General features: G+C 37.0%; 7 protein-coding genes and 3 non-coding genes across 10 annotated transcripts; 3 read left to right on the plus strand and 7 right to left on the minus strand.

Annotated features, from left to right (window-relative positions):
* Window positions 1-3,148: 3,148 nt before the first annotated feature.
* On the minus strand, window positions 3,149-4,496 carry LOC112570300. The gene has a single exon (XM_025248684.1). It carries the CDS (start codon window positions 4,103-4,105, stop codon window positions 3,149-3,151), a length of 957 nt encoding a protein of 318 aa, XP_025104469.1. The 5' UTR covers window positions 4,106-4,496.
* Window positions 4,497-7,679: 3,183 nt separating this feature from the next.
* On the minus strand, window positions 7,680-9,239 carry LOC112570302. Its single transcript, XM_025248685.1, has 2 exons — window positions 8,623-9,239; window positions 7,680-7,968 (listed from the first exon to the last, which is right to left on the minus strand). Exons 1-2 carry the CDS (start codon window positions 9,237-9,239, stop codon window positions 7,680-7,682), a joined length of 906 nt encoding a protein of 301 aa, XP_025104470.1.
* A 6,920-nt stretch (window positions 9,240-16,159) lies between these two features.
* Window positions 16,160-16,232, plus strand: Trnak-cuu. Its single transcript has one exon. It is a non-coding gene; the product is annotated as a tRNA-Lys (tRNA).
* Window positions 16,233-16,534: 302 nt separating this feature from the next.
* Trnam-cau lies at window positions 16,535-16,624 on the minus strand. Its single transcript is given in 2 exon segments — window positions 16,535-16,570; window positions 16,588-16,624. It is a non-coding gene; the product is annotated as a tRNA-Met (tRNA).
* Window positions 16,625-17,380: 756 nt separating this feature from the next.
* LOC112569862 (regulator of microtubule dynamics protein 1-like) lies at window positions 17,381-25,017 on the minus strand. The gene is made up of 9 exons (XM_025247895.1): window positions 24,586-25,017; window positions 23,810-23,987; window positions 22,348-22,520; window positions 21,827-21,902; window positions 21,234-21,311; window positions 20,807-20,905; window positions 20,300-20,353; window positions 19,920-19,997; window positions 17,381-19,318 (listed from the first exon to the last, which is right to left on the minus strand). Exons 1-9 carry the CDS (start codon window positions 24,846-24,848, stop codon window positions 19,265-19,267), a joined length of 1,053 nt encoding a protein of 350 aa, XP_025103680.1. The 5' UTR covers window positions 24,849-25,017; the 3' UTR covers window positions 17,381-19,264.
* Window positions 25,018-25,400: 383 nt separating this feature from the next.
* Window positions 25,401-40,457, plus strand: LOC112569861. Its single transcript, XM_025247894.1, has 6 exons — window positions 25,401-25,588; window positions 26,396-26,659; window positions 27,687-27,859; window positions 29,709-29,880; window positions 30,491-31,198; window positions 31,696-40,457. The coding sequence occupies exons 1-6, from the start codon at window positions 25,411-25,413 to the stop codon at window positions 32,583-32,585; spliced, it is 2,385 nt and encodes a 794-aa protein (XP_025103679.1). The 5' UTR covers window positions 25,401-25,410; the 3' UTR covers window positions 32,586-40,457.
* LOC112570303 (ecdysteroid-regulated 16 kDa protein-like) lies at window positions 39,969-46,072 on the plus strand. The gene is made up of 6 exons (XM_025248686.1): window positions 39,969-40,059; window positions 40,488-40,527; window positions 41,924-41,955; window positions 42,797-42,916; window positions 43,800-43,975; window positions 44,435-46,072. The coding sequence occupies exons 1-6, from the start codon at window positions 39,969-39,971 to the stop codon at window positions 44,516-44,518; spliced, it is 543 nt and encodes a 180-aa protein (XP_025104471.1). The 3' UTR covers window positions 44,519-46,072.
* On the minus strand, window positions 41,060-41,132 carry Trnak-cuu. The gene has a single exon. It is a non-coding gene; the product is annotated as a tRNA-Lys (tRNA).
* Window positions 46,073-48,679: 2,607 nt separating the features above from the next.
* Window positions 48,680-52,528, minus strand: LOC112571144 (ecdysteroid-regulated 16 kDa protein-like). Its single transcript, XM_025249961.1, has 4 exons — window positions 52,380-52,528; window positions 50,598-50,717; window positions 49,833-50,008; window positions 48,680-49,349 (listed from the first exon to the last, which is right to left on the minus strand). Exons 1-4 carry the CDS (start codon window positions 52,471-52,473, stop codon window positions 49,266-49,268), a joined length of 474 nt encoding a protein of 157 aa, XP_025105746.1. The 5' UTR covers window positions 52,474-52,528; the 3' UTR covers window positions 48,680-49,265.
* A 5,017-nt stretch (window positions 52,529-57,545) lies between these two features.
* On the minus strand, window positions 57,546-60,742 carry LOC112570304 (ecdysteroid-regulated 16 kDa protein-like). Its single transcript, XM_025248687.1, has 4 exons — window positions 60,475-60,742; window positions 58,880-58,999; window positions 58,115-58,290; window positions 57,546-57,629 (listed from the first exon to the last, which is right to left on the minus strand). Exons 1-4 carry the CDS (start codon window positions 60,572-60,574, stop codon window positions 57,546-57,548), a joined length of 480 nt encoding a protein of 159 aa, XP_025104472.1. The 5' UTR covers window positions 60,575-60,742.
* Between the last annotated feature and the right edge of the window lie 206 nt (window positions 60,743-60,948).

The following is a 60,948-nucleotide window of genomic DNA, read 5'->3' on the forward strand; positions in this document are numbered from 1 at the left end:
TTGATGATGGATGATGATGATGGATGGATAATGATGATCATGGATGATACATGGGTGATGGATGGATTATGGATGGATGGTGGATGATGATGGTGAGGAGGAGTAGGAAGAGGAGGAGGAGTGCGTACAACACCTCAGAAACATTCATCTTTAATAATTTTAAACAATGATTATTGTGGGACTCGGCTTTCCTCAGTCCGGTAGCGGGGTGAGCGACCCCAGTTTGTGTGCAGGTGGCGGATAGAATGGCCCCCAGATATGGAGGTTAGCTGAGAGATAAGCTTAGTTCCATCTGGACGAATAAACAGTCGCGGACCAACGGGTGTTCCTACCAGGACGGAGTGAAGGAGCCGGTGGCAGTGCCACCCACAGTAGGAAATACTCCGTGTGTAGGACAAGTCCACCACCCAATAAATACCCGCGTTATAAGCTTTGGCTCTGGGGTGGGATTCCAGCAAATCTCCTAATGTCATTCATATCTATTTTCGACAACAACAAACAACAAATTCTCCTCCTTTTATTCAACAAAGAAATCTTTATTGATTGCATTTTTTCGTAATGTATCCTTTATTCAAACCGCCGTTTCCTTCACCAGCTTCCACGCGATCACTCTTTAGTTCGTGCCAAGTACATATACATATCATATCATCACGTAATAAAAATATTATATAAATAAGTATTTTAACAGAATCTACAAAAATAACTCCCTGTGTGGTTGTTGATGAACACACGAGTGAACTCAGATGCTGAGCAGTTCTTCTATTTTCACGAGTCTCCAACAGGGGCGGACTGGAGCACCAGGGGGGAGAGGTGATGCTAACAAAACAATAACCCCGTCGAACCTTTCTTATCTCTAAAACTCACGAGTTTGTCTCTAGACCGCTCAAACTACTCATTGGTTGGTTGGCTGTTTTGGCGGAATAGTGCTTCCATCTAGAGACGATTTCGCATTTTTGAAAGGGGAGAGAGAGAGTGGGGGTAGGGGACCAAAGTACCCGGAGAAAACCTCCGTCGGCCTGCCTGACAAACAGGTGTCACCTACAGAGAGTGTCCTGACACGAGATCTGAACCAAGACCTCCATTTTGTGGGACATGGTGTAAGAGTGAGTCTTAGAACTTAGAACTATTTGGTGTTGATGCATGGTGTTTATGTTGCTAAAGATTTAATACTTTTTACGTTAAAAAAATCATAATTTGTTTATATAATACTATATAATTATTGCTTTGAAAACAAATATAGTGAATATTGTAGTGTATTTAGTTGCTAGAAACTGTCTTGTTATAGTACAGCTCGGTTTGACATCAAAAATGTCAACGGATGTGTTTAATTAACATATGGTCTCAGTTCTGCCATTGGTTGTACCCTTGACAATATAAAGGTGTCCATTTATTTTTCTGATATCAGTCTTTTACTCCAATCTGTGCACGGTAATGTTTGTAGGTATGTATATCGAGAACGGGTAGTTTTTATTTACTAATATTAGTTTTTATCTGAGAAAATTAAAGTGTACACCTTCAAATCGTTCCTATCAGGATCTGGTACTGATGAAACGGGCAAAATTGTGACCTCTCTGTGGACGTCCACTTCTCATGAATCATTTTAAAAGTGAGTTTAAGAATAAAAGTAACCTGAGAAAAGTGCTATTTTAATAAAGACTTGATTATAAAATGCTAGTAATTTTATTCGTGATTGTTTAATTATATATAGTTTCGTACTGATATTTTAACTTTAACAGAACGATGTAGCTTGACTTAGCAAGAATGGTTATAGGTACATTTTGTACTTCATTTGAAAGCACGGGTGTGTGATCCTGAGAAGAAAAATACTGTTAACGATAGTAAGTACACTATAGTATGTAACAGATGTAACCTCAACCTTTGTATACCCGAGACTTCACGAGACCCCATTTCGATAGCTGCTTACGACTTGAATAACAAATATTCCCTTAAAAGACTTGCTCGGCTTATAACTTACTTTAAAAAAACATAAACAGGTGTTGATCAACATGTTCATCACATAAGTGGAATATTTTGAAGGTGCCTGATCATATCACGACTCTTTCAAACTTCATCACGGTGAAACCATGCTGTTTGTGAAAACCGAAATTAAAAGATCGGTTGAGTTCATCTGTTCATCTGGTTGTAGAGAAGGGCCCTGGAGAGAAGTAGCAGAACTCCGACTGCTGCCTCTTTTATTACAGTTTCTTATCAATCAGCAGAAAAAACACACAATCAGGACCAAAAGTTCTACATTGTTCACCCTTTCCAACAAAGCTAACCGAAATCGTCACGCACGTGCATCGAGGGACGGATGAAGTCAGTGAAGTGTGAAAATACCCTGTCATAAGAATTTAGTGAGTCTATAAATAGAAACATTTCATATGTCCCAGATAATGCTGGAAGAGGTGTTTAAACAATTTGTTTATCATGACGAGAATACAATGAAGCTGACGATAAGGACGATGGAGTAGGTGGCAATGGCAGTGCAGCTGCTGAAAAGGATGTAGGTGGTAGAATCTCTAATAAAAGTATCTGAAAACCTTTCTTGATTTGCAAGAATGTTCTCTTAAAAGCGAAATATTTAAACAAAGTAAAAAAAATTTATATTAGAAGAGACTGTAAATGTATTTTCATGGAAATTAAATCGACAATAAAAATAAGCAAGCGCCAGCGATTCCTGAGTATTATGATTTTTAGTAATAGTCTTTACAGTTGTGTTTTCTGACATATGTCTTAACCCTTGACCTTTATGTGGTACTTTGACCTGACTCTTTGTTTTCTAGTTCTACGATTTCATCAAGACTTCTGAAACACTTTGTTTTCTACCTGTGCGGTTTATTGTTTTTGTAAAAGATTTGCAATGTTTTATGAGGTGGGGATGAGGCATGAGGCGAAAAGCCTAATCGGCGGACAAGATTTTCTTTCAAGTTGCTTTACTTTTATATTCGTACCTCCATTGTAATTTTGTCTTTCGCGTTAACCATCATGTAACGACTTTACATTGTTTATATTATCTAATCCCTTCATTAATGTGTTGTTGGTTGCTACGATATGAAAGTTTCTCTGTCGTGAGTTTGTAAGTGTGTGACTGTAATGTATGCAGATTTCAGCTAATGTCAGAATAGAGCTTTTTACCATGCAACACCACCTATCTCTGGCAGAACATTCTGGCAAACTCTGCCCGGTACTTGCTGCCTGTCAGGCAGTAGACATAGAAATTCACGGCTTTGTTACAGAAAAGCATCACAAAGCTGAGAGACAGCATCAGTTCGTTAGCCGCAGCTATGTCCTCATCACTGTCCTGTCCGTGAGAAAACTGCTTGGCATAGTTTACATATACTGCAGACGGAAGAGTGAAGACAACGAAAGCGATAGAAACGGCGATGAGGGTGACCGTCATCGACGACGATTTCTTCTGACGACTGCGAAGATGAAGCGAGTGCTCGGAAATTAACCGCCGCTTTGCTTGAATCAAGGATTGGCTCACCTTCCAGACTAGCACGCAGTTGGCCGCGGCCAGAAGACAGAAGGGTAGTAAGGATGAGAAGAGTGTGTCCACCCAGCCGTAGTCATCGTCGAAGAACATCTCGTAGTCGTTGCTGACGTAGCTGAAGAAGCACTCAGCCGTGCCGTTGCCAGGGCTCGGGTGGACGGTATGGCCGTACAGAATGTGAGAGTTCAAAACAACAAATAAAACAAAGAGTGTCGACATCGCTGACCTGGCAAACTTTTCGTTGCAGTGGACGTTGGCCTTGAGAGGCCACAGAATGGACGCTGCCCGTTGAAAGGTCATGGTCACTAAAATGGCTGCCGAGAAGTGAGCATTGAAGTAAGCCAAGAATACCCGCGCTTTGCACAGCCAATTAGAATACAGAAAAATATCGAAGCTGTTGAGAAACCAGAATATGGGATCACACCACAAAGCTACCAGATCGGATAAAGCCAGAGCCAGGAAGTAGACGGACAGTCCAGACCCTGACCCATCAGTCAGTCTGCGCTGGATTAGTACAATCATGATATTTCCGAATGTTCCCGAAACCATGGTCACAGGAACTCCGATCCTCCAGATTAACAATGAAGCTAAGTGAAGCTTCGGTGAACTCATGTTGTAATTAGTGACACAGCATGAGAATTTAAACTAAATCCTGCTTTGAGGAAAAAATATTTCTTTGTTCATTTTATGACTGTGAGCTGGATTTCCATAGACGACATTGTAACACGAATATACTTTGTTGGTCGGCTGCCTTTCACCGCTCTCTCTCTCTCTCAACAGTTTTATTCTGGAAACAGTTCAAACAAATACTTATTTGCTTGATAGATATAAGCAAACAAGTGTTATCGGCCCTAAATATCAATTGTGCTGCTTGTTAAGTAAGTAAACATCGTTCTTCCAGTTAAATTATGTCTTCCGCATTAAACTTATTTAGTTTTTATATTAAAATAATCATTATCATTTTAACCACACACTCGAAGCAGATATTTTAATTTAAAACCTATTTTATACAAATCTTTTAGTACTTTTAGGTAATATTTTTTAACATTCTCTCCATCTCTACCCACCTCCAACTTCCCTCTACAAGAATTGCTTCAGCAAATAAAGATTTTGATAAGAGGCGAACGCAAGCACTTATGTCTAACAGACATCCCGTGATTTCCTTCCTGCTGGCTGACGGTAAACATCCAGATACTGACTTTAAAATTAGCAGGTATTTTAATTGGACACGAGCAGGTATAGTACTGATTACAAACGGTCCTTGTCAATATATCAAATTTGTCAAAGTATTTGGGGACGAACTCGTAATTAAGAAGAATTCCAATGCGTTCCTTGTTTGTTTTTTGTTTATTTATTTATTTTTTTAGCCTCGTAAATTACTTTGGGGACCTTTGAAGATGGCGTTCGGTCTTTTCTGTGATTTAAATATTGACGGAGTCTTGCAATCAAATATGAAATCAGAATGAAATTTAGGAGAGATTGGTGAACCTCGACTTTTCGCTAGTGCACACAGCAAGTTTATTTTCACGAATATACAACTATCATGCTTTTAGTCTCAATATTTAGTACTTTATACATTATGCTCTAAGCTAGGAAGACAAGCCATTGGATGGCCGTGCGTCCAAGTTACAGTCTGCGGACGACAAAGGGCATTGCCTTTTTATACTGTCCTGGTTTGTCTAGGGTAAGTAAAGTAGACAGTGTTAGGAATGATAAAACTAGCTAGTGATAGTCTTAGGTAATATTAGTATAGAACCTCCAGACGACTTCTTTAGAACAAATGTTTTTACTTTGTAGTAGCTGACGTGGAGTTAATATTCAGCGAGTGGTGCTGGACGTAGCGCAAGAGCGAGGAGAAAGCAAAAGGTCAGCAAGGTGAGTGACCTATACCCTGAAAGACAAAAAAGAAGAAACTGTAACCACTCAACCTGGTGTATAAGTGGTATGCTGAATATGTATATGTTATTTACATGTGAAAAACTGTTAATATATGTGTGCTCTCTGATACTCTCAACTGATTGTCTCGATCGAGAAAACAAGAAAAGTAGAAACGCCACCCTAACACTTGTCAGTATGTATTCTAGAATTCGAGAAATCAAGAAAATGATTTTATTTACAAGAAAGTATGTGTATATATATATGCTGATGGAGACCTTTCTTCGTGACACATAGATTCATCTTCATTGTAGAGCGCGCAAGAACATCGTCAACTGAGGCTAAGAGCACCTCTTTGATGTGGCCCGCGAGGGTTTTCACCTCACAATCCACAAGATTCAAGGCGGCGAATTTTCTCCCGACTTGTACCGGAAGCGGAATTCTTTTTCCCACCTGAAATAGGGAAGGGGCGGAAACAGCCACCCCCCTATTTCAGGTGGGAAAAAGAATTCCGCGCCCCGGAAGCGCGGGACTTTCCAACAACAGGTCGGTAAACTTTTCCCCACGACGATGGGTGTACTCAGGGTTGTTGGGACAACTGTTGAGTCACGTAGAAATAAATGCAACGAAAGGGAACGAGCTTCATTAATGCAATTATACTTTAAGCATTTTTTTATTTACATATTTCAGAAAGCATTTTATTGGCTCTATATACCATAATCAACGAAAAACATGCCTTGAAGGACAAAAGCTAATTTACAATAGTCTCTTTATTTCAAAATACAATTAGTGTCAGTAATTAAGCACTGAGAGAGGCAGTCAAATTGTTTATTCTGATATCACTTGCTGCGATCATTTACACTGACAGCGGAGCACTGAACGAGTCACTAATTTACATACTTTACATATGCAATAATCTGAGTGTACTGATTAAGTATCATAAATTTATGTTGATAAAGCTGTAATATCTCATAATTAGTTATCAAAGTTGCTCTCCGCTGGTTGTTAGTGTTCTATGAATGTCATTGTCAAACGATGAGTCCTAAATCCTGTAAGAATTCAGTCAAACATTTAAATGCCCTGAATAATATTTACAAGATATATACTTGGGTTGTAATAGTTATGCTATGTGGGACTAGCTCACGCCACCTAGTACACTAAATCCTCAGACACACAGTGAGCAATACACACAGTGTGACGAAGGGCAGAGTTGGAAACATATGTTAATTAGACCTTACTCATAAACAAACGGGGTCACGAAGTTGACCTTTGCGCGTGGCAATCTTGAGAAAGGAAGATACTTGGTCATAATATATCACTCTGACCTTTACCCAATCAGTAGAAAAAAATTAATCCTCTCTAGAAGAGGTAGAATAGTTCTAAAACACATTATCCTATAGTAACCTTTACACCTGAAAGAAGATGTTTGATAAACTTTTTTCTGTTTCTCGCGCTTTCTCATATTAGTCTCACGTGTTTCTCTTTCATGCGTTTCATGTAGTGACCACGATATTACTTTAGTAAGTGATACTTCAGCGGAACAATCAGTAGACAACATCTTTAACTTATTTTTTAATTTCAGTCATAATACACTTATAAATATGACCTCTTGCTGACCTTTTAGTGCTTGGGATGCACTGAGGTCCTAATTATATTTGCGATCCTGAGTCTCCGTCAAACTGTTGATTGCATTTGTTCAGCCGTGTAAGGATGTTGCGACTACATCAGGTTTTTGATGAAGGTTTGTTACTTAGGTTTTTACTTAGGTTCTCAAATATTAGACCTTATTATAAATTGTTTGACATTTCCCTAATTGTGTATAAAACAAGGAGATTGAGAAGCAGCTGCTGTACGTGTGCATATTCCGTTTATTTTTAATTTTAAATGAAGTTTAAGAAGAAATCAAAGTGTGGAGGAGAGTATGAGGTCAGCTGAGGGTTTTAAAGCTGAAGGCTGCTTTTTGTAAAAATAATTGTTGCACATCTTACTGTCATTTACATGTTTCACTTCTATGGTGGAGAGGCTGCTTTTCGTTTGAATACGCTATCCTTACAGGTTAGATATTTCCTGTTTTGAAAGTTATTTATGTTTTGTATAAATTTATTTATATTTAATTTATGTATGATGTTTTTTTATTTTGGAAAATTAAGTGACAGATTTTTGATGCAACTCCACTATATTAAGATTCATACAAATTGGATGCAGTAATCCAAACAATTATTTCCCTTGGCACATGCCATTAACAAACACTGTTTTTTTCTGCAGGTTAGACAGTAGAAATAAAAGTTAACAGTTTTGTTACAAAAATACATCACGAAAGCTTTGGCCAACCGTCACCGTCGTGGAAGACATCTTCTTTTGGCGAGCGTTGAATCCGAGGCGCGTAACCAAATGTCTGTTCCATCTGCTTCAAAGAGCCCTCACTCTTCAGACGGTTGCCAACAGCAACGAGAAAGGTACTATGGATGCTAAGAAGGCGTCCACCCATGTGAATGGTCGATTCGAAGAATGTTGCATAGTCGTGGTTGTAGGTGTGACGGTGGTCACGTTTGTGTTCTGGATGATAGTGTGTCCATACAAAATGTGAGCGTTCACGGGGACTAAAAGGTACAGATGTTGATTATTAGTAAATGAGCTAACGTTTTATTACAGCGTACAATGAAAGATCATGGTTTATATGTGAAGTTTAAGAGAAAATCAAAGTTTGCAAATGCAAGAGATCAAATAATACGTTAAAGCAAGAAAAGTCACTGAATAAAATAGTTTCATGATTAAGACATCCGATCTAACCATATCGATAGTTTTTGATAACTCAATCAGTGGACGAAATTGCTAACAGCTACAACAAACATACTGACCTCTAACCTTGACTTCAGGCATATGTCTGCTCGTTCGCAAAAATCATGAGACCACTGATATTCCCTCCCACGCGTTATTATGCTTATCAAGCTTCTTTTGCAGTTTCGTTTTCCTTATAAAAGACACCACTCTTATTTAAATGTACCTGATGCGTGGTTATGTAAAAAATATAATATTGCCTGACATTACCCTGCTTCTTTAATTGGAGGGAAGGCAACCCATTTTAGTGGGGCCAATTTTCATGAAGAAGCCAGCTTTGTTTGTCTTTGCTATCATTTTCAGGTTAGATATGTCCTGTTTGAAATAATGCTTTGTAGTAATTTATGAGTATGTAAATTGAATGCAGTAATGTAAACAATTATTTCCGCTGGCAGATGACGTTGACAAACACTGACCTGTACTTCTGACCAGTCAAACAGTACAAGTAAAAATTAACAGTTTTGCTGCAAAAGTACATCATGAAAGCTATGGCTAAGGTCAGCTCGTTGGCAGCAGCAATGTCCACGCTCTCGTCTGACCCTCGAGAGAACGTCTTGAAGTACGTCACATACACCGACAGGGGGAGCGTCAGGACGATGAACGTCACTGACACGGCGACAAGCGTCACCGTCACGGACGACGTCTTCTTCTGGCGAACGTGACTCTGTGATGCAGAACCGAATGTCAGCTTCTGTTCGGTGTTCTTCAAAGAGGATCTTAGTCTTCGGACCAACACGATGTTGGCCGCCAACAGCAACGAGAAAGGTAGGAGCGAGGCGAAGCAGGTGTCCACCCAGGCAAAGGTGGACTCGAAGAACGTTGCGTAGTCGTCGGTGACGTAGATGTAGAAGTTGGTAGAGGTGGCGTTGGTGACGTTGACGATCTGGTCGATGGTGTGTCCATACAAAATGTGAGCGTTCACGAGGACAAAAAAGATACAGATGCTGGTTACTAGTACACGCGCCAAAGTTTTGTTACAGTAGACACCAACTCGAAGAGGCCACAAAATGGAGACAGCACGTTGAAAGGTCATGGTCACCAAGATAGCCGGCGAAATATGTCCCGTTATATAAGCTAGGAAAGTTCTAATTTTAAGTATGCTTTTAATATTAAGAAAAATATTACACGAGTAAAGAAACCAAAATACGGGATCACACCATAAGCCCGCGAGGTCGGAAATGGCCAGACAGGTGAAGTAGATGGCGAGACTAGAGCCCGATGTATTAGCTATTCGTTGTTGGGTCAGAAGGATCATGATGTTTCCGAAAGTTCCAGAAGTCAGAATGATAGGTAAACCAATTTTCCACACTAAGAGGGAGGCTTGGTACACCACGCTCGCTTCCATATCGACACAGACAAAGCTTTAGGATGCGCGATCATCCCGATGAGAGGAAGGTGAAAGGTCAGAGCTCAGGAGTCTGAATACAGAGATGCACTGGTGTGTGGGTGGCCCAGCAAACTTCCCTCTACTCTACCCGCTGTCGACAGAGGGTAGCGGACTGGGTGGAGGGTTAATGATGGTAAGCAAGGAAGAGAAGACGAGATGAGCGCTGCCCTCACTGACAGGTGACCCCGAGAAAAGTCTAACACTTCTCTACCCACGTACCTAAAGGTTACGGGGCTACGGTTACTATCCCACTAACAGACTTCACGACTGCCTGGAATTCTCTGGAATTTGCAGTCAATATAAGCGAATACTTTATATAAAAATTGTTTGAAATTTAGTACTTTGGTTTTTTTTTTTTAAATTCATTAATTATGTGAACAACAGGTTAATGGAGAAGAAATAAATGCTTACATGCTTGGTCTACTTCTAAATGACATATCACGTTTTAGAAAATGATTTCAAACAATATTTTAAGGCAGGAAGTTACTCAAATATTCGCCAACAAAATTAGCTTTATTATTATTAGTAAGGCGTTTAACTCCAAGTGTGTTTTTCTTTTTGGCGATCATAATTCTGGTTTTAATAAAACGAAAACAGTTATGTAAACCACGCTGACTTCGAACCTTATGACATATCTTCATTAATTCTGAAATGTCAGCTGATCAGTTGCAGTCTACTTTTTTTGTAATCTGCTTCTGGTTTATTTAAATATATAATATTTACAGGGGAATTTGGGGGTGCGTGTGGGCGCGCCACTAATTCTTGAAACTTAAAATCGTTTGTTCCATTTTTACATTCTGAATCAGACTTCAAACCATAAAATCGAATTGCATGACAACTGTATTTTACAAGGTACAATGAAATACAATCATGTATATAGAGCTTCTAATCAGACGAAGTGAACAATGTTTTGTCTTGAGGGCCACAACTACTTTTCAAGAGTAGTCTCCGTTTTCTCTCCTTCTGTCGATTTTTCCATTTCTGTGTCTCAGACTAAATGAGGTGGAGAGGGCGAACAGTAACTGCTGCCTTCATACCTGTTCATAATTTTACGGAATATTTCGTGATATGAATTTTTGTCCTTTAAACAATCGACAGCAAGAACTAAAGTTCAACGACACGGCTGACAAAGTGCATCCCACACCACAATACTGTTACATCGTCAAATTTACATTTTTCTGCTGTATATTCGAAACATAATTTACATTTATACATAAATAAAGCTGTTGGTGTCATCACATTTATTTTGCTGAAAAAACTATCAGTGGCAAGACTACTGTGCTCTCTGTGACCTACTATTATAGTTTTTATGAAATAAATAATAGAAAAATAAACTACATAATTTTAATGCACTTTTCTGTTTTTAACAGGGGCTACCAACTAAAAGGGGTAAATTGCTATTTTAAAAGTTAATATTTTTCTCCTAACATTTTAAAGTTATTTACTTGTATGCATCCAGGTTGTATTTAGAATGTCACAAAGCATGAACAGTGTGTTAACACACAGCAAATGATACCTAACAGAAGCTAAATGGTTAGTGATTATGTGTCATTAGCTGTTAACTGACATTAAGCATGCATTTTGGAGAATCTAATTTACAATTACTTTCTTATCATATAAGATTTGCTAAAACAAATGTCTCAGCCATAAAAGGGTCAAAGGTTTGACAAGAATTTTTAGTAAAGAATAGTGCTGAAAATGTACTGAAAGATTTGTCTTTCTATCAAGTATTTTGGTTAATTGCATCATTAACATTGAGAATTAAAATACCACACAATTGTGAAAAAGTGTAGTTTAGGCATTAATTTAATATTAAAAATTTTTTAAATTTGAGGTAGTGCACAAATGAGGGTTAGGTTTGTCTCCTATCAATGGGGTGACAACCTGACCTAAAATAGTAATATATATATGCCTATACAATGTACAGATTTCATTTTTGCAAGTAACAATCTTCGCCTGCATAAACTGCATTATTATTTAATTTTGTAATTTTCTGTATTTAAAGATAATTTTTGTGCATAAAATTTGTGACAGAAAAACAAAGTCTAAATAACAAAATAACTGGCAATGTTCGACATGAAGTTAGAGCAGCAGTGCATTGTGGGATTATCTTTCTGTTGTCTGCGGCTTTATTGTCTGCTTCACTGTAACTATTCATCACCATCAAGCTGAATATTTCCTCCATAAACTGAAACACAACGGCAGACTTTTTAATGGTGCGATGTACCTTCTTGTCTTCTGAAGTACCCTGTTGTTTTCTGATGTACCCTGTTGTTTTCTGATGTACCCTGTTGTTTTCTGATGTACCCTGTTGTTTTCTGATGTACCCTGTTGTTTTCTGATGTACCCTGTTGTTCTCTGATGTACCCTGTTGTTTTCTAAGGTTTCACACAAAGAATTTAACATTTTAAATGAAAGTAATTGCGAAGGCTGCAAGGAAATAAAACGTGTGGTGGTCGTGAATCTTTCTCATCTACCATCAATACAAACATACTCTTGATGCTGATGTCTCGCGAAGTTTATCTGATAAGAAGGTCGCGAATGATTATCATTTTAACCCTCACCTCTACATATGGTTCATATTGGTTTTGGCGCATAAAACATACTTCTGGTGGCGATTATGTAATAATTCTGCTTTGAAAGACAAGGATGAGACTTTACATTAAAAGCTATTGCATGCCCTTAAGTTCAAATTAACCAGTTCATCATACTGAAGTGATTCAAATGAAAATTAATGCAGCTGAGGTTCTAAATTATTTGTACACATAATTTCGGAATGATAAAGAATGGTTTACCAAAAAATCTGAACCAGTTCATGTTTCCGTACTTTTTGGCGGAGGAAAACAAACTGACCATAATTTGCGATTTAGAATTGTATAATGAATATAAGGTTCGTTTACCCTCCGTCGTGCCAATATTGTTCAATTCACTGAAATCTTTCTATATGATGATACAACCATGATGTCATAATCAGATCCGTGCTTTTATTGAGTCTTTTAGCTTCTTTCTGTGGTCAACAAATAGAAAAGCTTCCCGCATTTTATCGATACCTCAAAATCAGCTAAAGGAAGACTTTATGTTATTAAGTTAATGTAAACATTATGCTACTCCTTTATGAAGAAACAATAGTCACCTTAAATCGTCCATGCCACCAGCAGTGCGAGAAGCTATTTATTATAAAAGTTGTTTTTCATTTTCAACATTCTTTCTGTTGGTACATCGGAGTTAAAGGGGAATTTTTTATTTTATTACTTTTAGTGAAATTGAAAGCGAGATAACAGTCAATACATCATTTGCAAACGTTTATGAATTTCTGACAAAAAAGCATTAACTTTAGGCTTAAACAGCATGTTACAAATGTGTCCACCATCATAACCAGCTGCATATTGCAATTCTCCTTCATTCAGCTCAAAAATACCGCAAGGTATTTTATTTTAATGAAGATTTATTTTCCAGTAAAAGGTAACTTACCTGCAGCACAACAATGAGACAATATAAAGTCATATGTCTTAAATCGAAAATAATGAGACTACACTTCTTAATAATTTACATCATTACTTCTTTTTTAATATATCTCGAAAATTTTGTTAACTCCTTAAATTCAGTAATAAGCTAATTAACGTCTTTAACCCTGTAAAATATCCGAGCAAACTCTAACCTGTACTTGCTTCCAGTCAGACAATACAAGTAAAAGTTGATAGAATTGTTCAGGAAGTACAGAAAGCAAGTAACCGCAAGTGCTAGCTCATTAGCTGCGGCAATGTACTCATCGTCCTCTGCTCCTTCTGAAAACCTTTTCACGTAAGTAAAATACACTGATAATGGAAGTCTCAGTAGGAAGAACGAGAATGACACGCTGATGAGTGTGACTGTCATGGAAGAGTTACTTTCGCGAGTTTGAAACCTCGATGAGAGTTGTCCAATGGCTAACTTTTGTCTCCTCTCGGTAAGAGAGGTCTTCACCTTCCAGATGAGCACGCAGTTGGCTGCCAACAGAAGACCAAACGGAGCTAAAGCCGCGAAGGATGTGTCGACCCACCCGTACACGTTGTCGAAGAACTCTTCGTAGTCTTTGCTGACGAAACTGAAAAAGCATTCAGTCGTCTGGTTACCGTCGTGCGAGCTCGCTGTGTGTCCGTACAAGATATGAGCGTTCAGAAGAGCAAAAAATACAAAGATGGCGGCCATGACCGAGCGAGTGAACGTTGTATTGCAGTGAACGTTAACTTTGAGAGGCCACAGAATGGACGCAGCCCGGTGAAAGGTCATGGTCACCAAAATGGCCGGTGCGCTGTATGCAGAAAAGTAAGCTAAGAATACACGAGTTTTACATATCCAGTCGGTAAAAACCAAAATTCCGAACTTCTCAAGAAACCAAAATGGTGGATCACACCATATTGCGGTCAGATCAGCGATGGCCAAGCATGTGAAGTAAACAGACAAATTCGAGCCTGAAGAGTCATGTAGTCGTCGCTGAACCAACAAGACCATGATGTTTCCGAAAGTTCCAGAAGCTAGAATAAATGGAACACCAATCTTCCACACTAACATGGAAGCTTCATGAAGCACTGTTGGATCCATTCACCTCTACAGGTTACACTTAAGTTCTGACTACTGTGAGCATTCTAAGGGCCTGTGTACATTTAACGAAGTAAGCAGGGCGAATAAACAAGAAAATAATCTTGCTGCTGAAACGTCCGCCATTCTAAACTAATTTTCAAGGACTGAATAGCATATTTATTGCAAAGAAAACTGATGCTTTTATCTAATATCAGCTATGATGTTTTTGAAAGAGGCTAAGAGGTGCTCGTATATACTTATTTTCTTTCGACCACACCTAGACGACAAAAATACATGACAAATAAATTTATCTCGTTTTTTATAACATATTCGATTCTTGATTTCCTTAATATTTTTACTATTTATCTTTCTATGCTTTGCCTAATTTTTATTTGCTTTCCTTAGCAACAGTTCGTTTGTATGATAGATTTTTTTCAGCGGAAACGTGTAAGACATTCTTAATGAAAATACTTTTTAGAAAAAACGCTCTAATAGTCAACAATAATTATAGCAGTCATGAAAGCGCTACAAAAACATGCAATTACATCTTCAACCTTAAATAAGCTTAAATATCCACAATGAATTCAATAATTACGATTCTGTAGAAAAGCAAAAAAGAATTGCAAACTATAAGGCTGTTTTGGAAAGAAAGTATTTTTATCAGTAATCTCCGACCACCCACCCTCCACCCGTTGTAACTGTGCACATACCCTTGTAGCCTTCATTCAATGAGAGAGGCGTGCTATCAACGTACCATCTTGTCGGCATATCTCAAGTCCTGCTGCCAGTTGGACGGAGCTCATCCTCTATAGAAAGTGAGACAGAGAAAGAAGACAGCCTTGTTTTTAATAGATATTTACATATTCGACACTTATACCTTGATGGTTTTCAGCCTCTCGAGGTCGGTAATGCCGATGCCCCTGCAAGACTTCTACGCGAAGTCAATACTGTACAGTACTTAGAAAAAAAAACTCTTTTAATCTTGAATGTTGTTATTCTCTGCTCTCTGACTGTCCTGAGGAATCCGATAGCCTAACAGTCAGAGCTCATGAGTCTGAACCCGAAGATGTGTGTGGAAGTTAAAGCACTTGTTCCATTCTTACATACTGACTCAGAATTCAGACTATAAAATGGAATTGAAGGACAACTGTATTTGACATGGCATAAGGGAATGCAATAATGTTATCAAAGTTCTCGGAGTTAAACTAATGGAAGGAAGCAAATTTTTGTCCTGATTGCCATAAATATTTTTCCGAAAATAGTCTCCACATTTTCATCAATGTCGCTATTTATTTCCGTCACAGTGTCAGTGTTTGAGGTGGAGATGGCAAACAGTAACAGTTACTTTCTTATGTATTATTAACTTTTAGGAATGTTTGGTGAACAGATTTTTTTTTCGCTAAAAGTGACAGAAAAGAGATATTGTCAGATCGTCAAAAGTGTGATTTTCTGTTGTAATTATTTTTTAAATCTTCCATGCTATCAAGAAAATAAATTCGGTTCATCCTAAAAGATTCCTTGCGTGAAAAATTTCGTCTGTTGTTAGTCATCTCGGAGAATCTCGCACGCATGCGCAGAGGTTGATGACCACAGCATCGGGTTCACGAGTCAAACCAAGCTCACGGTTGAGTGTGTTCCCTGTTAGTGTAAACAACAGAGATGACTTAAAAATAGGTCGATTCACCTAAAAATGTTCAGTACCACATAGTCCAAACTTTTGTTTAATTGTGGGCTTCTGTGCTCACTGATTAGATGAAAGTAAGAGGTTAAAAAGGTGAGAATCGTCAGAAAAACATTGTTATGGACGGTTCGCTGTTATAATGATTTTACTCACGATATTTCACATTATTATTTTTGCATTCCCTAAGAAAAATAAATGCAAAACTCTATAGTTACTACTGTGTAAGTGCCTGTTTCTCACGCGCTTTTGCGTAAATAAAAAAATATCAATTGCTATAATAATCCAGCTATCTTCATTTACATACATTTTCTCCATTGTGGTAGATGCCCGGTTAGCTCAGTCGGTAGAGCATGGGACTCTTAATCCCAGGGTCGTGGGTTCGAGCCCCACATTGGGCGATATTTTGTTTTGAGTCATTATGTTTTGGTTCTCATTATGAAACTTTACTTCTGTTTGACAATGTTAGACCTTGTGCGACTGTCCGAAGCTTTCCATCTTGATACCGATCATAAATAGCTACCTAAAATGTTATGGTCACAAAGAGAAAAATAGTTTATAAATAGTTAAATAGTTAATACATGTAAACTGTCCTCATCAAAGTTGGTTAGCTTATACTTTTAAGTTACATTGCGTTTCTTAAACTTTGCGATCACTAAAATAAGGCATCTCTTATTTATATTTAAGGAGAAAAAAAAAATTATGCCCCGGGTGAGGATCGAACTCACGACCTTCAGATCGCTCGCTTTGTGTGACTATGAGACTGACGCGCTACCTACTGCGCTACCGAGGCCTGCGGTGACACGTGTATATTCTAAGGTAATAACACACTGCATACCTTCAAGGTTTTGTTTGGACGCTGATCATTTATGTTTTGTGTTTCACAGATAAGCAGTTAGAGGTAATGTGCGCTGCACTGTCTTTATCGCATTTCACAAAAACGAATTGCACAGTTTGCGATCTATGCAGTGTGTGTGTGTATCGCTCGTACATCTCGTGCTGTGGAACTTTGGGTGTTTGAGATATGCGACCTATTCATTAATTACAGAATTTACAGAAAAGATTTTACTGCTTAAATTATTAAGCTTTAACTTCTCTCTGAGTAACGATGGCAATAAAATAATCATATTAAGGGGGCCGATCGATTTCCCAATGTGACCATCAGTCGATTCGACCACCACCACAGCCAACAGTCGACTCGACCATATCTTTGAGCTAGTCAAATTTAATTAAATCTTCTTTATTGTCCTCGGTAGGTCTGCACGATTCGATTTTGCCCTTTCGTCGCATTGGGTGTGCTGCTTTGTAATATAGCTTTCATTTGCAGCTAATAATAAGATTAACATATAATGATATATATATGCTGCGTAGTTTTATAAACCACTCGAGATCGAGTTGCACTAACACACACATCATGCCTCCTTGTGTTCTATTCTGTGTTCTAAAATCAGCGTTGTCTTTGTATGTTTACCAGAAGTGTTTCTACAAATAGCATAAGAATAATCAGCTAATTGCTTTATGTATTGACAAGTAAAGACAAAGTCTAGGGTTCTGATTATGGAATGTTTATTTTCATCAGAATATGCAAGTCATAAAATAGACATGTGTCCTGCATGAGACTTTTATAAAGTTATCAATTTATTTGACAAAGTAATTGAAAAAACCTTACAAATTTATGGCTCACTTCCCTTACAAGAAACAGCTAGCTCACATACTGGTATACACGTCCGTCGCTAGCTTCAAAGGTTTTTGCAAGTTTACCGACTGCATAATCCAGTTGGCATTGAAAGCATCACTTAACACTTTTTTAACCAGCCCTGCGCTTTTATTTTGGAAAGTCTTTGTAGCCTTGTGGTTAGTGCTCATTCATTCATCCCATCACCGGTGTCAATGACCAGCTGACAAATCCTGCCACTCTTGCCTGTCTTGAGAAATGGTTGGCTAGTCCTATAACCAGTCTACTCTAGTTTGTAAGCCAGTTTTTCTTTTGGCCACCTCAGTATCAATATCTTTCTAAAGTACCTTGAAGCTTACACGTACCGCTTGACTACTGGGAGTAGGGATTACTGTTGTCTTACAAGTGTGGTGACCGTGATTCGTACAAAATCAATGGTTTTATGTTCTCTGTATGAGATTTGGAACAGCTCATTCAGGCACTTGCTCTAGGATGCCTGTATTTTCTACTCTGTATCAATGAGCATGAGTCCACATTTCAGATCCATATATCAGGACTTTACATTGTTGTCAACCTGATATTGCTATCTGTCATAATGTGGACATCTATCATGGAGCTGCCATCATTACAGAGGGTGGCTCTCAAGTACTCTAAGCTGTTTACCTATTAGAACTGTATTCTGTTCATGCAGATATCTGCTTTGCCATTGCCAATGATCATGACTTTCCTTTAGTTTGTGGTGGTCTCCATTCTATGTTTGTGGGTTTTCTTTTTTGTGTGTGTTGGGGGGAGGGGGAAGACAGTGAAATGTTGGCTGGGGTGAGGGGAAGGGAGCTTGTCTTTCACTATTTCAATGATTTTACTTCTATCCTCATTTATGAAAACTATTGATCTTGGTAAAATTCTACTGATCACAGAGGTTCCAAAGTACTCTCATTATATCCGATATGAAAACTTAAATTTGACAATGCATCAAACTATTCTAACAGAAATTATTTACTTTATATATCTTTAGAAATAGTCACACACACATATATCTATACTCAGTAGTAAAAAGATAATTTCATACTGTCTCTTTCGATCTCATATATTTTTCTTTTTAATATTTTTTATGTAACATGAAAGCAAAAATAAATCATTAAAAACATATTGCTAGAAAATGTACTAAAAAATTTGCAAGAAGTATATCCTGTCTAATTCACTTTAAATTCTAAGTATAATCTTGCCATGCTTCCGTCATCAGAAAATTGTGAAATATTTTTTAAAGCTGTAAAACTAATTGATACATAGGTACTATTAGTAAGTAATGTTTTTCAGTAATGTTTCAATTTATCCAAATGATTTCAATGTAACTCAGATATGACAATCAGCCATAATTATTAAAACCTAAAAATGGCAACAATTAAGTAAAATATAGTGTCCTCGAGAAGCACCGTAATAATATTATTAAAGAAAAAAAACAGCACAGTAACTTAAAAACAATTTTTACCACTTTCAGCTGTATATTCTATATCTTATACATAAGTAATATCATGATTCATCACAAGGTCTGCATGGTGAGTTTAGGTCAGGCTCATCAGAATACAGCCACACTGTATTATGATTTGAGCAACTCACAACCAAAACAATTAATCCATAACATTATTAATAAGGACATAACAAAAAACACATTAAAACACATGTACATCATGACTGGATGCTTGGATTGAATACTTTAAATGATGGCTATATATTCTTATACAATGTTACAGATGATTGCTATACCCCATACTTGGAGAGTAAAGTTTTTATTTCTTCCTCTATTTCTTCCCCCTGCAACAGAGAAAAATGAATGCCATTTCAAATTTGCAGAAGTCTATTGAGATTTCGTAATGCTAATTCCTATAGAACAAACATTACGCTTGCACATATCAGTTTTGCTGAACTTTGCAAATCCTTCTTTGGGGACATTTGTTTTAGACATTATAAATATACTCCTTCTACTACTGCTCCTCTTCCTCATTATTATCATCATCATCAATCCTCATCACTAAACATATTTCCCTGCTTGTCAGTGAACTCAATGTACTTCAATATAAGGGCAGCATGAGAAACAAATACATGTACAGAAGCAGTGCACAGTTTGCAAACTTCAAGAACAAGAGGGAGAGAAAAGGAAGAAAATAGCAAGAGGAGGAGACCACCAGCTGGATGCATTCAAGAAACCAATGGGTATTAAGGCCATTCTTGAAATCATCAGGCACACAACTTTTTGTTCTATTCTGACATGAAGTTTTAATTTTGAAAAAAAATAGCTTAGGGAAAATTCAAGTGTGATTATTATTCTAAAGCCAAAATTAGGTGAGCTAAAACCAAACATTTTGCTAAATATAAAAATAAATATTTGGTAAGATATGATAATATTGAAACATACACTCAAAGCATCAGGAGTTTCTGAGGCCTTCTGTAGCCACTGTGTTGCCATAGTGTATTCTTTCTTCTCAATCAAACACTGAAACATGTCAGTTGGAATAATTAAAAGTATAAAGGCATAATATAACTATTGCACATATCATCCCACCATTAAAGTATGGTAAGGCACAATACATGCATTTCTCTGTGAAAAATTAACACCTCAGCAGACCTTGAAACAGAATTAATAAAAAGACACATGAAAATTTGAACTTTTGTTGTCACAGGGTGGAATCCAGCAAAAATGATGAAAAAACATTAAACTCAAAATGTCCAAATTGTAGAATGATGGAGGATTTGTTATTATTTACAAATCCACATGCTTACAATGACTGAACTAACCTTAGCTATGTATAACATATTCTCTTTCCATTTTCCAGGTCGCTGTTTTTCTGCCTGCACAAGAAAAAAAAACCTATTCAGATTAACATTAACACACAAAACATAAGGCTTCTGAAGAAGGATTATTTGCTGAGTTTCTGTTTGTGATAGTCAAATCCTCAGAAATATATATCTGATTCTTGATGACTCAAGAAGAAATGAGAGCACATATCAACAATAAAGATAACTTGAGCTAAGTGAAATATTCTGATTAACATGGTTCTGCACCTGAAAACACAATATTGATGGCCCATATCATAAAAGAGGGTAAATCTGTTTTTAAGATTTATATAGAATTCATTCAAAAACAAATTAACATACACCAACCCACACAAATCTTTGTGTATGTGAGGGTATGTGCATGTATGTGCAAACATACAACTTCTTAGTCTTTTTCTTCATGAAGCTGTACCAGCAGGAGACCAGCTCTGTAAGCAGTAAGCATATCTAAATTTTAAGCATGTTGACCTCCATAAAGTGATCCAAGGCTTCATCAACTGTTGCTATGGGTGGTTCACCAAAAAAGGTTGCAGCTGCTTTCCTTTCAAACCATGACAACATATATACCTGCAAAATAAAAACAAACACCTTCAAACAATCTTCACTGAAGAAACACTTATGTATTTTGTGGAGTGTTACTTCCTGGCAATACATTATGACATATAAAGTAAACAGGTCATAGCTAACGACATATAATTTTCTTAACTTGATTAAAGCATTATTTTAAAGCTAACCTCATGCAATAACTTCTCAGCTCCAAATAAGTTAGTAAACTTATGAGAAACAATCCATTACAACTGCCACAAGAAGCAAAGGCTTTTGTTAAGAATATCAGATACAACCAAGCTATTTTTTTTAACCATTTGAGGATTATGTTTTTATACAAAGCACTCACACTATAACACCATCTTCCTAGCATGTGATGTGGAGTTGGGTCTGTGGGATTCAACTGTATAGCTTTTTTGATGTGGTCCTGAAAGTAGATATTAACTGAAGTTTAACAACAAAAACAAGTTACCTGCCATTACTACCAGAAAACCTTTTCCCCATTGTGTAAATTATATATACATTTATAGCAAAATACTTTTGGGATCTGAAAACATACTAACTTCTGCTATACATGATAATTTAAATAATATACATTCCTAATTATAAAAACTAATTTGGTCGGTGACCAAATTCTCACTATTCAAAGTCATGTCATAGGCATTCAGCAAAAAAGAAAATGAAGGGACTAGTCAATGAGAATTCTTTCATACAAACTTCAGTGTTGTATAGCTACTTGCTAAAACTTTCTGAATCTGAAGCGCTTCTTATTTATTTTTAAAATAAACAACTTGCTTATCACCTCACTCAGTGGAAGCAATAACAAGCTCCAAATGTGCGTAAAACTTCAAAATGAGGAATAAACTAATTAATTACAGAAGGTATAATTCTTATCAGGAACGTAAGGGTTACAAAATTACAGTTGTTATGAGCTATACTCACCCTAATTATATATGCATTCTTGATTTTTTCAGCCATAGGTTCATAATCACCTGTGCTTCCAAGTGCTATTGCATACCTGCAGAAGGCAGTTTATTACTACTTTGTCAAGAATGTTACAGAACTCCAGGTGCAGTAAATTCATTGGAAGCATACAAAATAATTCGCGAGTCAGTTGATAAATTCAACACAAAGTTCAATAAAAAAAAATCCATGATATAATTTGTCTTAAACAGTGTCTATGTATTTCTATTCCATGTTCAATTATTACACTACATTCCAACCATAATTTATGCCACTGTTTTTAATGCCTCTGATCAGGTCATATGAATATTAACAGATTGGTTCAGAATACTTATGCATATCCAAATAAAAACACATACAGACAATTGTGTGGACACGCACATAGGTACACTTTCCTTATTAGCCCCAGTCATGCCCCTCCAAAAATATACACAGATATATATACTTTCTTTCTCTTTGTCTCTCACTAACTATAAACATCTAAATGGCAAGGAACAGACCATTTGTGTGCATCCGAAGATTTAGGATTAAGCCTAAGAGCTACTTCAGCAGAATCCTTCGATTCAAACACCAACTCCTTCTTTCGTGGTGTATTTCCACTCTCTCCTTCAATAGTGGCATAATTATATGCTGCTTTGGCATGCCGCCAATGAAATTCTGCTTTCAATGACATCTAAGAGAAAAAAAATTTTTAAGGATTAAAATTTAGAAGCAATATTTAATTAAACAAATCTAAAACGTTTTTGCAACTTTTGCATCAATTAATTTATATAATTTTTCATTTCAAATCATACTTTATTTGTAAAATATATTATTTAATGTTTGCAAATGATGAAAACACTCTGCTGCTTATAATACTCCCATATAATTGTGCTATGTCATATGTTGAAGTTTCATTGGAAGGAAAAGCCTATGTGCATCCCATTGGAAGATTATTATTATTATGCAGCAGATTTCTAGCAACAATTTGGCAAACATTAAGGCAGAATAGAAATTTATAAAAAAAAAAAGGGAAATCCATGCTATTAAAACCTTGCTCTACTTTGATAAATGTGCTTTAATTACATGGTTATGATATCACGCTTCTTGGTGCCATTAGGCAATAAAAAGCTATGCACCCATTTACATTCTGGGTCTTGCCAGACATCTATCTGCACAACTGGCGTCTCTCTTTCAGTCTAACATAAATGAGAATATGCTTGAGCAGTTTCTCTTTTTTCATAGGGCTGTGCACCACTGTATTAAATAAGTTTAGTTCTATTTAGATAATTAACAATTTATTAACTGTGGCCTTTGAAATTTTTCTTTGAGGCACTGAAGATCCTCTTATATGTATCTTGCTTGACCTGACTTTTTTTTTCGCTTGCTCATTCTAAGTTTATGTCAAAGGTTGCTAACTGTCCTCACCCCAACTAAAATCTGAAATTTACTGCCTTTTTTTTTTTTTTTGCATTTCCATACATTTTTACTCATGCAAGCTGTTCTCTTATTTGACCTGAATTTTCTCAACTGCTGCCTTAAGTGAGGTTTTTGGGGTTGGGTTTTTTTTATTTGAACTCCCAAAAATACAATGCACATTTTGATCATAAGCAGATGATTTTCTCAGCAGAATTGCTTGCAAATTCTGACCAATCAAATTCACAAACCTCAGCTTTTAGGATCTACTGAGTCTTTTGTGTTGAGGTTTAGGGTTATGGTGTATGAGTAGGAGTCAGTGTGTATGTGTGAACGGGCATAGGCCTAAATATTGTGTTTTAAAGTGTATGTGTGTGTATATATACATAAATGTTAGAGTTCTTGGTACACTTGTTTATAAAATTTGAATATAACTGGTTTATAATTGGATTATGTTTACAGCAGTTTTAAGATGTTGTGTAGTTACTTTGATAGATGTTCACACCCTTGATGGAGCAATAAAGAATCAATCAACCAATATATATAAAACATACACATTGTGCTTACATTTCTTTGTCTTTCTTGCAATTCACAATATGCCTGTTTAATCTGTGCCTTTGAACCTGCAAGGAGCTCATCTATCTCTCTGAAAAATTCTTCATCCTCTTCATCATAGCTTACAACCAATGGAGTAGCAAACTGGACATTGCGCTCTAATGAATCATGGCGTGAGATGATATCTCCACTGGAAAATAAAAGATGATTACTTACCATTAAACTGTGATATTTTAATACAATAAATAAAGACTAACATATATTTTTATCATAAGGTTTAAATGACTGAATAATGACCAAAGTTTAAAACCTGACACAAATGCAGTTCATCATTTAGATATGACTATCTTGACATGATTTCAGCCATTCATTATCAATAGAAAGAGCTGCTTGACCGGTGTTTGTAAAAATTAACAAAACTACTGATGCTACTAACTCTTGGTACTGGTTGAAAGGGCCCTTTCCATGTACAATTTGCCCCTTTTATTAGCTTTAAGTTTTATCTCAAAACTTGTCTGAGTTTCTCGTTAACTAACCATTAATACTTCATCAAAACTTTTATTGGAAAATAAATTTAAAAAAGCGAAGGGGAGTAGTAAGTCCCACTTCACAAATATTCCAGGAAGTAAACGACTGCTTAAATAGAAAGATCGAACTCGAGGTCTGCCCATAAAGTCAACATTCATGTCAGTAAGAAGCCATTAATACGATTTTTTTGCTTATTCTAACGAGTAGGATCTGCGTAGCCAATATGTACTACTACATTCCTTGACACTCGACCATCATACCCGCCGATCGCATCTTGAAAATCGTCCTCGTCGTCATCACCACTACTGGCTGTTATGTAGTTGTGCTTTGACAGGCTGCCTGCCTTTCTCTTGGAAAACCTGCTATCGGAGATATCATCCACATCACGCTTTATTTCGTCAAGGATGGTACGAATATCTCTTAGCTCCTTCCATATATGCAAGCAAGCAACACAAAGCCCAGCCCCCGCGGCTACGCTGGCAACAGCACCCAAGATAAACGGCCCATGCTGGCGTAAGGACATCGCCTCTTCAAACAGTTTCTGCACGTATACTGTGGTTTATTCTCTTAGTGAAACCCCAGAATCTACAAAGAATGAAAATGTCGAAATGATCAACCGGAATGCAAAAGTACTCGCACTGCCCTGTTTCGCTGAGTAGACGGCACTGCCCTACGCCAACAGGGAGACTACTCATTAGTACATTTCTGAGTGCTGTATTCTTTGATCGTCTGCTCTTCCTCTTGGTGCCGATTCCACGTAAAGCAACAGCATAGCATTCGAAAAATTATCTGTAATCTTAGAAAAGCATATTTCCGTTAACAGGGTCCAAGATGTTGATAAAAGATGTGTAAAATAACTTTTTTTGTGATCGACGAATATCCAGAGTACCTTAAAAATGGCTAAGAAATTGCAACATTTTGCTGGGTTATGCTACTGATAGTTTTATTTTTAACAAGTGCAATTATCTCTCTTCATTAATATTCTAACAGCAACAGAGTATTTTTTCAGAGAATTTTTTTTTCGCATTCATGTTGTTGACGATGAGAAGTGTTGAAGGAAGGGACATAACTCATTGGTCTTAAAAATGGCGGTCGCTAAGGCTGTCGTGTTTTTATTTGTGTTTTCGTCCGTTTGCTACTGCCATGACAATAGCGCATTGTTACATAAAGTTATGGAAGCAGTCGAAAAACTGTTAGGTTTTTACGAGGCTAACTACCAGTTTCTGAATCTTGACGGACTTTACGGCCTTAAAGTGCTGGAAGGTGTGCATATTGGCTTTCAGCCCTAGCTAATGAAACAATCTGTTTAGTGTTTAGCTGGCTTTACAACAACACATGTATTGAGTTTGCTATTGAGTGGTTTCGTTAAGCTTAATTATATATGAAATGTCTTATGCGTTTTATTGGAATTAGAAAAATATAGCATAATTGTCAAAACGACATGCAATGCTTTAATCTTGAAAAGGCTAAATGTCTCCCCCCCACCCCCCCACCGCCAGTGGACTTTCAACTTATTTTATGCTTATGGAATCTTATACAATGTTATCGTTGAAATTCTTATAGTACCAAGGAAGCTAAATTATATTTAAGTGTGTATGGTATTGAGAGGAATCCTTTATATGCACTTAATGGTGTGTGTTCTCGCATGGTGAATAGTAGTTAAAATAGCATGCTAAAATAGTTGAAACAACAATTTTTCGTGGAAAAGACGTTTGGCTAATAATAGATTAAATGGCCCAGTAACACTCAAGTTTGTAATTCTGTTTTTACTGTTCTTTTAATTTAATCTTTTAATAACATATAATGTTATTTTCAAGTGGTAGTTTGCTATTCTTGCAGTAGTGTTAACCCTCATAACTTGTGTTACATTCTTGATATGTAAAATCTTTATTTGTGTTATCTGTGTCATTATCTTAACAGGGGGAGTTACTCTATATCTATTTAATATGGGTTCTTATTTAGCATAACATGAGACAGGATCAGATGTGCACACATATACACACAGACATGCATGCACTACATCAATAAAAAGATATAAATGATTATCGTATATGTCATGCTGTATACCAGGTCAAGTGCAAATTTTGCTGGAAGAACATACAAACGGGCATCACCATCACCTTAGCTCCCAGATTGTTGAACGCCTGGAACTTGTACAACAAACTTCTGCTCATGTCAGTAAGCTCGCTCTTGTGCCAGTCCACCATGATGATGAAGCTTACTTCAACGACCTCTCTCTCCTTGTGAAAACACCATGGCGCAATTTTAAGCCCCATCGTCAGATTGTGCCTTCCAAGCGCTGGGAAATTCCCATCTATCATCTAGCTAAAAATGGTAACTACTTGCAAGCTTCCATCATTTTTTTAGCTTTGAAAAATCATTATGCCATGTGCTTTTGATAGCCATTTTCACCTAGAAAATTGGTTATTTTAGAAAATCATCAAACTCTGTCAAAAAATAGGTGCAAGACAGGTAACAATATTTTTCCTACGTTAGTACAAGGATTTTTTGTCGGTGTGACAAATATATACATTTGGCATGCATGCAAACCTACAGATACATCTTACGGACACGCAGATGCTTGCACACACATTTGTGTACACTTTGCATCCAGCCAAGCCACTCTCTGAGCTTCTACTCTGAGTGGCTTGGCTGGATGCAAAGTGTCAGAGGTGTTCTTATGAGCCTTGTGTTTTATATATGCAGAGAATAGAGGCAGCAGACAAAAATCACAGCCATCAGTTCTGAAGACTGCCTTGAGAACATTTTCAAGCTGATTCTTCTCATAAGCAGTTGCATTGTTATACCAAGTAGTGATTGGGAAACAATGGATTCTTTCAATCACTAAATACTAAAAGCATGCCAGAAGCTCCATTGGCATACCAAAGACTGTTAAAGTGTCAGAAAGGGTAGTCTTTGATGACATTCCTTCACGATTGATGATATGTTGTCATTGCAGCTTAGATCATATGAAATTGGTGTTTCAGGAATTTGAGCAAGGTGACCAATTCAACAGATTTGCCTTTGATGGCGAGAGGCTTTCTTTTATCAGCTCAATCACCCGTTCCTTTGTTATTATTATGAACGCACCAGTCATCTACTCTAGATTTCACCCCTGTTAGAAATGATTCAGCTAATAAAACGATCTATACAATATTCTTATATGCTGATACAGCAGAATGCACAACTGTGTGTGCTCTGTGTACAAATGGATATCAGCAATTAATCAGTTCTATACAGTTTTAAGATGTTTACTTTTTTTTTATAAGTAAAACGTCATTTGCAGTAATTTTTGAGTTCACTCTTTTTGCCATGGATTGTAAAAGTTAATGCTGCTCTTACCTATGTTCAACCACACTAGTGAGGATAGAAGAGGGCTTCAGTAATGCCTGCATGATGGAGATGACACATCCTGATGCAAATGGTGGCTTCAAGTGTGCATTGTCTCAGAACTGCTCTGATAAAATGACCAAGCGTGGACTGACTGATTATGGCATCACTCACCAACTTTTGTGGACAGCTCTTGCAGAAAAAGTAAGCATGTAAAGTGATTTGTTGTGAATGCCATAGATTTGAAGTTTAAACTCAACGCTGAGATCTTTAGGGGATTATCTTGACTAAAAATAAAGCCAGCACATTTTGTAATAAAAAAAAATACAATAGTAAATTAATTACAAAAACATTCTTTTAACTGTTCCCTTGCAGTTCGCACCCATGAATGCAAACACCTATAGCTCAGTTGCATCAATGCACCCATAAATGAGTTAAACAGTAATATATGCAAATAAAAGCTAATCTTATATTTTTGATTTTCAAATTTCTTTTTATCATATTTAATGTGAAGAACTTTTTCTATGCAATCAGGGTTTTGGTGAAAAATATGCCAACCAATAACTGTTCTTTTGATCTTATTCATTGTAACTGAACATACATTCATTCCATTAAGTCAATCGCCATTTTGCTGTGAGGGTGAAATGTATGGTCCTAGTATACTAGAATTGAGTTAAATTATATGGTAGGATGCCCAGTCTAGCTTATAAATATTAAATGCTATTTTTTAAAGTGATCATACATCTTTAATCTTTATACTGTACTTAAATTTCTGCAATTGCTTTTTTTGACGTCGGGGCTTACATACAAAACATCATATCTCAAGATAGGCTTGTGCAACAACATTCAAATTTTGCAGTTTTATTTAGAATTGCATAAACTAAAGGATGACCTAAGGATATCCTGGTAGGAACATTAATTTAGCTGAAATTGACATTTGTACAGAAAAAAAAAAATCCTTTTGCTGAGTTTATGGGTGAGTACCATGTTTGACTGGTTATATCTCCTAGATTTCTTGAGATAACAAAAAGTTCTTAGGAATTCCTTTAGATCCCTGTCTCTAGTTTACAAAAACTTTTAAAAGTTTTGGTATATGACAAATGGTACTGTGTGCGCATTTTTGCAATGCTTGTATGTTTTTAATGAAAAATGTTGATTAAAGTCAAAATTTTTATTTTAGGCACTGAACATTTTTTTTATATGCTACAAATTTGGTTTCCTAACACTCTATTGCAAAAATCTTTTAAATATATTCAAAGACAAAGATTTTAATTTCTGGAGTAGAATGTTACGGACTGCTAATTTCTAATGCTGTTGTACTTGATAAATTAAATTTCAAATTTACCTAGGATCAATAAAAAAAAATGAAAACAAGTGCACTTCACATTTTGTCAGATGGAGCAGGTCAAAAACGTCCATGGGTCGCATTCGGCCTTACTTTGCGCTCTCCAGCTCTAGACAATGAAAACATCCCTTACATGCACACAATCAATGCCTACAATGTTCTGTGGCTATAAAAATATTGGACTTTTTCGATCAGATTAAAAAATAAAGCTCAAAAGCATTCAAGTCACATCTTGACTGAAAACTGCAAATAACAGGTGCTTGTTTCTTTTCATTTGCCTTTTTTTTCCAACACATAAAATAGATTTCAGGGCAGGTAACTCTAGAAAATTTATTTGGCTATGGAATCCAGCAGTTCCTTCTCTTGTACCACAATCATTCTTGAGTAAAATAATTCACCACAAGCCATCCTTGTGACATGTCACTAAATACCCTGAGCTTTTCAGAAACACTTTTACACATCACTGCAATTATATTAATGGATAATATATAGTTATATAAAAGATACTATAATATATAATTTTAAGTAATAGTTTGAAATTTGCTTTTCAAAGTTTTGACAGTGGGCTACAATGGTTGATGGAAAACATTAAATGAGTCTAATACCCCCTAACCCTCATTATCAATATCATGAACTGAAATTTGGCTAAAAAGCATTTGTTCTTAAACTTGTTTAAGGAATGCCACAAACACTTTCCATTTGTTGCAGGTTGGTTGTGAGAAAGAGATAACAGTTTTGCTGCAAAATTCTGGCTTTTCTAGTGTTGATGAATTTCAGGCTGAGTTTTGCACAAACAACTTCTTTGAGATGCTTGCTGTGGTTCATGTCTACATGAAAGGAAAGATTCATACAAACTACCAAGATCTGTTTTTGGAACAACGTAAGTTTGGCATCTTTTGGGAACATTTTCTGTCATGTGACATAGAGGAAGATTGTTTCAAGGCTGTACATACTCTTCTGTAGATGATTTGTGGCTAGCCTAGTTATCACATTGCGCTTTCAGTGTAAAAGTTTGCCTCGGTAGGACCAAAACTTTTACAGTATTGCCATGACTTCGTTCTGTGTTGAATAGTGGATTACACATAGTAAGACTGTAGAGTGTCCCACTGCCATAGAAGCTCATCATGTCTACAGCAAAATGTGTGGAAAGCTTTTATTTCCATTATCATTATGTCACCCATTCATCTGGTAAACATTCCTGTAGAACATCAGGGTGAGCAGGAAAAATTTCCTAGGCAGAGTTCCCAGTAGGCATTGAACCAGTAACCTTCTGCTTTGCAGTTAAGCACACTAACACTAGGCTACTCTATGTTTCTATGCATATAATTTATATACAATTGATATAATTTTAAACACACATCTAGTAAGACCAGCTACGTATAGTTACTAAATAACGTTATTTAAAAGACTTTTTAAACATTTTTTGCTTCTGATTTTCATAGGGGTGAGAGCTTCTTATCGTATGTTTTTTAATGTCATGTTTCCTCCAGAGTTTGTCTGTCCAAACATGGGCTTCTATGAATTTCTGAAAAAGGATTACCTGGACCAGATTCTGAGGTGGCAGATGCCATCAGGCTGTTTTGGTGAAGAGATTGAGCCACCAAACAAAGTTGGTGCCATTCCACCTGAACTAGATCTAAAAAAACTCTTTGCTTCCAAGAATCCTGAAGGTGTTGCAGCAAACATGGAAGAATTTCAAAAGCAGCAGCGACAAGTTAAACCTCAAGGCAGCAAGCTTAAGTACAACAGTGAAAGAGGACTAGAGAGAGGCCCACGGCTAAAAAAGTTAACAGATTTGCAGAGACAGAATGGAAATGCTCAAGATGTTGAAAAAACCAATATAAGTATGCTGCATGAAGGTCAAGACAGGAAGAACATTCTTGGTTTTCAGAACAAGGCAGTGCCTTTACAGCAGCCTGCAGCAGCTGTAAATCTACCAAAACCTGATGTTGAGAATGACGATAATGATATAAAAAGGTTTCCTGCAAAGCGAGGTGCACAGGAGCACATGGTAGTAAACAAGCAGGAAGAGAGAGTACCTGTGGAGTATGTACACAAATTCAGAGAAGAAAACCTAGGCCAGGAGGCAGCTCTTAATGCTGGTGGCATTGCTCAGAAGCTGCAGGTAAGGAAGATGCTCAGCTACCACACTTCATTTGGCGGCAGGAGGAGACTACTCACCGAAAAAGACATGCCAGGTGAATTAAATTTTTGCTGATGAGTTCTTGCATATTAAGTGTCAGGAGTGCTTGACTTGGGCCCAAGCTGTTAATTGCATACTTATGAGCAGTATTTCTTAAATGTGAAGTGACAAAAGATGATTTGGGTTAAGTATATTAATATGTTTTGTTTTTTGGGTTTTTTTTTTTTTTTGCTGTCATAAAAATATAGTTTTTGATGTCTTTATTTCTCAGGGAACTTTTTAATATTTGTTGATAAGACATTCAGCTGCCAGTTCTATTCTATAAATCTCATTAAGTATGCAAAAGATGAACATTTTAAGTTGCTGTCTTTAACATCAGATCCTAGCAAAAAGGAAACCAGACACAAACTTTTATGAGTCCTGCTATTATACTAAAAGGACGGGTTGGCCAAACAATTTTTGACTAAAGGACTAGCTTGGTCAAATGTTTCATGCAGCATATAAGCAGCTTTTGGTGGAATTGTAATTTTGTTTTTTAATTTTGTTTTTCAGGAGGATGTCTTGCTCACAAGTCTGGTGTGGCCGCTGGAGCGCTGGTCATGTACTTGCGTTACCTCATTGATCCAGGACCTCTGGATCTTGTCTCACCTCACGATTTTTTCTTTGACAGCCACCAAAATATTCCTGAAGGTGGTGAAGTCTACAAGACGTTCATGAGCAAACTTGAAGAACTTCACCAGCAAAGTCAGTCATGGAAGGAAAGCAACCAGATCAGGCAGAATGCTGTGGTACCAGGGGACCAGAATGTTGGAGATGAGAACGGAGAAGAAGAAGAAAATGAGGAAGAGAATATGCAAGACTATGATGACAATGAAGAAATGTACCCAGATGCTGGTGGAGGACTCGGCCAGCAAGAAAAAAAGAGGGTGGTTCATTTTGGGGCCAACAAAGGAGTGTTGCTGAAAGACAATGTGGCCAATTCATATGACATCAAAGATGAGGAGGAATACGTTGATGATAATGAAGATGAGGAGGAAGAAGGTCCAGATTACATCAAGAGAGTGAAAGGTGATGATGATGATGGTGGAGGTGATGCTGCAAAAATTGATGAAGAAAACCAGCAAGAAGACGATACAGAGTATACATATTATGATGACAATGACAATGCGGATCAAGAAATAATCAAGAAGCATCGACCACAACCACAGCCTGAGCATGGAGCTAGAATTCGAACTCATAATCGCCACCGAAGCAGTTCTATTAACAGCAGCAACAGTGACTTCCTTGGGCAGCCTGATTCTCCTCCCACTAAAACTGTCATACTGCTTTTGTCAGCTTCTTCTGTTCTTCTGATCATTTTTATCTACAGGTTTATAAAAAAGCGCCGCATACACATTCGATACAATTCTAGGGCCCACTCAAGAGGATTTTTTCGACTGTGATAATAATCTTGAAACATTACATTGTCTTTTTTTCAGTTGGCTCGGGATATTCTTAATGGTTTTCTTTATGGGAAGAGGTTGTGTTGGGTAATCATGAGTGAAATTTAGAGGTATGCAAAAGTATGCATGGATGACCAGTTGTTAGCCAAGGTTTACAAAAGTGTTTAGGCATTTCCCACTTGCATTTGCAAGACATTTGATTTTGCACTGACTTTGTTTTGTTCCTTTTATTTGACTTCACTTAGAGCACATTACTCATTAATAGATCATGAAATGGTAACATTCTGTGATGCAAATGTTATTATCTATACAGTTTCATTTTTATACTTTAATTTTATACATAAGAGATGTAAAAGATCCTCTACTGCCAGATAATCTTATAAACCTAGATGAAGAGTGCAGTTTTCTGTCAAATCAACTAAGAATTTTGTTGTATTTCAACACCCATCATGACTTACTTCTGAAATGATTGTGAGCACACTTTTTGTGAGTATAATCCTTTTACCTCTACTTATGTCCTTTTATTGAGTCTTGCCTTTTAAACAGGTCTGCATATACCACTTTTAGGTTGGTCAATTTACATCACTTGTAATTTTGGCTGTGTGTATGGCACTTAGTAGAAATAGAGTATAGTTTAAAATGATGCTTCCTACTACATGAAAATTTGTCTTCCAGAAAATGTTTAGTTACAGTGTGAAACACATAACTTTTTCCCGTGTGTTAACTTTTTTTCCTTTCTTTAGTAATAGTATTACCAACAAATTTTTCAAGATAAATAATGAAAAAGTTATATTTTTAACATGTACAATGTGTGTCAGAACACACTTTAGGAATCTTTTTTTGAAAAATTTTTATATCGCTTGTTCATTTTACACATTATGCTGTCCTTGAACTGCTTTTGGGCATGGACTCTTTCTATATGTGGTTTATCACATTGTTTTATAACTCTCATCTCAGTACAGGGTGCTTTAGCAGGAGGGTCTAAGCAGTTCTTTATTTGTTTATATATATATAATGCCACTTACAGTGGCAGCTGAAAGATAACTCATGGGGTTCTGCTGTCATTACACAGTACATATGAAATTTATGGCTGAAGATTTAACATGATAAAACTGTTAGTGTTTGAATAAAGTTCAAAACATTTTATTATGTTTCTGCTTTATTAGGAAAACACATACTAGGGATCTTTCATTTTTATACCAGATTTTTCTTCACAACATATTCATAGATCATGAGCATTTGAACTAAGAAAACAAATGAGATTTTATTATGTTTTTTATAAGTTAGTGTCAGTACTTTAAACTCGTAATGCCTTTATTTTTAAGAAAAATGTAGATATATTTTACCCGACAGTGATACAGATGTCAAAAGAACTAGAACAGAGATGTTTTATAATCAGTGATCTATTGTTTGAGCCCTTTTTTTTCTCGCTATGTGTGTGTGAGAATGTGCATGTATACTTGCAGGTGCTGGTGTGCATGTGTGTGTGTAAAGTACAAGGTAGAAAAAAACATGTGGTTTAGGTATATTTGAAAATATTTACATGCATATGTGTGTGTTTGTGTGCATGCATGAAACATGCTTTCTGCTTTTGATGTATATAATTATAGCAGAGGCTGTGCGAAAATCCTTCTTGTGTTCATACTCATCTGTTATTCTTTTTATGTATATTATTTGTTAACTTGGTTATTAATCTTGTGAGTTGAACAGTTTTTGTGTGTTCCTGTTATCTTCATCATTTTTAGTTTCAATTAATTTTGTTGTTGCTTCACTTCATTTTTATATTTGATGGCTATTTGACTTTTTCACTCCATATCTCTCCTTATGTGTGACATGCTGTTCTTTTAAGTATAAAGCATTATGCAGTATTATAATAATTAACTGCTGCATGCATTTGCGTGAATGTTTACTTTGTAACTTTTCTTCCAAAGATGCCTGTTATTTGCTCTCTTTTCTTTAATAAAATGTCAGCTTTTAATCACTAATTTATTTACTATTCCATCTACCTCCACCTAAAAAGAAAAAAACAAACAAAAATACATAGAACATAAAAACAGATAATATACTTCACGATATGATCCATTTCAGATTGTGTAGATATTACCTATCACTTTTGTTAGCAGAACATTCGGCTGTAGTTTGCTCATGATCATTGTGTGCTTACCTACTTGAGGCAATCAGTATCATCATCATCACTCCCTTAATTGGCGCTAGCTGGAAACAGAGCAAGCCAGCACACCTTAGGACTGACCTGCTAGTACCTGTTGTCAATGAGATGCAGCAATGGCAAGGGCTTGCCGTTGAGGCCAATTGTGAACCAAGAGGGTGGCCTTTCCACTTCACTTTCTTTTTTGTTTGTTTGTCCGTTTACCTCAGCATTGCCCTCCCTGCACATAACCATGGAAGACCAACTTCAGGAGGGTGTTATGACTAGAGGTTGAATTATGCCAGATTTTGTCATTTGACGGTGGTGAGTAGTGTTTTCTGGGGTCCCACCTTGGTGGTGACTGCACTGTATATGAAGTCATTTGTTTTGTACTCTTTATAAGAGATCTGGAGCGCTCTCCTTGAGCATTTGGTTTCAAATGATTGGATCTGTCTCCGTAAGCAAACAGTCATACAGCAAGATGTATTGGACGGTAAAGCTGACATTTTTGCTGTCCCATATTTGATTCAGTCTAACATTGTTGCGATTCTGAGGCAAATTTCTGCCACACAGTCACTTTCCTAGGAGATTATAGCACCCAGGTTCCTGAAACTATTTAAATCTTCAAGCTGTACTCTGTTGATGAAGATCTCTGTTTTTCCATGTCAGATGATGCTCACCATGACTTTGCTCTTGTCCGTGCTAAACTCTCTCCTGTATTTACCAACTCTGCTTGCCAGTTTGTAAGTTCCAGCCACTCATTGTTGCTGCTTGGTGTCATATCTATTTCATAAACAAAGCATAGGTCACATGGCTTCCTGCCAACAGATGCAGAGGTATGATGATTGTGAAGGGTGTCATCCATCATACTCTCCAGATGTTACACAATAGAGACAAAGGGGAACCCTGGAGAAGGCCCACTGTTGCAGGTAAGAGCACTCCCATCTGGCTGTTCAGGAGTTCTGAGCCCAATAGTCCAAAGAAGACCTTCCTCAATATTGAATTTCCGCATCATGTGTCACAGTTCCTTGTGTTAGACTTCATCAAAAGCCGCCTTAAATTCATTGAAGTTATAGTAGAGATCCTTGCCATGCTGTAGATACTTATCAATGAGGAAGTGACTGTTGAACATTTGGCTTATTGTTTAATAGTTCTGGCACAGCTTGCTGTTTCCTTTCTTTGGGGGAAGTCCAGTGGCACAGTGGTTAGCGCCTGTCTCCAATGCAGTGAAGGTTGGCTGTTCTCGGTTCAGCTCTTGTCTCGAGCATGCTGTTCTTTCTCAACATGTGGCATCTGTTTACACAATATATCCTCAGTTGCTGGCTCGGAGTACAACACCAATCCCTAACCCCGCCTTTCTTCGTAAGAAGTAGGAACTTGAAGCAAATATTAGGTGAGTACATTTTTAACTCTACAGGGTTCACTGCAATGCGATGGACCTAGATCATAAAATATAGTGTAAAGCTTCTCAAAAGTATAGAAATTAAAAGACACAGATATGTATGGACACAGATATGCATGTCTATGCAGGTTATTAACTTTTGCTTTAAACAGGTTAAAATTTAATCTAAAGTGAAATCTATCATAATTGTTTCCAGAGGTATCTCACCATCTCAGTTTATCATATGCTTTAGCATCATCATTATTACACATTTATTACAATTTTCTTGTGAAATATCTTGTATTTTCGTTTACTTTTGCCGCCTTTTTGGGTGTTGGGTGGGAGAGGGACTGGTGGAAATGAGGATAGATGTTGTTTGAGTGCTTTAATTTGACATAAATACTTCAAGTACATTTTTTTCAAAGTGACAAAATTATCTACTATATTTAAACCTTTAATTGCTACAGTAAATGAAAATAATCAGCATTACAATCCTAATTTCACATATATTTTTGCTGAGGTAATTGGGATCTTGTTTGTGTTTTCTTGAGACAGTAACCATTTTTCTTTAGCTGTAGGATATTTGTTCAACATGTATCAAAGTTTAAACGTGGGAGATATGTGAGCTGTGCAATAATTTTCCAATATTCTATTAATGTCACAGGTCTCTGGGGTTTTTTTTTTGTGTGTGGTTACTATTATTAAGGATGTCTTGTTTCAATCACTTTAGATGTGTGTACTGTGCAAATGCTTTCATTCATTGGACTACTTTCTACACTGAAATCACTTCCTTGGCTCAACCTGTTCATTGACTGGTGCATTTCACTTTCTCTCCACATTGTCTTCTTATGGAAAGAAAATTTTATATTCTTGCAGCTTTCTCAAAACCAAGTTGCTTCATAGAGATGTTGTACCATGTTTAATGTATTCGGTATCTAGTTTTTTGTTGATTATGTAATCTATAGAAATGATAAAGAACTCAGTGACCTAATACTTCAATCAACTACTGCTTGGAAAAAAATGCATTTAAGAGAAATGATGATAATGAATGATCGAAAAAATAGTGAACGACCAGTTCACAACATCGATAATTTGCCTGATTAAGAATATGTACTTGTTTGTTTTCATGAAACTTATATAGGAAAGAAACTATAATTTTAAGCCTTTTTACATTGCAACACATATTTGTGACTAACTTAATGGTATTTTAACCTCCATATTTGCTAAGATCAGAGTTCATATGAAGCTTGACCAATTGTGGTATAAACGTCCATTGCTAATCATAAGTTTGTGTTTTTACCTAATAATGATCAATATCCTTCACAGTCTTTGCTGCCCCATCTACATTAGTCTGAAATCACAATTACATGAAAGCACTTCCCCCCCCCCCCAAACAAAAAAATTTTTAAAAATAACACTCTTTGGCTTGTTGCCTTGATTCTGCTGCTGATGTAATAGAGTATTGAAAGAAATATTATTGCATTTTGAATTATGACTCTTAACCATTGAAAAGTAAATTGAAAAATTTTCTTACTTAAAAACTCCACACTCTGGTAAAGATTTGAAATTAAGTATTTTGTGTGGGTGGGTGTGCATCTATTATGTGTGTGTGAGAGAGAGAAGACAGATACATGAATAGTACACTCTTGCCTTGTTATCTCACCACTATCTTAAGCACACCAGAAGTTTGTTGAAAAGCTTAGTTGGTAGTATACAGTTTGTCCAGTAGTGTGATTAGAATGTTTTGTATCTTAAATGTTGATACTGTATTTTAGTACACAAAAATGTTGTTATAAAAAGTAGACAAAATTTATGTATTATTTAGATAAAGTAAATTACATATTCCTGACGAGATAGGAATGTAGGTTTGTCTACTGTCTTAGTGCCAGTATTCCATGTCTCATTTAATCATTCACAAACCATGAGCATCAGCTCCAGTTTGTAATATCTAGAATGTAGAGGTGGTGACATATTTTATGTGTGAGAAAGACATGAGATCAGGCTGGCAGCTTTAAAAATGTAGCAGGGTAAGATGCGCGTGATCTCCCAATCTTTCTACTAGAACAAAACACAACACTTTCATGGGCTCTGGATCGTTTTACTCCAATGCCAGTTGATAGTGCTGGCTATGGCGAAACTCTACACAACTCTCTGTAAAATGTGCTCCCACCTCTGCTCTCTCTCCTCACGTTCTGACCACTCGCCTCTTCACCCGACCTTCACTCTCTACTTCCCCAAACACCCGCACACCTACATCCTATCGCTAGTCGACCCACTCCTGCTATCCTTCGGTCACAGGGTTGTCACCCGGTCAGTAATTACCCCCCATCGCCAGCTTGTGTGTCCTGTGTGCATGTGTATGCCATCTTCCATCCTACTTCTATACAATGTTCCATACTACCATAATAACATGGCAAGATGTGCTGGCTAGATTAACAAGGCAAGACTTTGCACATGGGCCATTCATGTGCCCATTCCACAGCTAGAGAAGACAAACACAAAAATTATTTACTTATTGAATAAAACACTTGTGAAAGGAAGGAGAGTGCATTACTAAGCCTAGGTAAACATAGAAAAAGAATATCAAATATTGCTGCATCACTTGAAAAAAAAAAATTAGCAGAGTTTAGAAGTATTGCAGATATTTTGTTCACTGAAAGGCAGTATAATATTAGAAACACAACAGAATACATGTTTTTTACTCAGGAGATGCTCTGAAAGAAAGTTACTTGTCAAAGATTTTTGTTTTTCCATTGCTTCTGCTACTCCATGTTCAGCAGGGCTAAGAAGATCCAGTGTAGTAGTATTCTGACATTTTGTGTATCTAGCATCTGATGTTTAGCACATGCTAGGTACTTCTTTAGTGTGTTAATACAATAACTGTGCATGCCTGTAAACATCTTAAAATTGTTTTGGGGGTTTAAATGGTTGTTCATTAATGGGTTAGGGTTTGTTGTGTGTTTGTTGGAATTCACATTCAGAACATCTGTATAAAAGAGTGATTGATGAAATAACATGTGTTAATTTGTCTTCCATTTTATGAATAGTACTTTTATTTAGGAATCAGACGGAAACAAATCATCAGTGAAGTACAGTATAATATTTTGTTTTTCCCAAATGGGGAATATCATCAACTCAAAAAAATGGTTAATCATATTAATAACAAAACTTTGAAAATTAAACAAATGAAGCTGCATGTTCTTTGTAAATATTAGTTGAACAAATCTAGGCTTACTTGAGCTGCTGATTCATGTTCACTTATCATGAACTCAGCTGACTTGTCAGTGAAGTGTTTACTGCAAGAGTTTGATAATCTTCACTGTCCAAAAGGAGCCATTGTTTGATAATCTTCACTGAGCCCAAAGGAGCCATTGTTATGACATGTATAGTCTGCTGCTTACCAATCTTTGAACTGCATTATAATACCCTCAATGGACATTGAAAAAAAAAGAAGAGAACAACAGGCCTAAAGGAAAATAGACAGATGGCTGACATAGTCTATATGCTCAGAAAAACCTTACCAACAAGGCAAATCACACATTTCATGATAGGCTTCAGTTTTCTGGTGAACCGTGATTTTGGAATGCTACTATAACATGGGTTTAATGTTACAAGTTTTCATGTGTATTTTACTGTTGTATCTGTCTAGTGATTGTGTGTGTGTATATACAGTGACATAAGTATTTTTTTTCACTTTGGCTCAATGCAGGTGATGTCCTAAGAGGTGGGATGGTGTTTTGGCTGGGGAAGAAAGGTGTGAGGATCAGTGAACGGTGTGGTCAAAACTGTGAGAGAAATCAATTACTGATTTTCATCTCTTGAAAGCTAGATCGCTTTTTTTAAATGCTGTGTCACAATGTTAACGCACTGGGTCCAGATAACAACAACAGATTTAGTGCAACCACAGCAGTGGTCAGATTTACGCAGTAAACAACAACCTGGGTCCAGTGAGTTAAACAATTTCAGGAAACAAAAGTAATTGCAGTATTTATGTTAATTTTATTAACAATTTTATTTTTAAGTTTCACGAAGATTTAAATTGTGAGGTGATCTTTCAGGCACAGTATCAGTGAGTTTGTAATTTTTTTAGGAAGAATGTTTTCAATGTTGTGCTGTCTTTTAAACCTTCAACATGGTTGAGTGCTTTAAGTTTTAATGCAAAGTAATCTTGCATTCAGTACTAGGTGACTATGATGTTTGTTTTAACTGAATTTTCTAGAGGTGAAACAAAAAGAAGGTGGTAGTTATTAATCTGTATCAAAAACTACTGTAAAAAAGCATATAAAGCTGACTCTGAAAGTTATTGTGCTTTTGGATTTGATGAAATAAATTTGCCTTAATTGGATTCACTCGTGTTTTTTTTTTTTTGTCACAGATCCTTTCATTCATAGAAAAGTGAAAGCTTTTGATCACAGGTAAATTCTCATATATATTTTGATGAATAGAAATGGGTATGATTATTTGAAAAAATCGTTTACAGGTGTTTAGTAATTTTCCTCAGTGGTAACAGAGTTGGACTGTGAAGACAGTTCAGGATAATGATCGAAATCTTTATAGGAAGTTTTTATTTATCTAAAACCAGAATCTGAGACTTGCCTCATTTTTTTTTTCCTGGCAGAAATCATGCCTACATAAACCCAGGTGAAAAATTTGGAAATCAGTACAAACATTTTGAAATTTTTTTTAATGTCATTTATGATTAATGAACATGAAGTTAGAAACCATTCCCCAAGTCTAATCTGGTTTAGCTTAGTATGTTCATCTAATGAAAAAGACTTCCAGTCTGTGATGAAAAAAAACTGTTTCCTTAGTTGCACCTGGTGTACTACAAGTGCCACATCCAGAAAGAACAAAAGACAAAACCTACAACCAGGAACATCACTGTATCAACTGTTCCCCATGTTCGTTTCAAGCATTAGCATGCAGTTAAGAGAGAAACAAAATATTCGCCCAATGTGGGGCTCGAACCCACGACCCTGGGATTAAGAGTCCCATGCTCTACCGACTGAGCTAACCGGGCAGCCGGGTGTAAGGATCAGTTGTTAAATTTTACCTCTGACGCAGTTGTCACATGTTCAGAAATCCACATTGTGAAGGGTGTGCCTCCATGGACGTAGATTAGGATATAATTATATTAGTTCGTGGTGCCTCCAAATCCATATTGCACGATCCGGACGTTGACAAAGGTTTCCCGCAGGAAACCGCCCAAAAGCCTTTAATATTCAATTTCATATAAAAGCAGCATATATCACTTTCAATATTGTGGAATGTTCAAATGTTCTTCATTGTGCTTTGTAATCTTCGACTCATGAAGGAATTCCTATTTCTGACAGCTTGAATATATCTTGAGAGGTGCGGCAGTTGAGGAGAGAGGGGGTTAACCATAACATCACTGCATCACTGAAATATAGTTTCGGACCATCCCTCACCCCACACCTAAAAAAGCTAATTTGAGTAATTTGTCGCAACAATCAGTTACTTTTTTTTTTTTAATGGGGTCTTTTGATAAACAACGTAGGCTTGGTATGTCAAGGGTTAATCGAAGGACGCAATTAGTAACGAACGATAACTTCCTATGTGAGTCATCTCCCTTGGCCTAAAGTCGGTCGTTAGTCAAGGGTGGTGTGATCACGTGACCAGTCACCTGACAAGCTAGGGCTGCATGCTTCCAATAAAAGGTTTCTTCGTAAGATCTGTCCACGAACTAACATCCCGTCCGTGATCAGTATTAACAGTAGTTACCAGAGAATGTCGGGGTACATTGTAGCCCTCTGCATCATAGCAACAGCGTTTGTGGCTGTCTACGGCAAGGCAGAATTGTCCGCTGACATACAAAGACTGCGGTGAGTTCTAAATATCTTTTGATTTTCCCAAGTACTGCTTCTATGAAAATATAGGAACTTCTGATTGCCTAGGCCTCATGCTCTTTTAATGTTTTCTCATTACGATTACTCTACTTAAACCGTCATTTCTAGTACTGAATAGTAGTGTTTCCTGATATACATACTTAGTTTACAGGTTCAATTAAAGTTTCACTAAATCGTGACACCACTTCTCAAAGGGCTCGAAATTTCCTTCCTTCCATTTAAATTCATTTACTTCAGACGGAAGATAAAAGTAAACGAAAAAGGTTGTTACGTGTTTTATTTGCTTCACTTGTGATTATCTACGTGTGAAATGGTTACGGTAATGGTGCAGTTCTTTTGGTGAGGAATAGTTTGATAGTAGACTTTTCGTGGTTTGGTTTATATGGGTGTGAACGGACGGTGGCTGACTCATCTGACCCACTGGTGAAGGAAACTCTCACAAGTTGGGTATTTACACCTAGATTGTGGAAAGGGAATATTGGTATTTGTACTTTAGTTTTGATCAGTGTTTTTAAATCCTTTTTTTTTTAATGGAAAGCCATAGTCGATAGTATCAACTAGGTGGCTTCACAATTCCCATGCTAATAGAAGCCCTGTTTAATAAACATTACATTAAATAACAATGTAAAATCAGTTCAATAGATGTTTAGTTAAAATTGTGGAGGTAAAAGCTTACCTTGGAATACTTACACATATTTTAATCAAAATAATTGGATGTTTTGGTCTTTCTGTTGTTCTGAAATGCTACATTTGTGACCCAACTCAGTGATCCATAATCATTATTCTTGGTAAATGTTTATTCAAAATTCTGTTTCAGGATCAGGGCTTAGCACACTAGTTGATGCACTCTACAATGGAACCGAGTGTCCATCTCAAGGAGATCCAGCTGTGCTCCCTAGAGGCAGTACTGTCCAGTTGTATGTGGATTTTATACCCAGTAAGTTTCCTGTGAAAACATGTTTTGAAGTAGACAGTTCTTCACTGGTTTAGTGTATAGTATCTTTGGTGTGCTTGACTGTGGCCTACTTAATTGGGTGGAACCTCCCAACTATCCACCCAAAGAAAGGAGTACATAATTTTCAATTCAATTCAATTCAATTGAATTCAATTCAATTCAATTCAATTCAATTTAACTTTATTATCTCACTAGGAGAAATTAAAAGACGTGGAAAACAACTGGCTGATAATAAAACTTATAATAAAAACTTAATACAACTTAATTCCACTCAAACTATCATCTCACACAACACCTACAGTCCACCCGACTAAATAAGAAACAACACTAAAACTAATATCCCAAAACCACACACCACACCCTCACACTCACAATCCTTCCAACACTTATTCAGTAATACAACAGACTGGTGTATAAAACAGACTGGTGTATAATATATCAGGGAAGTAACATTTTTATATAAAGCTGCACCAGGATCCCAACATTACCTTGAATATATCGCTAAGTATCATAACAGATATTTTCTAGCATTAACTGTATTATTATAATAATAATAGAAACACCGTTATATAGCCCCAGACTCAAAGTGCTTTACATAAAGACATGCAAGTGCACTGGTTAGGACAGGCATCAAATGCACCTGCATAAACATGCATTCATAGAGACACTGTGCATAGCAAAATATAAATAAAGTGGATTAAGAGAGATAGGCTCAAAGTGACTAACTAAACTAAAACAAATGTATCAGCAATAGTGATCATATAGATAAGTCTTCCATAAAAATGGTTTCATGTTTTAGCATTATCTGCCATTGTCGTTCACTGGCTTGTTACTAAGGGATAGTTCATAATTTACTTTTTTGCAGAGGTGTCAACTCCCAATCTGAAAGCATCCATTCATGCCATTATTGCTAAAATTCCTGTGCCTTTTCCTGGTGCCCCTACTGATGCTTGTCAAGGTGCAAACATTACCTGTCCAGTAAAGAGTGGTGTGCAGTACACATATGCACCAGTCTTCCCAATCAAGAATGATTATCCCTCGGTAAGTAAACATATCACCAGTCCAAGAAATTTATTTGTCAGTATTTGTTGAAATACATTTTGTGATGCTTTATTAAGCAGATTTGTAAAATACTGGTATGCTAGAAACACATTTCTTGCAAATACTCTAAAGTATTTGTTGGTTATTGCATAAAGCTTGTAATAAGTAAATATTCATTGTTGATATCTTTTGTGGTATGACTGGACTGGTACACTCCTGAAATAGAACGACATATGACACTTATGTTCACATAAAATTAAATGTAGTCTGAGTCGCAGGATGGTATGTTGTGAAGTGTTTAAAAATACACAGGCCAGTCTTTTATAACTAATTTATCTCATCATGCTGACTGGGTATCTTACGGCGCTTATAAAATCTTTATACTTATGTCAGGCGATCTATTTAGAAATATAAAGCTCTCAAGTTGTTCATGTGGCTGATTTGATTTTGACTTTACAGATAGCCACTCTTGTGAAGTGGGAACTACAGGACGAGAGTGGAAAAGACATTGTGTGCTTAGTGTTCCCTGTTGAAATCAAATAAAATGTCTACGATTCCTCATCTTTCCAGATTTTTTTAATAAATTATGCTGTCTGTAAAATTTGCATACACCTGCTCACCCAAGACCTTTCTCTCCATTTTTTTAAGAAATACTTGTATTTGAGGGGTTTGGAAAAAGGGTTTAATTTCACCTTTTTTGAGAACACAAAAAGGAATTTTTTGCAAACATGTCTTTCATCATATTGGGTAAGTCAGGGGAGGGTGTGTGTTGAATTTTCTGTGCACTTAACTGCTATAATAAGAAGGAAACTGACATATTCTTTTGAGTGCCATTTCATTTCATTCAAAGAAATTTCAAGAAATCCTAGGCATGATCGAAAGATAATTGCGACTGTAACTTTGTAGATGTTGGATGCTACATTGTGAATGTTTTGACATTTGCTTAAGTTACAGAATTATTTTCAGTTATGCTGCTTCCTTTGTAATTGTTATAATTTGATAATGTATCTTTTGGATACTTTTTGCTAAGGTTTCTCAGAGTATTTCTGCTAATGGTCTGTCTTTGAGAATCTCAGCATTGAGACTAGACTGATCTGATCAGCATTTTATCTCACAGTATCTGCATTTCTGCAGTACATATGATATACTAGATCTGTTGCGTCTGAAGAATTTTTGTACCTTCTTGCTAAAACAATATCCAGTCACTGTTATTTACTGTTTTGAAACTAAAATCAGAAGAAAATTTATTTTTCTGCTTGATTATGAAAAGAATAAGGTAGGAATAAATGCCCTTGTGCTGAAAATGTTTGTGCTTCTAAATTTATTTGTGTGGAGAACATGGATTATTTGCAAAGCAACATTGTGAATAATTGTTTACTATGGTCTTGTCATTAAGCAAATAAGCCTTGATGTCAAAAAAAGTACTTAACAGGGAAGTGGAATGAAATTTAGTATAAATTCTCAGTTACATAAATATGACATTAGAATTGAGATATTTTGAGTTCTGAACCGTTCTCAGTGTTTTAAAAGAAATGCTGAATTTTTTTATGATTATTATGTCATGCTCGTTACTTAAGACACAGAACAGTCTATATTTTTGTACATTCGTGATTGGAATAAATTTCTTCAAAAGTTTTATTTTGAGAACTTACAAAGGCATCAGAGAGCTTGAGTGTGGTAGTAGGAGGGTGGCCTTCCTCTGAATACCTAATTATTAAATACGTAAATCTGAGGCTTTTCATGTCCATGAAATTTTTGCTTCAAAACAAACTTCAAAAGGAAAGTTAAAACCAAACTCCGGTGTGTAAAGCATATAGATATTTGTTTAATTTAATATGAGATTATCACAGTTTTGAGGATTGATTACATGATTGACATGGTTCACCGCATTGCTGACTTTAACTGGACAGTCATTAGACAGTCTATTAATTAATTAAAAGAAAGCAGAGTTCCAGAATGTGAACCAGAAATTCCATTGCAGACAGATGAAGTTAGCTTTACAATAAAATAATATGTGTGAAAAAAATGTCATCACACTTTTGTTTAAAATGCACTAAAAAAGGTAAACAAAATAAAGCAACATTGTGAATAATTGTCTACTATGGTCTTCTCATTAAGCAAATAAGCCTGAATGTCAAAAAGGTTTGTGAGATGTCATACAAAAAAATACTTAACAGTGAAGGGGAATGAAATTAAGTATAATTTGATAGTTACATCAACATGACATAATGAGACGAAATGAACTTGCGTCCAGGAGCTGCGTGTAGCGTCGTGGGTCGATAACTCTTGCCCATTACCTAACAAGTTTCTCTCATCGATCATGGAATGTCGGGCAAGCCTGGAGGAACACGAAGCAGATGATGGAGCAAGATGCAGCACCAGATCGAGTGACCGAGTTATGGACAATCAGATAACCAGGCTATTGAAGCGGGACAAGGGGAACAGGACATGGAACTGAGTCCCGCGTTCCGTATGAATGTGAGGACCATGGTAATGGAGTGTATTTCATATTCATTAAAGTATAAATTAATATACACATGGTAAGGAGCATCGGGACACCCAATTTAGCGTTAAGCTGTTGAAGAACTTGAGCTTCGCCTCAGCTACCAAGATGGCGTCTCATACCGTCTCGGCTACAGTTTACGGCAGGGGTGGGCAATTAATTTTCCCAAGGGGCTGTATGAGAAATTGGGATGGTTTTAGAGGGCCGGACTATTATAGTTAACTCAGTTTTACCCAATACTGTATATATAGTATATATACTGGCGGGCGGGCCGGTCAGAGACAGGATGCGGCCCGTGGGCCGCCACTTGCCCAGGTCTGGTGTACGGCATACGTCTTAGTCTCAGGAAGCAAACACTATATGAACGGAACTCATTTAACTGTCAAAGTTCAAAGAGCAAGAGCTTAGATTTAAGATGCTCTGGTAGGCTGCAGTGAGCGAAAGCGGAAAATAGGAAACAACACAACAAAAGCGCACTTAGTGTACAAACACTGTGTGTGTGTGTGTGCACGCGCGAGAGAGAAAAAAAAAAAAAAAAAGCAAAATTTATTTCCTGTACAATTACATATTTAACGCCTGCGATGGTTTATATACCTATATAAGCGTCTTTTTTCTTTCTCAATCATCGTTAGCTCCCCGAAGACTTGCACCGTAGTGGAAATCTGCTCAAGCAGCTGCTGTCTCCGGTGTAGTGTTAAAGCAGAGTTAAAAGTTGTACAGGAACAGACGATCATAATAAGACAAAGACATCATTCAAGCAGCCAAGCTAGTTATCAGCACTTAGACCACTAACCTGTAATTAACTCTTTCGACGCCTGCAGGCTTTTCATGAAGTACTGTACTTGCAGGTGGTGGAGTCAAGTTCGCTGAGACAGATTGACTAGAAGTCCCAGATATACGCGATGTCTACTTTAAACAAAATAATACAAATGTGTGTCCTTTTTTAGAGAAGGCGAGCTGTTACAAGCTGATGATCTTTACAGCCCCGAACTTGTGGTGGGAAGCAGGCGGTAGTTATATGAAGCAAGGTGAGTCGTTGTCCTGTGGGACAACATGAGGAGATTAAGGACAAATATTATTTTCCAGACTCCTAAAGCTGTAGTTATAAAGCGGTGACAAAGATGTCTTGCGGTAAAGAAACATGAAGTAGTATCCCAAGGGTCTGAACACCGCCATATTTCGAATAAAAGACGGTTTTCCTTGTGTTCCAAATTTTGCCTTTAAATTACTCTCGCTTCGTATCTACGCCCCTGCAGGCCTCGGTACCCTTTTGCCGAACGAATCAGTATTCATCGAATCATTCTATATTCTGGATTGCGAGATCAGCATTTTCGATTTGACACAAAAATGTAGGAAGTCACTATAAAAAAAATTTTTTGTTTTAAAGATATAGATAGAAGATGAAAAAAGAGAAAGGGAAAACGTTAAAAAATCAATCTTTGTTACAGGAAATGTTTATGGCAGAGGAAGATCTGGCTTACAAATGTCAAAGACTGGACTGGTCGCCCTGTACAGGACCTGATGACCATCGTCCACAATAGGCGAGTGTGGCGGCCCTGTCAGCTGCCGCCTCTATCCAGGTGATGCCCACAACCTCAGGTGCCAACTAACTGAACTCACTGTGTATGTAGGTATATGTTTAGTCAAATTTTGTAATTGAAAAAATCAAGGTGGCAGCGTGTATAAATAGAATACGGCACGTGAGTCAGTAAGATAGAAGGATGTTAAAATAGCAACTGTCACATTTTTCCTCTTCTTTTCTAGGCGTCTTTTTTCTTTCTTTTTTTGCTTTGCGGTTTCACCATCTGTGTTCTCACTTAGAAGCAAATGATTTAATATTGCGTTTTAGTGAGTTAGAGTGGCGAGTGTCGTCGCAAAAATATCAGAAGACTGAAGCCAAGAAATGTTTGTGATTAGATGAGCACCATGATAAAAAAAAAGAGTGAAAAACATTAGAATAAGTAAAAAACTATTGAAGTGTAACAGTGTGTAAGGACACTCTCAAGCTATAAGAAATCTGATCATCAGAGCCCCTTACACTTGTATTTTTATGTGTATTAAAGAAAATCTCTTGACCTAAGGAAACTTTTGTTTACCTTTTTTAGTGCATTTTAAACAAAAGTGTGATAAAATTTTTTTCACTCATATTACTTCATTGTAAAGCTAACTTAATCTGTCTGCAATGGAATTTCTGGTTCACATTCTGGAACTCTGCTTTGTTTTAATTAATTAATGGACTGTCTAATGACTGTCCAGTTAAAGTCAGCAATGCGGTGAACAATGTCAAACATGTAATCTCAAAGATACATTATCAAATTATAACAATTACAAAGGAAGCAGCATAACTGAAAATAATTCTGTAACTTAAGCAAATGTCAAAACATTCACAATGTAGCATCCAACATCTACAAAGTTACAGTCGCAATTATCTTTCGATCATGCCTAGGATTTCTTGAAATTTCTTTGAATGAAATGAAATGGCGCTGAAAAGAATATGTCAGAGTTTCCTTCTTATTATAGTTGTTAAGTGCACAGAAAATTCAACACACATCCATCCCCCGACCCACCCAATATGAGGCAAGACATGTCTGCAAAAAATTACCTTTTGCGTTCCATCAATTTTCTCAAAAAAGGTGAAATTTAACCAATTTTACCGAATCCCTCAAATACAAGTGTTTTTTTAAAAAAAGGGAGAGCAAGGTCTTGGGTGAGCAGGTGTGTGCAAATTCTACTGACAGGCATAATTTATTAGAACAAAATCTCAAAAGAAGAGGAATCGTGGACGTTTTATACGATTTTAACTGGAAACTTCACACACCCAATGACTTCTCCACGCGCACCCTTTAGTTCCCACTTCACACAAGCAGATACCTGAAACGTTAAAATCAAATCAGCCACATGAACAACTTGAGCGCTTTATATTTTAATAAACTACCGGACATATGTCTAAAGATTTATATAACCACTGTAAGATACCCAATCAGCATGATGAGACAAAGTATTCATAAAAGACTGGCCTGTGTATTTTTAAACACTTCACAACATACCATCCTGCGACTCAGACTACATTTAATTTTATGTGAACATAAATGTCATCTGTAGTTCTATTTCAGGAGTGTACCAGTCCAGTCATACCACAAAAGATATCAACAAGGAATGTTTACTTATTACAAGTTTTATGCAAAAACCAACAAATATTTTACAGTATTTTCAAGAAATGTGTTTCTAGCATACCAATATTCTACAAATCTTCTTAATAAAGCATCACAAAATGTATTTCAACAAATACTGACTCTTCTCTCAAAGTAATTATTATTATTAGCAAACACATTTTTCTTGGACTAGTTTACTTACCCAGGGAAGATAATTCTTGATTTGGATGACTGGTGCATATGTGTACTGCACACCACTCTTCACTGGACAGGTGATGTTTGAATCTTGACAAGCATCAGTAGGGGCAAGAGGAAAAGGCAAACAAATAAAGCCCAAACAGGCATGAATGGATGCTGTAAGTGTGGGAGTTGACACATCTGCAAAAAAGTAAATTATGAACTATCCCTTAGTAACAAGCCAGTGAAGACAATGGCAGATAATGCAAACATGAAACTATTTACGGAAGACTTATCTAAATGATCACTATTGCTGCTACATTTTGTTTTTGTTTAGTAATGCACTTTGAGCCTATCTTTGATGGTGGGTAAAGAACTCTCTTGATCCACTTTATTTATATTTTGTTATGCATTGTGTCTGCATGTTTCTATGTATGCATGTTTATGCAGGTGATTTGATGCCTGTCCTAAACTGGTGCACTTGCATGTAAAGCACTTTGAGTCTGGAGCTATTTAACTGAGTTTTTATTATTATAATATTACAGTTAATGCTAACAAATATCTGTTATGATACTTAGCGATATACTCAATATAATTATTGTTGGGAACCTGGTGCAGCTTTATAAAAAAAGAGTTTCTTCCCTGATGTATTAGGTACTCCTTTCTGTTGGGTGGATAGTTGAGAGGTTTCACCCAATTGAGTAGGCCACAGTCAAGCACACCAAAGATAATATACACTAAACCAGTGAAGAATTGTCTTCTTCGAAAAATGTCTTCACAGGCAACTTACGGGGTATAAACTCCGCATACACCTGGACAGTACTGCCTCTAGGGACCACAGCTGGAGCTCCTTCAGACGGACAGTCGATTCCACTGAAGAGCACATTGATTATTTTGCTAAGCCCTGATCCTGAAACAAAATTTTGAATAAATATTTTCCAAAAGTAATGATTTGGTGATCACTGTGTTGGGTCACAAAGGTAGCATTTCAAAACAACAGAAAGACCAAAACATCCAATTATTTTGATTAAAATATGTGCAAGTATTCCAAGGTAAGCTTTTACCTCCACATTTTTAACTAAACATCTGTTGAGCTGATTTCACATTCTTGTTTAAACAAAAAATTATTACTATTTAGTCAAAGGGATACTCGAGGCTTGTGATAAGGCTGTGGCGACGGTCGAAACGTTTCAAAATATTCTAGTTACAATTACAGAACACGAGAGCAATACAGGAGAGGGGGAGGGGATTGGTGTTTTACGCCGTGAAAGAAACTGAGGCTATATTACGGCAAGCAGCCAGCTCTGTAAACAGATGCCACGTGCAGAGAAAGAACAGCGTGCCCGAGACGAGAAATGAACTCTGGGCAGCCAACCCTCACTGTATTGGTGACAGGCGCTAACCGTTGCGCCACCGGACTGCTCAATACAGGAGAAATAAATGATTTGGGTTTTGCTTAATTACCACTTATTAGCACTAATTCGGTTGCCGATGTTTATAGAAATCGAAATAATCCAGTGAAATCGATCCTTGTGTCCTTCCGCCGAGTAACCACGATAGCTTCCGGAGACCAAGACAGCAAGTGTCGGTGATTATTTCTAGGATTTGAACTCGTGGTCGGTGGTGTCTCGTGAGTTAATTTAGGTGTTTAAAGTGAACTTTTCAAAGCACAGTTTTAAAAATTATAGAAACAGTCTGTCTCACTTGATCTTGGTCATATGTCATAAGGTCACGTGACGGAGAACGAGACTTCGTCTAAGTAAACGAAAGAGTCCCGTGTAATTTCTCTTATTAAACACAACATGCTACAAAACCTTCAACTTTTTCCATTTGAGCAGACACGAAAATAAACGAGATTCAAGTGGATCCTACTCTTTACGAGATTTCCAAGCTGTTTTATTTTTCCTTTACAATCCCTTTAAGTGTAATAATGTTTGTTAAACAGAGATTTTATTAGCATGGGATTGTAAAAGCACATATTGGATACAATCGACTTTGGCTTTCCATTTAAAAAAAATTTAAATACTGATTAAAACTAAACTACCAATAGCAATATTCCTTCTCCACAATCTAGGTGTAAATACCCAACTTAAGATCGAGACTCTCCTTCACCAGTGGGTCAGATGAGTCAGTCACCGTCCGTTCACACCCATATAAACCAAACCATGAAAAGTCTGCCATCAAACGTTCCTCACCAAAAGAACTGCACTATTATCATAACCATTTCACACAAGTAAATGATCTCAAGTGAACCAGCAAATAAAACACGTGAAAACCGTTTTAGTTTACTTTTATCTTCCGTTTGATGTAAATAAATTCAAATGGAAGGAAGGAAATTTCGAGCCCTCTGAAAACTGAGTGGTGTCGCCATTTAGTGAAACTTTAATTGAATCTGTAAACTAGGTATGTATATCAGGAAACACTACTATTAAGCACTAGAAATTACGGTTTACGTAGAGTAATCGTAATGAGAAAACATTAAAAGACCATGAGCCCTAGGCAATCAGAATTTCCTACTACTCTATTTTCAAAGAAGCAGTACTTGGGAAAATCAAAAGATTTTAGAACTCACCGCAGTCTTTGTATGTCAGCGGACATTTCTGCCTGCCGTAGACAGTTACAAACGCTGTTGCTATGATGCAGAGGATTACAATGTACCCCGACATTATCTTGTAACTACTGTTGATACTACTGATGATATACTACTGATGATATACTACTGTTGATACTACTGTTTATACTGATCACGGACGAGATATTAGTTCGTGGACAAATCTTACGAACAAACCTTTTATTGGAAGCATGCAGCCCTAGCTTGTTAGGTGACTGGTCACGTGATCACACCACATTTTACTTACGACCGACATTAAGCCAAGGGAGAGGACACGTAGGAAGTTACACCTAGCCTACGTTGTTTACATACGGGCCACATTTAAAAAAATTCTTAGCTAGTTGTTGCGACAAATTACTCAAATAAGTGTTTTTTGGGGTGGGGTATGGGTGGTCTGAAACTATGATTATTTCAGTGATACATTTATTTTTAGCATCACTAATGGTCGAGTGTACAGCATGGATCGTTTCCATGCTTCAGTTCATTTTCCTCAGATAGTTTCACAAATCATACAATACATCCAGATTTTACACATTTTTTCTTCACATGTACACGCAAAAGCATTTATATATGCATATTCTCTATCTCTCTCTCTTGTGTGAGATTTGGTGACCGACGATACTACGAAATGATTCCCTAAATAAGTACACTGGTAGGACTACGCCACCTGGAGGCTGGAGACTAGCAGACCCTTATTCTCTCAAAGTTCCTCGCTCCCCTACTTCATGCAGGAATTTCAATCAAACCGCTGACTTGGTTAGTTAAGATGAATGCTAACTAACGGGCTGAGCCGGTGTCACAACTCACCCCACAAAGTGCAGGCGGAGGTAGAATTTTAGAGTGGAAATAAAGTTTATCAACATATGTCGCTGGCAGACCGTTTTACTCAATGGTTCGCACCTTTACGACCTTTGTTTTACTGCTGTTGGGTCACTCGATTAATTAGTCAACAGCTTTCTCTCTAACGACCTTCTCCTCCTCTCTCTCTCTCTCGGTGGGTGTGTCTGGGATACGACACTCGATGAATTGTATGGAGGCCTGTCCGAGTTAAGTTTGTCACCGCTTTATAACTACAGCTTTAGGAGTCTGGAAAATAATATGTTTGTCCTTAATCTCCTCATGTTGTCCCACAGGGCAACGACTCATCCTTGCTTCACATAACTACCGCCTGCTTCCCACCACAAGTTCGGGGCTGTAAAGCTTGCATAAGGAAGCAACATTGAACGGATTTCTCGAGTTGATGTTGATGGTCGTGCAGAAGGCTCCAACACGCGAGCACGCATGTCACACCATAGTCATGGATGCAACGCCCTGAAAGTCAATACATCAATAGGTTACCCTTCGCATGGAGTCATTGAAGATGAGGACATAACATATTGGTGATGATGCTTGCAAGCTTGTAACGTGCCGCGAAGACCCACATCAATAAAATGTGAATGCTGAGTAAATACTTAATGGAAATGGGCAAGAGGAATAATCTCGGATTTTAATGTTTGTCACAATCTTTGTCTCCCCGCCCTACCCCTCGAGTTAATGTTTGAACGAAACATGTTTTGGGGGTAGCTGTGCAGGATGTCACAGGCGTCAGATGTTAGTTATGTTGAGCATAAACTGTACTCGGAATCTTGCTTTGCTATAGTTGTTTCTGAGATCATCATAGCTTGTAACAGCTCGCCTTCTCTATAAAGGAAATCACATTTGTATTATTTTGTTTGAAGTAATACATGGCGTATATCTGAGACTTCTAGTCAATCTGTCTCAGCGAACTTGACTCCACCACCTGAGAGTACAATATTTCATGAAAAGCCTGCAGGTGTCGAAAGAGTTAATTACAGGTTAGTGGTCTAAGTGCTGATAACTAGCTTGGCTGCTTGAATGATGTCTTTGTCTTATTATGATCGTCTGTTCGTGTACAACTTTTAACTCTGCTTGAGCAGATTTCCACTATGGTGCAAGTATACGGGGAGCTAACGATGATTGAGAAAGAAAAAAGACACTTATATAGGTATATAAACCATCCCAGGCGTTAAATATGTAATTGTACAGGAAATAAATTTTACTTTCGATATTTTTTTTCTCTCTCTCTCTCGTGCACACACACACACACAGTATTTGTACACTAAGTGGTTTTTGTTGTGTTGTTTCCTAGTTTCCGGTTTCGCTCACTGCAGCCTATATACCAGAACCCATAATTAAAGGCCTACTCAAGGCTTGTGATAAGGCTCTGGCGACGGTCAAACGTTTCAAAACTATATTTAGTTACAATTACAGAGCACGAGAGCAATACAGGAGAAATAAATGATTCGTTTCTCACTTAATTACCACTTATTAGCACTATTTTGGTTGCCGATGTTTATAAAAATCGAAAAATCCAGTGAAATCACTGTAATCAAACACCTGGAGAATCCTCAAGCCCATCCTCGACTATTATTCGCTGATTTCTCTTCGGCCTTTAACACTATCCAGCCACATATCCTAGCTCGAAGACTCCTCGACGAGTTTTCCCTTGATCATCAGCTAGTGTCATGGATAATTCACTTTTTGGTCGACAGGCAGCAACGAGTTCTTGTCAATGGCACTTTTTCCGACAACCACCACATGCACGGCTCACCTCAGGGCTGTTTCTATCCCCGCTTTCTGTTTTATCCTGTATACCAACAGTTGTCGCAGTAGTCATGAGGGTCACTATCTTGTCAAATTCTCTGATGACACTGCACTGCTGTCTCTCCTTAGCGGGCCGGTGTACACTCACGGTGATGCTTTGGAAGAATTCATTGTTTGGTGCGATGACAACTTTCTAGAACTTAATGTGAGTAAGACGAAGGAGATTGTCTTTGATTTCCGTCGGAATTCTCCACCGTGTCCCGTCTGTGTCATCCATGACAAGGAGGTGGAAATTGTTTCTGCTTTTAAATACCTGGGCACATCTTCGATAGGCGACTTTGCTGGGATGTCAACACTCAATCTGTCGTGAAGAAGGCTCAACAACGTATCTTCCTCCTACGGAAGCTGAGGTCTTTCTCTGTCTCTCCCCCAATTTTTCAGCTTTCTACAGATCACATATTGAGAGCGTGCTGTCCTTCTCGTTCATCTGTTTCTATAATAGTTTATCGGTGAAGGACAGAGCAGCCTACATCGGGTGGTATCCACCTGCTCCAAAGTCGTTGGATCCACCCAGAGTTCTCTTCAGGATCTGTATAACAGGAGGACTCTTCTGAAGGTGTCTGCCATCCTTCGTGATGACAGGCATGCTCTGTCGGGTGAACTTGTCCAGTTCCATCAGGTCGCCGATATAGTATGCTGCCTGCAGGACAAACCGACTGCGGCTGTCTTTTGTTGCTTCAGCCGTCAGACTTTTTGAAATGGATTATGAATGTGATGTGCATGCGATCATGTATGACTTTAATCGAGCTGGTATGATTGACTGCAACACGACTGCCTGTGGGTTGATATATATATATAATCGAGCTGCAACTGAATTGCCCTCTAGGGATTAATAAAGTCTTATCTTATCTTATCTTATCTTATCTTATCTTATCTTATCTTATCTTATCTTATGAAATCGACCGTTGTGTCCTTCGGCCGAGTAACCACGATAGCTTCCCGAGATGGTCAAGCAGAGGAGTCTTCTTGTGACGTCAGTCTCTGACAGAAAGTGTCTGTATCTGCATCATTGTGAAGATTTGACGTCTGTTTATTCTATGACGCACTTCGTGGAAGCAAAATAAGAGTCCCGTGTAATTTCTCTTATTAATCACAACATTCTACTAAAAACCTTCAAAGTTTTCCACATGAACACACATATAAATAGACGAGATTCAAATTGATCTTACTCTTTACGCGATTCTAAGCAGTTTTATTTTGTCTTTACAATCCCTTTAAGTCTGACTAAGCTCTTGCTCTTTGAACTTTGACGGGTAAATGAGTTCAGTTCATAGTGTTTGCTTCCCGAGACTCAGAAGTAAGCCGTAAAATATAGCCGAGACTATATGAGACGCCATCTTGTTAGCTGAGGCGAAGTTCAAGTTCTTCAACAGCTTAAAGCTAATTGGGTGTCCTGGTGATCCTTACCATGTGTATTTTAATTTATACTTTAATGAATATGAAATACACTCCATTAGCATGGTCCTCACATTCATACGGAACGCGGGACTCAGTTCGATATCCTGTTCCCCTTGTCCCGCTAAACACCCTTCAATAGCTGGTTATCTGATTGTCCATAACTCGGTCACTCTGGTGATGAATCTTGCTCCATTATCTGCTTCGTGTTCCTCCAGGCTTGCCCGACATCTCCATGATCGATGAAAGAAACTTGTTAGGTAATGAGCAAGAGTTATCGACCCACGACGCTACACGCAGCTCCTGGACTCAAGTTCATTTCGTCTCATTATGTCATGTTGATGTAACTATGAAGTTTTACTTATTTCATTCCCCTTCACTGTTAAGTACTTTTTGGTATGACATCTTACAAACTTTTTTGACCTCAAGGCTTATTTGCTTAATGAGAAGACCATAGTAGACAATTATTGAGAATGTTGCTTTACAAATAATCCATGTTATCCACACAAATAAAATTTAGAAAGAAACATTGTCAGCACAAGGGCATTTATTCCTTCTTTATTCTTTTCATAATGAAGCAGAACAATAAATTTTCTTCTAATTATAACAATTACAAAGGAAGCAGCATAACTGAAAATAATTCTGTAACTTAAGCAAATGTCAGAACATTCACAATGTAGCATCCAACATCTACAAAGTTACAGTCGAAATTATCTTTCGATCATGCCTAGGATTTCTTGAAATTTCTTTGAATGAAATGAAATGGCACTCAAAAGAATATGTCATAGTTTCCTTCTTGTTATAGCAATTAAGTGCACAGAAAATTCAACACACACCCGTCCCACTGCTCACCCAATATGATGCAAGACATGTCTGCAAAAATTTCCTTTTGCGTTCCATCAATTTTCTCAAAAAAGGTGAAGTGAAAACTATTTTTCCTATGTCTCTCAAATACAAGTGTTTTTTAAAAAATGGAGAGAAATGTCTTGGGTGAGCAGGTGTGTGCAAATTTTACTGACAATCATAATTTATTTCAAAAATCTGGAAAGATGAGGAATCATGGATGTTTTATTCGATTTTAACAGGGAACCTTATGCACACAATGTCGTTTTGAAACATACCCTGTAGTTGCCACTTCAAAAAAATAGACATCTGAAACATCAAAATCAAATCAGCCACATGAACAACTTGAGAGCTTTATATTTTAATAGACCAGCTGACATATGTATAAAGATTTTATAAGCGCTGTAAGATACCCAGTCAGCATGATGAGATAAAGTATTCATAAAAGATTGGCCCGTGTATTTTTAAACACTTCACAACATACCATCCTACGATTCGCACTACATTTAATTTTAAATGAACATAAATGTCATATGTCGTTTTATTTCAGGAGTGTACCAGTCCAGTCGTACCACAAAAGATATCAACAATTAATGTTTACTTATTACAAGCTTGATGCAATAACCAACAAATATTTTACAGTATTTTCAAGAAATGTGTTTCTAGCATACCCGTATTCTACAAATCTGCTTAATAAAGCATCAAAAATTATTTCAACAAATACTGACTCTGCTCTCAAAGTAATTGTTATTATTAGCAAACATTTTTCTTGGACTGGTGATGTGTTTACTTACCGAAGGATAAACATACTGGATTGGTAAGACTGGTGCATATGTGTACTGCACACCACTCTTCACTGGACAGGTAATGTTTGCACCTTGACAAGCATCAGTAGGGGCACCAGGAAAAGGCATACAATGTGAGCCAAAACAGGCTTGAACTGATGCTTTGAGTGAGACAGTTGACACATCTGCAAAAAAGTAAATTATGAACTATCCCTTAGTAACAAGCCAGTGAAGACAATGGCAGATAATGCAAAGATGAAACTATTTTATGGAAGACTTATCTATATGATCACTATTGCTGCTACATTTTGTTTTTGTTCAGTAAGGCACTTTGAGCCTATCTTTGATGGTGGGTAAAGAACTCTCTTGATCTACTTTTTTATATTTTGCCATGCATTGTGTCTGTATGTTTCTATGTATGCATGCTTATGCAGGTGCATTTGATGCCTGTCCTAAACTGGTGTACTTGCATGTAAAGCACTTAGAGTCTGTCGCTATTTAACTGAGTTTTTATTATTATAATATTACAGTTAATGCTAACAAATATCTGTTCTGATACTTTTCGATATGCTAAATATAATTATTGTTGAGAACCTGGTGCAGCTTTATACAAAAATGTTACTTCCCTGATATCTTATGTACTCCTTTCTGTTGGGTGGATAGTTGGGAGGCTCCACCAAATTGAGAAGGCCACAGTCAAACACACCAAAGATAATATACACTAAACCAATGAAGAATTGTCTTCTTCGAAAAGTGTTTTCACAGGAAACTTACTGGGTATAAAATCCACAAACAACTGGACAGTACTGCCTTTAGGGAGCTCAGCTGGATCTCCTTCAGACGGACACTCAGTTCCACTGTAGTGTGCATCTAGTACTCTGCTAAGCCCTGATCCTGAAATAAAATTTTGAATAAACATTTACCAAAAATAATGATTAGGTAATCACTGTGTTGGGTCACAAATGTAGAATTTCAGAACAATAGAAAGACCAAAACATCCAATTATTTTGATTAAAATATGTGCAAGTATTCCAAAGTTATAAGCTTTTACCTCAATATTTTTAACTAAACATCTGTTGAACTGATTTTACATTATTATTTAAACAAAATAGTATTACTATTTTGTTAAAGGGATACTGAAGGCTTGTGATAAGGCTGTGGCTGCGGTCAAAACGTTTCAAAATATATTTAGTTACAATTACAGAGCACGAGAGCAATACAGGAGAAATAAATGATTTGGTTCTCACTTAATTACCACTTATTAGCACTATTTCGGTTGTCGATGTTTATAAAAATCGAAATAATCCAGTGAAATCAACCATTGTGTCCTTCCGCCGAGTAACCACGATATCTTCCCGAGATGGTCAAGCAGACGAACCTGCGTGTCGGTGATCGTTGCTAGGATTCGAACTCGTGGTCGGTGGTGTCTCTTGAGTTAATTTAGGTGTTAAAGTGAGCTTTTCAAAGCACAGTTTTAAAAATTATAAAAACAGTCTGTCTCACTTGGAAAGCAGTCTTGGTCATATGTCATAAGGTCACGTGACGGAGAACGAGACTTCGTCTAAGTAAACGAAAGAGTCCCGTGTAATTTCTCTTATTAAACACAACCTGCCACAAAACCTTCAACTTTTTACATATGAACAGACACGAAAATAGACAAGATTCAAGTGGATCCTACTCTTTACGAGATTCTAAGCAGTTTAATTTTTCCTTTACAATCCCTTTAAGTGTAATAATGTTTGTTAAACAGGGATTTTATTAGCATGGGATTGTAAAAGCACATATTGGATACTATCGACTTTGGCTTTCCGTTAAAAAAATGTTAAATGCTGATTAAAACTAAACTACCAATACCAATATCCCCTCTCAGGAATCTCGGTGTAAATACCCAACTTGTGAGTTTCCTTCACCAGTGGGTCAGATGAGTCAATCACCGTCCGTTCACACCCATATAAACCAAACCACGAAAAGTCTACTATCAAACTATCGCTCACCAAAAGAACTGCACCATTACCGTAACCATTTCACACAAGTAAATAATCGCAAGTGAACCAGCAAATAAAACACGTGGAAACCGTTTTAGTTTACTTTTATCTTCCGTCTGAAGTAAATAAATTCAAATGGAAGGAAGGAGGGAAATTTCGAGCCCTCTGAAAACTGAGTGGTGTCACGATTTAGTGAAACTTTAATTGAATCTGTAAACTAAGTGCGTATCAGGAAACATTATTCAGTACTAGAAAGTACAGTTTATGTACAGTAGTCGTAATGAGAAAACATTAAAAGACCATGAGCCTAGGCAATCAGAAGTTCCTACTACTATATTTTGAAAGCACCAGTACTTGGGAAAATTAAAAGAGTTTGGAACTCACCGCAGTCTTCGTATTTCAGTGGACAAAGCTGGAGCTCGTCGCCGTAGACAGCCACAAACGCCGTTGCTATGATGCAGAGGACTACAATGTACCCCGACATTCTCTTGTAACTACTGTTGATACTACTGTTAATATACTACTGTTGATACTACTGTTGATACTGATCACGGACGAGATATTAGTTCGTGGACAAATCTTACGAACAAACCTTTTATTGGAAGCATGCAGCCCTAGCTTGTCAGGTGACTGGTCACGTGATCACACCACACTTTACTTACGACCGACATTAAGCCAAGGGAGATGACTCACATAGGAAGTTATCGTTCGTTACTACTTGCGTCCTTTGTTTAACACCTAGCCTACGTTGTTTACCTAAGGGTCACATTAAAAAAACTTCTTAACTAGTTGTTGCGACAAATTACTCAAATAAGTGTTTTTTGGGGTGGGGTATGGGTGGTCTGAAACTATGATTAT

The sequence above is a fragment of the Pomacea canaliculata genome, linkage group LG8 (assembly GCF_003073045.1).
Source record: "Pomacea canaliculata isolate SZHN2017 linkage group LG8, ASM307304v1, whole genome shotgun sequence".
Taxonomy (NCBI): domain Eukaryota; kingdom Metazoa; phylum Mollusca; class Gastropoda; order Architaenioglossa; family Ampullariidae; genus Pomacea; species Pomacea canaliculata.

What these genes read in the sequence shown, in the direction of transcription:
- LOC112570300 (XM_025248684.1), bottom strand. Translation starts at nt 4,105, where the DNA reads ATGAGTTCACCGAAGCTTCACTTAGCTTCATTGTTAATCTGGAGGATC.
- LOC112570302 (XM_025248685.1), bottom strand. Translation starts at nt 9,239, where the DNA reads ATGACCTTTCAACGTGCTGTCTCCATTTTGTGGCCTCTTCGAGTTGGT. An exon ending in TTGACTGGTCAGAAGTACAG is followed by an intron (nt 7,969 to 8,622) that starts GTCAGTGTTTGT and finishes TGTACCTTTTAG; the next exon opens with TCCCCGTGAACGCTCACATT.
- LOC112569862 (XM_025247895.1), bottom strand. Translation starts at nt 24,848, where the DNA reads ATGTCCTTACGCCAGCATGGGCCGTTTATCTTGGGTGCTGTTGCCAGC. An exon ending in TCTTCGGATGCACACAAATG is followed by an intron (nt 21,903 to 22,347) that starts GTCTGTTCCTTG and finishes TGCCTTCTGCAG; the next exon opens with GTATGCAATAGCACTTGGAA. An exon ending in TAGGAAGATGGTGTTATAGT is followed by an intron (nt 20,906 to 21,233) that starts GTGAGTGCTTTG and finishes TTTATTTTGCAG; the next exon opens with GTATATATGTTGTCATGGTT.
- LOC112569861 (XM_025247894.1), top strand. Translation starts at nt 25,411, where the DNA reads ATGGCGGTCGCTAAGGCTGTCGTGTTTTTATTTGTGTTTTCGTCCGTT. An exon ending in CTATCATCTAGCTAAAAATG is followed by an intron (nt 26,660 to 27,686) that starts GTAACTACTTGC and finishes CAACCACACTAG; the next exon opens with TGAGGATAGAAGAGGGCTTC. An exon ending in GGACAGCTCTTGCAGAAAAA is followed by an intron (nt 27,860 to 29,708) that starts GTAAGCATGTAA and finishes CATTTGTTGCAG; the next exon opens with GTTGGTTGTGAGAAAGAGAT.
- LOC112570303 (XM_025248686.1), top strand. Translation starts at nt 39,969, where the DNA reads ATGTTAACGCACTGGGTCCAGATAACAACAACAGATTTAGTGCAACCA. An exon ending in TAAACAACAACCTGGGTCCA is followed by an intron (nt 40,060 to 40,487) that starts GTGAGTTAAACA and finishes TTTTTGTCACAG; the next exon opens with ATCCTTTCATTCATAGAAAA. An exon ending in GTGAAAGCTTTTGATCACAG is followed by an intron (nt 40,528 to 41,923) that starts GTAAATTCTCAT and finishes GTCTACGGCAAG; the next exon opens with GCAGAATTGTCCGCTGACAT.
- LOC112571144 (XM_025249961.1), bottom strand. Translation starts at nt 52,473, where the DNA reads ATGTCGGGGTACATTGTAATCCTCTGCATCATAGCAACAGCGTTTGTA. An exon ending in GCTGACATACAAAGACTGCG is followed by an intron (nt 50,718 to 52,379) that starts GTGAGTTCTAAA and finishes ATTTTGTTTCAG; the next exon opens with GATCAGGGCTTAGCAAAATA. An exon ending in GTATGCGGAGTTTATACCCC is followed by an intron (nt 50,009 to 50,597) that starts GTAAGTTGCCTG and finishes ACTTTTTTGCAG; the next exon opens with ATGTGTCAACTCCCACACTT.
- LOC112570304 (XM_025248687.1), bottom strand. Translation starts at nt 60,574, where the DNA reads ATGTCGGGGTACATTGTAGTCCTCTGCATCATAGCAACGGCGTTTGTG. An exon ending in ACTGAAATACGAAGACTGCG is followed by an intron (nt 59,000 to 60,474) that starts GTGAGTTCCAAA and finishes ATTTTATTTCAG; the next exon opens with GATCAGGGCTTAGCAGAGTA. An exon ending in GTTTGTGGATTTTATACCCA is followed by an intron (nt 58,291 to 58,879) that starts GTAAGTTTCCTG and finishes ACTTTTTTGCAG; the next exon opens with ATGTGTCAACTGTCTCACTC.